Source organism: Crocodylus siamensis, chromosome 4, assembly GCF_052110815.1.
Source record: "Crocodylus siamensis isolate JL-2025a chromosome 4, ASM5211081v1, whole genome shotgun sequence".
Taxonomy (NCBI): Eukaryota; Metazoa; Chordata; order Crocodylia; family Crocodylidae; genus Crocodylus; species Crocodylus siamensis.
The window spans coordinates 132550471-132608133 of NC_143398.1; the positions used below are offsets into that span (position 1 = coordinate 132550471).

The 57663-nt window shown below is 46.9% G+C and overlaps 1 protein-coding gene across 5 annotated transcripts; it reads left to right on the top strand.

Moving 5' to 3' along the window:
• The first annotated feature begins 8555 nt into the window (after positions 1–8555).
• LOC149866514 (tetratricopeptide repeat protein 38-like) lies at positions 8556–54926 on the top strand. Of its 5 annotated transcripts, XR_016441911.1 has the most exons (16): positions 8556–9765; positions 13571–13648; positions 13925–14006; positions 15827–15998; positions 19154–19327; positions 22690–22765; positions 24029–24148; positions 30696–30755; positions 31473–31511; positions 32400–32481; positions 33597–33762; positions 42358–42517; positions 43579–43657; positions 44637–44787; positions 49196–49269; positions 54492–54544. XR_016441911.1 is itself a non-coding variant. In XM_090043817.1 (15 exons), the coding sequence occupies exons 1-15, from the start codon at positions 9367–9369 to the stop codon at positions 54583–54585; spliced, it is 1893 nt and encodes a 630-aa protein (XP_089899943.1). In that variant the 5' UTR covers positions 8556–9366; the 3' UTR covers positions 54586–54926. The 5 variants fall into 5 exon arrangements, 3 of the variants coding, with proteins under 3 accessions (XP_089899943.1, XP_089899945.1, XP_089899944.1); XM_090043817.1 differs by lacking the exons at positions 43579–43657; positions 44637–44787 and adding an exon at positions 48877–48993 and having other exon boundaries at positions 54492–54926; XM_090043819.1 differs by lacking the exon at positions 44637–44787 and having other exon boundaries at positions 8557–9765; positions 54492–54926.
• The last annotated feature ends 2737 nt before the right edge of the window (positions 54927–57663 follow it).

Sequence of the window (57663 nt, forward strand, 5' to 3'; positions counted from 1 at the left end):
AAAATGCACCTCAAACTGTTGAAAGCAAAACGTGTATCACTTGCATGTGTTAAGGCAGGGTGGGATGAATGCAGCAGGGATGGTAGCCCCTCGTGCGGGCGTGAGGCCTGCCAGGTTTCAGGCAGAGGGGTGTGGAGGTTTCTGAGAAACTGCACCTCAAGTTTCTAAAAGCAAATAAAAAAGCAAATAGGTGTGGAGTGAGGAGGGTGGCACTCATTCCATCTGCACATGGAGCTTGGAGAAGCACAGCAGCGAGAGGTTCACCTTCAGGAACACCAGCTGCTCCACCAAAACAGGACCCAAGCAGGTGCAGTGTGGTGTCACAACATCCCCAGCAATGCTGAACACCCTCTCGCTTGGAACACTGCTTGGTGGACAAGACAGGGGTCCCCAGGCAACCTGTGGCCAGATCCTGCCACACCTGGCTGTGGGTTGCCCAGTAGGCCAAGGGGTCACAGTGCAGCAGCTCCATGTCCTTGACAAGGTAAGAAGCCACCGAGGCCTTCACACCACCTGCCTGATGGTGGGGTCTGGTGCCTCTGGACCCCAACATTGAAGCTATGCCCTTGACCCACGTTGACAGCGGCTGTGGTGGAGGAGATTGGCTTGTGGTTGGAGTGCTGGCACAGGGAAGTGGATCCCCCCCTTCCATGTCCCCCTGCCTCTGCCCTTCTGCCTTCCTGAATCTGTTCACCAGCACCTCTGTCCAGTGATCAAGGGTTTTGCTGCAGCAGACGTTTACCTTCACCCTCAGGTCATACATGCCTGCCAGCACATGGACCGTACTGGACTGCAACAGATTCAGGCATTTTTTGATGCCCTCCTTCAGCTGCTTCACCAGTGCCTGCACCTCTGGTGAAAGTGGCATGCCCCAGCTGGGAACATTGATCCTCTGGGACTTCTCTTTTTGATTCTCAAGCTTCTTCACTATGGGGATCACCTGGCTGAGGGGGGCATTGCCAATGCTGAGGCTCTCAGCAGCTTCGAGGAATGGCTTGAGGACCACCAAGATCTGGGAGATGGTATCCTGCTCAGGTTTGTAAAGGGGGCCGCTGATCCCAATATCCCTGACCAAAGTCATCTCATGGATGCTTTCAGTTGGTCGACCAGCCTTTCCAGCACCAGGTATATGGAGTTCCACTGAGTCTGTTAGCGATACAAATTTAGGATTCCGGACTAACCCAGGGATTGACACAACACCTTGTTCGATGAGCGACAGAAAGGCTTTATTTACTATAAGTATTTAAAATTAAGTCAAGTGAGCCTGAACCAAAAGTCCAGAAATTAGCTATAAGGTGATGATTTCTCACCAAACAGGCGACGAAGAGGCGGTGTGTTTCTCTTCAACTTCTCAAGTAAGCCAGGCACAGCAGAAACTGGTGTCAGAGAGATTTCTCACTCTTGAAGCGCATGTGCCGTTTGCTGTTTTACTGCCTTTTTATACCCTTAGTTTAGCATCTTCAAAGCATTCTTTTAGTTGTATAAATCAAGAAAGAGTCCGAAGCAGTAATTGACAGGAAAAACCTGCTCATTACTGGCTATCAGAAAATTTTAATTTCAATGAGTTACCTTCTTTGGTAACAAGAAGTTATCTAGTTTGAAACATATCAAGAGACTGATTAACAGCTAGGAAAAACATACTAAATCAGAAGACATCTATTACATATGGAGAATGTCTCTTCCTGCACATAAACACAAGTTAATTGCAAAAGAAATATTTACCACACTAATTAATCAAGGACAGACATTTCATATGGTTACACACCAGACACCTAGGAGCCTGCTTGAAATGCCATGAGCCGCCTGAACCCTGGGCACTCAACAAAGGAGAAGGGCTGGCCATCCAGAGCAAGCATCTCCCCAGTGCTCTGCTCGCCTTCCGAACATGCCCCCCTTTGTCTCCGCCTTTCCCCCCACTGGTCCAGGGTGGTCTGCCTCTGCTTCTGGGGATGGGGACTTTGGAGCAAAAGGGGAACTTCTTTTGGGGCATGCTCCCACTGGTGCCAGGCTGAGGAGGAACAATGGCAAGGCAGTGCTGCCTCCTGAGATGCAGCAGCATCACCATGGTGGCGAAGTGTTTCAAATCCTCACCCTGGCTGAGCTGCCTTCGGCAGTGCTGGCCAGTAGCATATCTGGGATCATCTGCCACCTCAAAATGATCCTACACTGCACTACCCACCACTTCTGGGTTGAGGGTGGAGATCCTGCCTTATCCCCCTCCTCAGCAGGCAAAGGCACAACAACAGGAATAGATCCACCTGCCCCCACAACCTTCTTCAAAGTGCCGTCCAGAGAATGAAACCTGCCTGTAGGGGAACTTGGAGGTGTGTGGATGTAGCAGGGCTATTGAGTTGCCTGCTACTGAAGATAGGGAATGGCTCAGCTGCCAGTTATTAAGGCAGCAGGTGCTAGTTGTTGGGAGCTGATTAAATCAGTTGACTGCCAGGGGGCGAGGCTTGGCCTTCATAAGCAGGGAAGGCTGAGGCCAGACAGTTCCCCTCTTGCAGGAGCAGGAGCAGGAGCAGGAGCAGGAGCAGGAGCAGGAGCAGGAGCTCGAGCTCTGTGGGCGAGTGAGCGAGCTGAGCAGCCCGAGTCAGTAGTTGCAGCCTGACCTCTCTGACCGGTTGCAATGATGCAGGGGTGGAGAGAACCCTGACAGAGGTAGGTGAGAGAGCCAGCATAGTTTTGCGGAGTTGTGATTATTAGACCGGAGGACTGGGTGAGGCTGTAGGGGTGGAAGAGGCCTCAGCAGGAGCTCCTCAGTAAGGTGGGGGAGTTCCTGGCACCACGGAGGGTGCCGCGTTGTGGGGTTGTCCCGACCCCAGCCCATTGGGGTGACTTCGGGAAGAGTCGAGTAGAGGCAGAAGCCCGGTAGGGCATGGGCCCAGGAAGGTGGGTCTAAGCAGTGGGGGAATCCCGCCCCCAGCCCAGTGTGGGCATTACTGGGACAGACCCCAATTGGGAAGAGCCCCAGTGCGGCGTAGGCCCGAGTCGGGCACAGAAGGCCCGAGTGCGGGCAGGGAGCGCAAGAGGCGCGACCAAGGGCCCCAGTGGGGGCACAGAAGGCCCGAGTGTGGGCGGGGAGCGCAAAGAGCACGAGCAAGGGCTCAGTGGGGGCACAGAAGGCCCGAGTGCGGGTGGGGAGCGCAAGGGGCGCGACCACAGGCCCGTGTGTGGGCATAGAGACCGCGGGGAGCGTGGGATGCAGGTCAGGACGCGAGTGGCCGCAGAATATAAGGGAGGCGGGCCCGAGTGGGGTGCTCCCTGTGCGATACGAAGCCCTGAGGGGGAGTAAGCCTGTTGGGAAGTCCGGGCTGGGTGAGAAGGGGCATAGTCAGAGAGCCGCCCCAGGAGGGGACGCATGTATGGAGTTGGCCCCAGGAGAGGACCAGCACCGGGACTCGGAGAAAATCCCGGCATAGTAAGATCAGCCCCGTGCCAAGAAGGGTAGGAAGGCAGCCTCCACTGACAATACTAAGATCAAAGACGTGGCGGGCGAGATAGAGGGTGCATTCAAAGCCCAGGTTGGCACGGTAGGCAAGGGCACTAGGGGAGGTCACGGCACCCCTAGGAGCGCCCTGCCACAGTGGATCACAAACTCAGATACCCCATCTGTGGCAGGGCACTGTTTATGCCTGCCACCTTAAGGGCCAGAAGACAGCAGTCGGCAGGTGCCTGATGAGGGCACCCATTTTATATTCAGGGCTGCCCATATAAACAGGGCATTTTGCTGCTGGAAGGCAAGGCAACAACAGTGCCTAGCCACAGGGCTTCTGGTATCATCTGGAGGTAAGGGAGGCACTGTAGGGGATAGTCAGGAGGCTCCTGGTCCTGGGCATGACCTAAAACTGCACCCTGCAGGGAGGGGGTAAGAATCAAGACAGACTAACAAGAACAAATAAGAGGATTTTGGGGGAAGAATAAGTTGAAAGCAATGGATAGGGATAACAACGAGGATTGTAGGCAAGAGTAAGTAGGAAAGTGTCAAGGACAAATTTTAAGTTTGTGCTGCCAGTACAAGGAGTTAAGTTTGACATATGCGTGGACAGCCTAGGTCAGTGGAAAATTCCGTAGTGCAATCAGAGCTTGTCCCTAGCTCGACCTTTAGACCTGTCAATCACGGGTGACCTAGTTTTCAGTTTGCACATGCTCAGTCATGTAAAAGAACAGTATCAGACGCATGCTCAGAACAGCAATAGCATGAGGTAATTTGACCAGAAATTTCCATTGAGCAAGTGTTTTGATTGGCTACTAAATTGGTATAAAAGACTGATGAGACCCCGCCCTGGGGGGGAGACCCGCTTGACTGAGAACAGAGGCTGTCTATCGGGGACTGTTCCTCAGTAAGGCTTCTCGGCCTATCCGTCTCCTCCCGCACGGATTGTCGCTTCGTCTTCGACCTCGTCTCGTTCTTATCATACTGATCTTCTGGCTTTCAACTAACATTGGCACCGATTACTAACCACGACTCAGATCATCCCTACTCGCCTCGATTGCATCTCCGCTTCTCCACATCTCGGCTTCCAACCTTGGCTTTGTCTTTCGATCACCTGTTGTCCATCACTGGACTGGCGTCACGACACCGTTCATTGTTTCTACGAGTTACAGTTTTGTTTGTTTGTACTCCACTTATGAGCTGTTGACCAGCCCTGGGACTAGCTAGTGGGCAGCCGCACCTATCCCCCAGGGGGTAGAAAGCAAGGGCTCACTAGTGAACCCCGTGGGCCAACAGCCCCCTCTGTTGTTTATCGTTCAACTGTAACTGAAGAAAGCATCATCACCTACGCCTCAAGCGTAAGTCAATAAATCCATTTTTGTTTGAAACCAAGTCTCGTGCCTCAGAACTCCTCACCAATAATCCCGCCTGTCTCGTATCCAAGCCACCGCTCAAACCACCGTGACCTTGGGGCCTTCATTTGGTTCTGACAGAAAGGATTGGATACAACTTACAAAAAGAGAGACTAGCTAGCAAGCCAGAGCCTTTCAGACACTGCTGCTCCAAGAGAGACAGCCCATAAAAGGCACAGATCACATCACAGCTTGATACGTTGTTTCTATGTCCCTCCCCCACAGCACTGTGATTGGAAGGGAACTCTGAGAGAGATCACAGTCACTGGCCAGCTACAGATGTCAGTATCAGAGCAGTCTTTTCCTGCTCTCAGCTTTTTCCACATATGGAAGATCATCCCATCCCCCTCCCGCTTCTCAGTTTCTGTTTCTGCAAGCCTTCTGAATCTCTTCAAATCAATTCGGAGGCTTCCAAATTGATTCAGACCTTTTACTGGATCTCCCAATTTGATTCAAATTTGGTGATTTGGCTGCTGAATCGGGCCCAAAATCCTCTGAATCAAATTGTCTACTGAAGCTTCACAGATCCCTAATGGCTGGTAAACATAATCTTAATATTCTAATAAATGATCTCTGATGGGTATTTAAATAAAACCATTGTTTCATCAAAACTTTCAGAATCGGATTAAACTAGATTTTTTTTTTTTTTTTTTTTAAAAGGCCAAGAATGTGTCAATTAGTTAAAACATATCTTTGAGAAAGTAACAGGGCAAATAGGAAGGGCTTCTTATCTCTTTTCTGTCCATGGTAAAATGCTGTTCTAGCTCTGGCTGTCAAGGCTGCCTTGTTCTTACTGATTGTGTCCAATTAGACAAATGGAGTTTTCTCTGTTCTGCAGATCAAGCCAGCTACTGCATCTGCAAATGCTCACATTGTGGTATGTCACTGAAAGACAGGCTTCAGGCCTGTGGTTGCCACTTAGCCATAGCCCGTTTGAAAATTGTATGTGGGCAGCCTTTGACAGCCCACCAAAACTTGGTAAGTGGCTCTCTAGCCAAAATCATTTCCCACCCTTGCTCTAGAGGGTAAATCTCTTGGTGTCGTTGACAGCTTTTGTTGCTTAGCTTCTATGATTAGCAGGAATCTTGACCTTCAGACTGAACTAACAGAATCAGAAAAGTAGCTAAAAATTTTGGGATGTTACAGAAACAGACATGGAATAACAGCAAATTATCAAGTAAGGTGAAGATTCAAATTTACAAGACTTGCATACTGTCATCCCTGCTTAATGATTCAGAAACATGGACTACATATGCAAGGTACATCAGGAGACTGAACAGCTTCTACATGAAATGGCTGCACAAGATCTTAAAAATAAAGTGGGAAGACAGAAAGCCAAACAGGTGCTGGAGCATGCACGACTGGCTCATTTAGATACCACTATGCAGAGGAGGAGGTTGCAATGGCTCAGCCATGTTAACAGAATGGGAAGAGGCTGTATTCCCAAGAGTATTTTGTACAGTGAGATTTGAGATGGCTCTGGAAAGCAGGGTTGCCCTCTGTGGTAGTACTGTGATATGCAAAAATTATATGAAGCCATTCAACATCAGTGTAGAAAGCTGGGAGGAGGAGGGAGGGAACATATCTAACACTGGGTGCAGGTCAACATGAAGCAGCTTTGATCCAGAGGAAGAAAGCAAAGCAAGAAAGAAGCATGTTGTAAACTTGGACCCCAACTTGGATTTGCTAAACTTGTAATGAGCTGTGTCATTCTTAAATTGGGCTTGTCAGTTACAAGTGGATTCATCAGGTACCTGATTAGACCTCTTATGTGTACAGTATGATCCAGTGGATTGACAGTTGACTATATGTCTAGAGTTGATAATGGGGGAAGAGGACAGTGCGACAGGAAATCAGAACAACAGTGAGTGAAACCACAGTGCCATATTATCTTATGCATATGAAGCAGTTTCCTGTATTGTCACCCAAAAAAATATTTTTCAATTATTGAAAGCTGTAGCGACGCCATATTCCAGAGAAGGGGAACTTTTGCCCAGCATCCTTTCCTGCTCATAGCGGAGAGTCGGACTAGGTGATCTGCTTGGGTCTCTTCCAACCCTACCAACTATGAAACACAAGCAGAAGTACCCAGGGGGACTGTAGGGTAATGGCTGGATCCATAGTAATAAAATTGATTCTAGTGCCTTCCTAAGTGGAAGACCTCAAAGAAATAGCAAGGAGGCTGAAAGTAGTACTACTGGTAATCTATAGGGCTGTGTGAAATCTCACCACCAGTTTTGTTTTGACACTGTTTCCAGGTTGAAACAAAACAGATATGGTCAAAACAGCCTCAAAACAATATGAGGCAAGTCAAAACATTTCACTGTTTTGAAGTTTCACCCATAGGCTATAATGGGGAAGGTTGAAACAGCTTTAACTTTGTCATTTCTGGTCAGATTTGGATAAATCTTGCAGAAATGGTAGCCCCTTCTGAGAGCATAAAGCACACCAGGTTTTAAGAAGATAGCTGCAGGGGGTTCAGATAAACTGCACCCCAAAGTCTTGAGAGCCAAACTTGTGTCACGTGTATGTGTTAAGCCACAGCAGGGTCAGAACTGCAGGCATGCTAACCCCTGCCGAGGCCATGAAGCCTGCCAAGTTTCAAGGAGATGGGTGCAGGGGTTTGGGGGAAACTTTACCTCAAGCTGCAGACAAGCAAAACTCATGATGTGGGTAACAGTGTGTGTGTTAAGGTGCAGCGGGGTGAAAGCTGCAGACCTGCTAGTCCCTGCTGAGGCCACAAAGCCTGCCAGCTGCCAAGGAGATCGGTGCAGGGCTTCTGGGTTCTGGGGCCCTGCACCTCTGGCTGCTGACAGGCAAACTCGTGTCATGGGTGCTTGTGCAACTGTGTCTGTCTTGGGGCATGGGGGAGGGGAAACTACTGTAAGCCTGGCTGCTAGGCCCTGCTGCGGCCAGGAAGCCTGCCAGCTGTCAAGGAGATCAGTGCAGGGGGTTCTGGGGCCCTGCACCCCTAGCTGCTGACAGACAAATCTTGTGACACAGGTGCTTGTGCAACTGACTGTCTCTGTCTTGGGGCAGTTGATTGCCCACATTATTTCCTCTCCTTTAGACTGTGGTTTTGTAGGTGTTAATCCATGCTTGTTAACTCATTATGTAGTAGCTAGGTCTTGTGTATTGAGCTGGTTCCTGAGTGAATCATGATTTGATTGCTAACTGGCAATGCAGTAGCTTAGCAGTCAGGACTGCAGTAATCGTGTCCCCCCCCCCCCCATGCCCCAAGACAGACACAGTTGCACAAGCACCCGTATCACCAGCTTTGCTTCTCTGCAGCTTGAGGTGCAGTTTCCCCTAAACCCCTGCACCTATCTCCTTGAAAGCTGGCAGGCTTTGTTGTCTCAGCAGGGGCTAGCAAGCCTGCAGTCTTGACCCCACTGTGGCTTAACACATACATGTGACACAAGTTTTGATTTCAGGTGCAGTTTCTCCCAACCCCCTGCACCTATCTTCTTGAAACTTTGCACACATCATGCCCTCAGAAGGGCCTACCATTTTTGCAAGTATTATCCAAATCTGACCAGAAATAATAAAGTTATAGCCTGTTTCAACTTTCCCCATTATATCCTATGGGTGAAACTTTGAAATAGGGTCAAAATGGCAAAAGGTTTTGATGGAACTGCCATTTTGACTCAAAAAGAAACACTGTTCTGTCGAAATGCTAGTCAAAACGAAACGCTTCTGTTTCACACAGCCCTAGTGATCCAGTAGGTAGCACGCTTGCTGAACCAGTGATTCAGCATGATATTCTTAAGGCAAGTCCCTCACAAGCTATAGCTATTACCTTGGGTATATCTAGGATCTTGAAAAGTCGAGTGCAGGTGGTGCACTGCATCATCATCCACATTTTATTCCAGGTAAAAAGATATTAGAAGCTTTACTAATATGCTGGGGACCAAGGGCTATATTATTCAGTTTAAGATCAAAGCAAAAACACTTCATTGGAATGTAAATAAAGTATGAAAAACACAAAAAACTAGGCAAGAAAAAAATCAAAAAGATGTTTGTTTAGTCCTATAAGTCCTAGAATTACTCGTACAACTTCAGAATCATGAAAGAAAAATCAAGCCTTCTCAAGTATCTTGACAGCACATCTGATAAACTGAAAGTTATTTCCACACCTATGCTGACGTTCACCGAGCTAATGTTTCATAACTGGCCCCCAGTTGTCTTTCCTGCTTGGTGCAGGGGGCTGGACTCGATGATCTTCCAAGGTCCCTTCCGACCCTTTACCATCTATGAATCTCTGTTTCCACAACTGAGTTAATGTTTTTAGCTGGAAGTCTGCAGGGCTGCGAAACGGGAGCTACATTACCAAGAGTATGAGCAAGCAGCAGAATTGCAGAAAAAAAGAATAAACCTTTTGATTAGTGGAGCCCTGAGAGTTCACAGAGGAGAGCGGGGCAGGACGCCGCTGGGAGGCAGGCAGGGTTGAGAAGGCTTCAGGTAGCTTGTGCTGAGCCACCATCAAGCGACACCCTCACTGCTGCCTGCACCGAGGTGATGCTGCCACGGCCAAGCAGTTTCCTATACATTTTGGGTGGAGCAGGAATCCAAGCGGGGTGTAGCCGCACGCCCCGTGGATCTTCCTCTGGCTGTTTATTACTACTACAGCTTTCAGGTCCCGGCCAAACGTTCGCCTGGATCACGCAGACCTTCGCGGGGACGCCGCGGCGCTTCCGCCCGGCCCCGGCCCTGCCTCACACGGGCTGGAGCTTTGACCCCGGAGCGGGAACAAGAAGCCAACTCCAGCCCCGGGTCGGGACCCGCTTCCCCTCCCATGCAGCGCGCCGCGGGTGGGCGGGAGGTCGTCCCTGCTCCTCCCAAAGGCGGGCCGGGCTGGGCCGTCCTGGCCTGATCGCGCGGCAGGGCTGGATCATGGCGCCGCTGCGGGACTGCCAGGTGCGGGGCGCGGGCGGGGGAAGCTGCCGCCGCCGCTGCCTCGGGCTCAGTGTGCCAGGCCGGGCAGTGGGGGCAGCGGGGTCCGGAGCCTCCTCCCCCGGGAAGCGCCCGGCCCCGCCGCTCGGGGCTGTGGCTCGCAGCCCTTGTAGGCTCCCGACCCCGGGGCAAGGGCAGCCCTTCGCGTTCGCTCCTCTCCAGCCCGGAAGAGCAAGGAGCGGCCTGTGGTGCAGAGACGTGGGGCTGGTCCCCGGGCTGCGACCGCCCCCGGCGGAAATCTCCGCGTGTCTCGCGGGCCAGTACTGCCCGTGCGGCACCGTGCCTGGAGCGAGCGAGCTGGGCTGACTTAGTCCGCGCGAGAGAAGATTGAGGGAGATTTGACAGCAGCCCTCAGCTGTCTCTGTGGTGAAGCACTGGAGCGGGTGGCCTGTGTTTGGGACGGGGGCATCCGTCCTTGGAGGCTGTTAAGACCCGGCTGACACAATCCTCTCGGTGGTGGCAGATGACAGAAAAGGAGCAATGGTCTCAAGTTGCAGCAAGGGAAGTTTGGGTTAGATATTAGGAAAAAGTCTTTCACTAGCAGGGCAGTAAAGCCCTAGAACAGGTTACCCAGAGAGGTTGTGGAGTCTCCATCCTACAGGTTTTTAAAACCTAGGTAGACAAAGCCATAGCTGGGATGATCCAGTTGGGGCTGGTCCTGATTTGAGCAGGGGGTTGGACTAAATGACTTCCTGAGGTCGTTTCCAGCCCTCATTTTCTATGATCTTGTGGCCCTCCCTCCCCAAGCTGCCCTGGTTGAGAGTCCCTGATTCAAGGGGGATGTATGAGCATGCTATTTGATACCAGGGTTTTACACCAAGGTGCTTTTCAACACAGATGGACTGTGTCCTACCAAGCAAAACCCCATCTGAAATTCCCCCCACTCCTCTGCTCTTTCCATGAATATTTTATTAACAGCACATATCCCATTCCCTCCCCACCGATCAGTCTTTTGTTTTCCCGGAGCCAGTCAACTCTTAACTCTTAACCAGTTCTAATGTCCGCATCTTCAAGGCCTGGGTGCAAGTGCTGATCACATGTCTTTCCCTTCAGGTGTCTGAGTGCATGCTGCTCTTGTGCCTTGAAAAGTGGTAGCTTGTTCAGTCCAGGGAGCTTGCAGTACTCAGCAGTCAGGATGAGCAGAGAGGAGAGCTGAGACATCATAATGTGCATATTCCACTTTCAGATAAAGGCAACGCTTGTATATCCACAGGAAAACAGTTATTTTATAATCAGTTAAAATGGGACTAAGAGAACATTTTCCGTGTTTCCTAGTCGGTGTGATTAGAAATTGTCCATCTAGGTTAGTGATTCTTAACCAGGCTGCTGCAGCATGTTGGGACACCATGAGATCCTTTCAAGAGCGCTGGAGCCTACACGGCCCAGCCTGGGCCAGATCCAGTCCCTGGGGTTTTGTCACCTGTCCTGCAGGGCTTCCCACAGGTCCTGCAGGGCTTCCCACGTGACCCTGCATGCTTCGTCCAGCACCCAAAGCAGTGTGGGACCCCATCCACCTACATGGCACTGGGCAGAGGCAGGGCAGGGTTCTGGAGCCGTTATTCCCATATGTGAGACTGGGTGAAGGTGGCGTAGGGCCCCAGGGCCCAATTTTGGTAGGCAGAGTCCAGTGAAGGTGGCGCAGGGTCCCAGGGTCTTGATTCTCACACATAAAACCAGGTAGAGGCATCATAGGGCCCTGGGTCCCTGAGCCCATAAATAGGACTGAGCAGAGGAGGTGGCATAGGGTCCAGGGGCCCTGATCCTGGCGTATGAGGCCAGGCAGAAGCAGCATGGGGTCTCAGGGTCCCAATCCTGGCATGGAGGGCTGGACAGGGGGAGTGGAGTCTGGATCTGGGCATACAAGCCCAACCTTGGGGTATGTAGTCCAATCCAGCCTGTGGACTGGCTCTGCACCACTCGTTTGGCTTATACCAGCAGGACCTCTGATAAAGTTTTCTACCTGGGCTCACACTGATGCAGCTTCACTGGCATTAGAAGTGATGGGAACATTAGTGCAGACAAGACTTAGGGTTTGTTATAATGTGGCCTGCTGTCAGACACTTTCTCTACAGTAGCATTCCTGTGCTTGATGCCACCTGTTGAACTGCATCAGTATTAGCAATGGTGAAAGAATTTAAGAAAGCAAGGTTAATGCACGCAGAGCTTTATTGTTATGATACATATGATAGGACACTATCTCGCCTACTTGCCTCTATTCTCTCCTTTTTTCCTGCCTTTTGTTACGTATCTGTATAAATGACAAATACTAAACAAAAGATGAAAATTTGTACTCCAAGATAACCCTTTTAGACTTGCAATTTGAACATGCAAGTACTTACAACTGTTTGTTTGTGATATTTAAATTCGGTCACAATGAGGAACCCTTGAGCATGCTTTTAAAATGTTTATCTTTGCTAGTTACTTCAAATTTTCACAATTGAGTTGGAATCAAAACGCTGTTTAAGCTGTAAACTGAGACTGGACAAATACTGTGAACAGCTTTTGACCAGGAATAATTCTCCATTAGTAGGAAAATGGATTAAGTGGCTCCCAAGTCATTTCACTTCTATTTTTCTATAAAATCTATGTAGTGGAAGGAAATTAGTTTTGACTATCATTATTTGTATAGCTCTGCAAGTGTCTATAGGATTTCTCAGTGGATAAAATGTATTAGATGTGAGTCTGTGCCCTGAGGTGCTTAGTGTTAAAAGCATTTATTGGCTTTAATAAAGGAACACAAATGAAAATGGTCAACATAGTTTTAGGCTCCATATGAAAAAATGGTATCAAAGAATGCTGTAAAGCAAGTACCTGAACGTTTAGGAAATGACAGCTTTAAGATTTCCCATACCATTTGTGTTGTAACACATCTTGTGGGACAAACATAAGTATACTATTAAATACTATGTGCATATGCATGAAGAATCGCAATTAAGGTTACACAAACCATCTTATAGTAAATTAGGTATTTTTCAGAATGATGGTGGGGGTTGGGGTTCCATCTTGCTAGTGGGTTTCTCTTAGGGAGACTCATGAAGACAATCATGAACCAGTTTGCCAGCCACCCTATTGTGTAACATATACATAGTTTAAACCAGGAAATAAATGAGGTTTTCATTCTGTTTTCTTGGTTATAAAATCAGTGTGCAAGATCTAAAATCTCAGTTATCACAATGAGGTTTTTGTTGTACAGTTTATCCAAAGAGGATGCTATATAATCTGTTGTGAAATTCTGTGCAGCTTAATTCTTTCAGTGCTTCTGTATTGCATTTCAGCTTTAGCAAATAGCCCTCTGAGTAAGTTCTTGGGCCACATTCTTTGCTGACATTAACTCCATTCACTTGAGGGAACTGGCAGATCATTTGGCCATTCGTGGAACTACTTCTAAACGGAAGATTTTGCTACCATGTAGCTGTTTTTCCTATTCTTTCTTCTTGTGTGCTCTATGGTATTTGCTGCTTAACCCCAATAGTATGTATTCCTCAGTCTGGATAACTAACCTGGAGTTACAAAACCTTTACTATACAATTTATTTTATCTTTTCTTCTGTCATTACCATTCTTCCCTTGCTATCCCCTTTCATACGATACTCCAGTCATGATTTTAGTTGAGTAAAATGAGTGTATGGCTATTCACATTGTCCTGTCAGCCTTTTTTGAAAGACATTGCTGGAAACCTGTTACTTCAGTTCCTATGTCTTAACAAATATACTATCTGAGAGATCAGTGTATATTGAGTTAAAAGATCTCATATGTTCATGGTTTTTCAGGCCTGGCAGGATGCTGGACTTGCTCTATCCACGACTAGTAATGAGGCCTGCAAGATGTTTGATGCCATACTGACTCAGGTATGACAGAAGGGTTTGGGTTAAGTGGGTATTCAAAAAATCACATTGTTGCAGTTGATTTCCAAATTCCAGACTGAAAGGAGAGTTAGGATTAAACCACAGTTCTAAGAACCAGAGTCCCCCAGCGTTTTTCTGATTATGTGTTTGATAAGTATTTCTGAATTTAAAATCTGTTCTCTTTTACCATTTATATGACTGACTTTTTAATTTTGCTCAGGACAATGAAAAGAAACTCCGTTCCACTAAATTTTTAGTCAGTGTCATTCTGTATTGCAGTATGCAACATGGACCAGTGATAAGAGCCTAGGAGGCATTGAGGGATGTCTCTCCAAGTTAAATGCAGCAGATCCAAATTTTAGTAAGTATAACCTTTTGATTATTGTATTGTTTGTATTGTGAATAAAGGTTTACTGCTAATGTGTAACAAGAAAGGTAGATGAGAGGACAGCACTAAGGCCCCGCGAGTTCTGCAAGTTGGAATTCTTTCATCTGATGGAGTAAGCCCTCTGCTTATGAAAGCTCTACATTTCTGATTTAGTTGGTCTATAAGGTGCAAATTTACATTGCCTTCTGCCTAACTGATTTTGCCCAAGAGGAGGGCCAGTTTAGGATAACATTTATGGTCTGGACAGCTTTTTTGTATTCCCCAGTACATTTTCTTCGTTATAATCTCTTTTGTCTCTGTTTTACTTCTCTTTTCAATAGCTAGCAGGAGAAATGGTAATTAGCCCAATAAAATGATTATAGAATGTATCAATAAAAAAAAAATCAGTAATTTGATGGTACACAGAAAGAAAATTTCGATTTGGAATTTGGTTGCGCTGTGGAAGGTAGTATGGTTAAGCCATCAGAAGGAGATGGTACTACACAAACACCTGCTGAAAGATGAGCATGGTGGCAGTAATGTGTGATAGTGTACGTAAGGGAAAAAGTTAATGGTAAAGAAGATGTTAATCCTCAGGCTACATAGTGGAGTATCTTTTAATGAGTAGAAAGTACTGTGAAATGAAAGTTGTGTATTGTAGGATTATTTGGTTGGTTGGTTAAGTAAGATAAAATCATTATAAAATGCATTTGAAGTCATCAACATTTGTTTTATGCCTTCACAATCTTTCGAGATGTTTCTGTATATAGGCAAGACAAAGGTATTAAAAAGTCTCTGGTTTCCATTCCATTCTTGAATTAGCATGCATTTTGAGGAGAATTTTGCTCATAGCAGTGACTATAGATGCAGAGTGGAATGCCAAACATCTTGTGCTGGCTAGTCTGACCTTGCTGCATTGAGCAATATTTGAACGTGATATCTTGTGAATAAAAAGGGGATGATAAAAGGAGTTAAACAGCTGGAGAGAGGGAGCCTCACTGACTACTTATCTGTAGCAAAATAGTAACTATCATGCTGCAGCTCTACCTCTGCCAAATTTCATAGGCCTATCCTGTGAGAGGAAAGCCAACCCATAGAAAGGCAACCTTACACAGAGGATATTGAGCAGTGAGCAGAACCAGTCTGAGAGAAATGTGTCACTTCTCTGTGATGTACATCACAGCTAGTAAAATCAACAGTTCACTGATTCTGAGCATCTGGGCGTCTCTTCTCTTAATCCAAACATTTTGCATGTGATTTCTCTTTTTCTTTATTATAACTGAAATAATGCCCTGTGGTGACTCTCTTGAAGACTAATGTAACTCTTAGTAGTGTTTCAGACAATGTACAATATTCTGCATCTCCTTCTGCCACCCAGGTATCAGGACCCTTCTGAATTCTTATCTTATGGTGCCTCTGGGTCTGTCTATGATCTGCATTCCATTGTCTCTTTTGTGCATAGGCCATTATAAAGTACAGCAGGGGAAATGGGTTCCAAAAGTTCTAGATAGGCTGAAACAGCACTAGTACCTAATACTGTTCCTAATACTAAGTTTAGTATTTGGGAACAAAGGAGGGTTGTTGGGATGTTGAAGGAGAATTTGAAAGTAGCCAGTTTACTGGCAAAGGAAATTCCAGGGTCCTGCTAGTGTGTGATTTGGGCTTTCTGTCAGATCCTTACCAGCTTTTGGCACAACTGTTTGCTGGTATGACCTCACTGAAAAATACATCAGTAGTTTAGCCCACATTTATTGTGCCTGCCGAGCTGCCTGCAATTATGCATGTCTGAAGCTGGTATCTGTCACTTCTTTCAGCAATGGGACACGTGATTGCTAATGGCTTGGATCTGGTTGGCACTGGGACTTCAGTGCGGTTAAATACAGAGCTGGACAGAGCAGTAAAGAAGATGGTGGCTCTCTCAAAATCACAGTCATTGACTGAAAGGGAGAAACTACATGTGTCTGCAGTAGATTTATTTGCACGTGGGTAAGTGGTTGGTTTTAATGGCAGTGAGAAGGAAGGAACAATTTTCCTTTACCATTCAAACTATATACATTATCACCATTTGTATTTGCATTTTGCTGTTTGTCTTTCATTCCATTTGAGTATTCTGTAAAATGTTTCTTCCAGATTAGATAGCAGTGCCACTCTAATACAGCTAGCAAATGATATTACCATATTTTCTCACATACAATATGCTCTTTTCCCCACACACTGGACATACATGTTTTAAATGGGGAAGCATGGGGCAGACAATGGGAAAAGCAGAAATGAGGGGGCAGGTTGTGGGGAAATGGATGGGGGAAACCAGGGGCAGGGGACCAGGCATCCTGTCCCTTATCCCTTGCCCCCTGTTCTATTTACCTCCTGTTCCTGCTGCTTTCCCCACTGATTCAGGCACAGGTAGAGCCCTAGAGCCACTCCTGCCCCATGGTGCAGGAAGCAGATTTGCTGGGAGCCCAGCTCTGCACCACAGATTTATCCTACCCTTCCCTGCTCCCCCCCCCTTTCATGGGGAGAGGGGAAGGGAGCAATGCACAGCAGGAGAAATCTGAGCAATGTAGAGCCAGGCTCCCAACACAGCTGTTTCCTGCAGCATGGAGTAGGCTGGAGACCGCAGCTGCAGCAAAATGGAGACTCATCCTTCCCTGCCCTGGTGGAGGGGAGGAGATGGAGGAGGGAATCTAAGCAGGGAACAGAGCTGCTGCTGTCACTGCTCCAGCTGGGCTCCCTGCACAGCCTATTCTCACAGCCCTCAGTTGTGATAGGTAATTTTACAATGGGGAGTTTATTGACCCTATGATGAATCGGGGGGGGGGGAGGGGAGGGGCACACACACTTTGCCTTAGAACTGAGAAAATATGATACTCTATCATACAGTTGTCCATGACTCTGAAGGAATTCCCCCCCACATCTTGTCTCTGAAAAACAAGGTACATCTTTTATGTGGAGGGGTGTTATATATGTGAAATTATGGTACCTGATGTGCTAGAGATGCATTGATCTTACATACACCATAGAGTATATTGTCTGACAGGATAGCACTAACCATAGGCAATGAGTGGGGTTGGGCATGGGACACGTGCCCCCTCAGATTTCTGCACCGACAGTGGGGCATGGGACTGCAGCCTGGCTGGAGCGAGGGCCCAGCAGTAGCAGTGGCATGGAATTGTGCCCCCCCACACTGTCAACACAATGCACCATTTATGGCACTAAGGTCCCAGTCCTGCAAATCTGAATTACATGGGAAAACTCCTGCATTTATGGGGAGCTACACTGATTCCACTTCAGCTCTCTACAAACTGAAGTCTTCCTACATGGGTCAACTTGCAAGTTTTCCCTCCTTTGTAGTGCATTAATAGCAAACAAGCTTGTACTTGTCTAGAACAGAGGTGTCAAACTGCACCCCCATCCCGAGTCATGTCCACACCACAGGGCTCCTTGCAAGTTGGAACTTAACCCATCTTTGCCAATGGGGTGACAGATGGGGGCAGCGGGGTGAGACGCTGTGTCAGTTTAGGGAGCTGTAGGGATTAACACAGCTGTCACTTGTGTGCATCTCTGCCACTGAAATGTGCCCCCTGGGCTCTGTAGCCTGGATTTCAGTGACAGGTCTGTAGCAGGACACTAAGGTGCCTGCTACTCTCAGAGCAGAGGCATAGGTGTGGGTTGCTAGGGCAACTTCTGGGGAGTCAGCTGACAGGAAGGGGCAGGGCCTGGCACATATAAACCCCAGGAGTGAAGCCAGAAGGGCAGTTCCCTGCCGTCAGCCAAGGGAGAAGGAGCTCTGCTGGAGTAAGCAGAGTAGAGAAGCCTAATGGCACAAGCAGCTCCTGTTTGCAGATACGGGGTGGAGAATTCCCTGGTAGGGATTTTGAATGATGGTTAGCCAGACGGCTTAGATTGATTTTATGTTATAGCCCAGGGGCTTGAGTTTTCTGTTTGTAGTTTTATAACACCGGAGGACTGGGTGAGGCTATTAGGGGCTGGAGGAGGCGTCATAGGGGCTCCACAGTAGCGTGGGGATCCCAGCACCAGAGAGGGTGTGGCATTTTGGGGTGCACTGGCCCCAGCCCCAGAGCGAGGCGGGGGCAGTGAGAAACCCCAGGAAGTCAAGGAGAGGACCAAATTACTGCAAGGTCCAGGTTAAACCACATCAGTATCATCCACAAGGCTTGGGCTGCAGTGTAGGGGAGGAAAGGAGCCGCAGATAGCACCAGGGCAAAAAAATAAAATGGGCAGCCTCCTGCTAATTAACATCTATTAATTAACCGAGATCAAGGCATGGTTGGCCCGTAACAGGAGGGCGGAGTCACCAATAGAAAGACTCTTGTAGAGGTACTCCTGTCACAAGGTCCCACCTCTGCTCACCTCACCCCCAAATTCATGTCCCCTCCAGGAGCTCCATGGGCCAGGTGATATGGCATTGTTGGCTGGGTCTGGCCCTGGCCTGTGTACTTTACCCCCCCAGTCTAGAAGAAGATGCAGAGCTGACCTTATGGGTGGGCAACCACCTACGATGCTATAGTCAAGGGTGTGCCACACTTGTATGAACAGCTCATGCCCACAGCAGCACTTTCCCCCTGCTCTACTCCCCTGTGCCATGACTGATCCCTGTCCCAGTCAGACGAGTGGTGGCCAGCCCAGCCTGCCCCCACCTCCAGCTGCTGCTCAGGAGAAGCCAGGGGGTAGGGTTGTGGGTGCTCCAGTCCACTCACTTTGCTCTCACACAGCAGCAGCAGTGCCTGCCACCCACCCTCCTGGTGTACCATGCCACTCTGCCTCCCCACTGGACTATGCCCCATGCATTTGCTTGCCTGCCTCTGCCTTCAGCAGCATCACTGATTTGGGGTGGGAAGTGTAGGGCTGGGGGAGTGCAGGCTGGGAGGGGTGCCCAAATGCAAGTTTGTCCAGGATACCATTTTCCCTAAGGCCAGCTCTGAGAAGGTACATGTTGAAGACAATATATCTAATGTTCTCATACAGCTAAAAATTAGGAAATTCCTGCAAGGTAGAAAACTATAATTTGTCACTGGGTTTCCTACTTGCCAGAGAGAAACACAAGTTTGGAAGGAATAATAGAGGGAGGCACTTGAGTTTTGATGGCTATATTGATGATTAATATAGTTTCTTATCATCAGGCAACTTCCCAAAGCTTGTGCAGTATGGGAGCAGATTCTACAGGACCACCCAACTGACATGCTAGCGCTCAAATTTTCCCATGACACTTATTTTTACCTGGGCCATAGTATACAAATGCGAGACTCTGTTGCCCGGGTTTATCCCCACTGGTCACCTAATATTCCTCTGAGCAGGTATGTAATAAGTTGTCTTCAATTACTGGTTTGGATTCCTAATATCTCGTGTGTCTGTGCTTTGGTTATTTTTGGTCAGCAGTGTGTTTTGGGATTGTATATGTATGCTGATTATGATTGTAGTCTTTCCAAGTGTATATGAATAAGCTATATTGAACTACCAGTGCATAAAAGAATGCCCTGAGGACACACCCTGAAGAATATCCAGAGTGCATCTAAGTGGGAAACATCATTCATTTTCCCAGAGGATCAACAGGTGAGAGAATGGGCAATATCTGCTTGTCCCAGTGAAATGGGTCAGCAGTGCAGGGATGTGTAACACATCCCAGTATACCTGGTCTGCTTAATTTGGTAATGCCAGTTTTTAACCCAAGTTCCCCCACTTCCTTCTGCCTTCCAGAAGGTGACCGGGCTCAGTTGGGCTGCCAAAACTATAATGAGCAGGGAGTTTCAAGGCCCTTGCAGATTACAGCTGGAAGATGAGTTGAGTGGGATATTTTAGGAAAACAGGGTGGTTCAACAATGCTGGGATAACTAACTGGTACACATACCAAAGTAGTGAAATAGGGTGCACCTGCATGGGTATCTCTGTAGTAACCAGTGATCAATTTTTAATATGGAATCATTAGGATCTGGTTGTTTTTTTTGTAGTTGTTCAGTGTACAAGGGAAGTATAAAAAATGTAATTGCCTGATCATATGTAGGATGTGTAAACCCCTGTAGGCTTTCCCTCTGATAGGCAGTCTGATCAGCGCTTGACAGTGATTAAAGGCTCTCTCATTACACTCATTTGTTGTTTCTTTAAACTGAAAGGTGTTGTATTTAGCAAACCATGAAGCCAAATCATGCAGAGCTGGGGCCAACCCAGCCGTATTTAAATAATCCTAGTGACTAATCCTAATCCTAGTATTCCCAGTAAGTATTCCTAGTAATCTCAATAGCAGCACCCGGTGCTCCCTAATACCACATAAATGAGGTACTTCTGGTAGTGCAAACTGGCTAAATCCACCAGGATCAAGGATTCATGCTGTGAAGCAATACCTGTGCAGACTTTTGCATGTGGCATAGCAGCATTTGTAAGTTTTATACCCAAATGGCTTTGGAAGCAAAGTCTTGCCTTTGGCCTTCTGAGTGCCCACTCCATCGCCACCACTCTGCAACTGCTGAGAAAGTAGTGAAATCTTCTGTGTGGTGGCCCTTTGTCTGAGTACAGCTTCATAAACTAGAATGGGGAAAAGACAGGAAGAAGGGGTAGAATGGAAGGTACTGGATGATAGAATAAAGATAATCAGTGCAAATGAGATGAAGATTTCAAGATACTATCCCCATAACTTTATTGAAATTAAACTTGATCTCCATGTGGGAGGTGCATGGAATGTTTAGATTTCAAGTCTGCTGATTTAAAAAAGGGTCAAAATGTTGTCTAATTTTAAAAGGAATGTTTTTCTTTCATAAACACTTTATTTGGCTTTATAATTTTTTCACATTGTTCTAAAGCACGGTTGTCCAAATGGTAGCCTTCAGGCTGCACGTAGCTAGCTCATGGCCCACAGGCTCCCACCGTCCTTACCTTCTTGGCTTCCCATGCTTCCCTCCATGGGTCTGGGAGCCACTTCCTCTTCCCAGCCATTGCCACCTTCCTCCATCACCTGCTCCTACTACTGCTTTCATTCTTGCCACCACCACTAGGCTGAAACACCCCAGGAGCAGTGTAGCTTGCCCACTCAGAAGTTGGACAGCCCTACTCTAGTTTGAGGCCAGTCTGCAGTTCTTCACAGTTTGAGCTGGAAGTTTGCCTGTGGTGTTCTTATGCTCTTGCTAGTTTTATGAAAACTAAGTCTTGATACCAGGCTGAGGAGTCTTGCTCATGCAATCGGTGTCATATCAGTCCCCAAATTTGGGGTCAAGAAGGAATTTTTCCCCCAGGTCAGATTGGCCAGGACTGTGGGATATTTTGTCTTTCTTATATCACAGGGTGTGATCCTTACCATCTAAGCATGTTCTAACCTAACAAATTCTTTGCCACTGCAGTGGTCAGGTCATTGCAAGCTCCTCTCTCTGCTCTATGTACATTTGGCACATTATAGTTATTTTGTTTGGGGTTTTTCGTGGCTGTGGTGTGTGAGGAGATGGAGTGGATGATCATGAGGATCCTTTGAAAATCAATTGCCTGCAAACATAGGGGACTGGATTCAAAGGTTCACAAAAAAGGCCCTTTCCAGTCATCAAATGATGGAAGTGCTTCCTTGGCAGGGAAGGAACCCCCTTGCATGTTTCTGTTGTGCACAAAAGGCTCTCCTGCTCTCCAAGTGATCCATGATTCTCACCTTCACTACATATGCAGAAAACTGAGCATCTTGCAGGGCAGGCCAGCTATACATAGTGGCAGGCTAAAATAACATCTATCCTTAAGGCCACCATAAAATCCTAGACTCCTAGGGCAGGAATGGAACTCATGGGTCACAGATGCAAGTTAAGCTCCTCTTAAACCATCCCCGATAGACACCTATCCAGCCTCCTCTTCAAAATGTCCAGCAAAGGAGATTCCACCACTTTCCTAGGCAGCCTGTTCATTGTCCTTGTGTTCTTTTAGTCAGGATTTTTTCCCACAGGATTTGATCTACATCTGACTTCTTGTTGTAGTTTAAAAATATTAAGAAAAGTTAGAGTCGTCCTGCAGATCAATTCCTGGAAAGGCTCTACTCTGTAGAGAGCCTGGGATATGTTCCCATCAGTCCTAATACCATATTGAAGTGAAAGTAAGCACAGCATGGACATGACCAACCCAGGTTTGATAGACCTTAGATCAAATAATGTAGTAGGGGAAGAATGGCTTGCTTCTCCTTGAGTTTAGAGTTTGTGGATATCTTGCTGTTTAAATATACCCTTAATGTTTCCTTTTTGTCTTGGAATAAGTACCATTCTTAAAGTGTTCTTCCTTCTCTGTGGATTCTTTTCATTGAAAAATTAAATAGGGAAAATAGTATAATGCCACATATACTGGATCATGTAGAAATATGTGCATAGAATCCTGTACAGATCGCATATATATTTTTTTCATTGAACACATATGTGGTGTGTTTTAAAATTGTACTTTGCATCACAAACAGTTCTCTATGAAGTTGTAATTAGCAGAGTGCATAGAACACATTTTTTCCTAATAAGTATACAGTGAAAAATGACTAATTCTTTTTCTTTGGTGGATTTCTAATTTTTACACAAAAATCAGCTCTGAGTTCTTTCTCTTTCTATTTTTGAGTATTACAATTTGCAATGAATTAAATATTTTGTGTGACATACACATCTAGTGTTTTGCAAGACAAGTGCCATCCTTCTAATGTTTTTTATTTTCTTTTGTTTAGCTATGTGAAGGGGATGTTCTCTTTTGGACTGATGGAAACTAACTTGTTTGATCAGGCTGAAAAGCTTGCCAGTGAGGTAAACAGGCTGCTGCTGGTGCTAAAAGCTTTGAACTTTGTAATCCTATTTTATATGGAAATGTTCATTTGAGAAATACCGTATTTATTCAAATATAAGCTGACCCCCTGAATTAAATTCTTTATATGGAAAAAAGTATACATTTCTTATAATTTTTCCAGGTATAGAATCTAATTATTGGAGGTTTGTCTTGAATTTTTCCTTCTCCCACTGATTTAGTAGGAAAAATAAATATTGGAGGTCAGATAGCCCCTGTACCCTCTGCCTTCCGACTTCTTCCCCCTGCAGCCCCTTCCCCCGCTCCTTACTTTCAGACCCTGCTCTCTCTGAACACATGCAATTGGGAAACATGTTTGAAATAACTGACCTTGAAATAAACGTAGCTGTAGTAATTTGTGTATAATACCCAAAGACTTAGTTCAGCCAGAATTGATGCATTTTACTTTTTTTGAAACTGCTGCCAGTTTTAGCCCAGATACTCATAAACATGCTTTTAAGTGGTACTTAGGCAAGGATTTAGGCTGACAGATCTTGAATTCTTTCTTTTTCCTTTTTTGAAAAAAGAATTGGTATTGTTTGCCTTTCTTCAGCCTCTGGGATATCTCGTGTCTTCCGCAAAGATGACCCCTAATGTATTTTCATAGATTCTTTTTTTCCCCCTCCAAGTGATCTTAGATATCAAATTGCTAAAAGTAACAACAAAGATTAAATGTCTTACATTAAGCTTTTGGCAGGAACATTGAAAAAAATCCAAAGGTTAGTGGGAGTTGTAGGAATGGCAAAGATGCAGCTATCTGATAGTCAGGAGCTAGCCAAGTATGTACTTGTAAGAAAACTAATAAACTACAATCAATCATTTCATTTTTGTCCTCTTAAAACAGGTGGTCAGCTAATGCATTCATGTGACCTATACAGAGAGAAATCCTGATTTTTCTGAAGCCAAGGGAATCATCCATGAATAAAGCCTGAGGAGAATTTGTAAAGTAGAAGTAAATATAGTGACTTAGGTTCAGGCCTTCATTTAAATACTGCTTTTTCATTGTGCAATAGAAGCCAGCAAGTGAAGTCTTTCAGTTAACATATTTTTCCTTTTCTGTTGAAATGAGTCTACTGGTTTGTGCTTGAAAATGAGCTGGACCTTGTGTCACGTTCATTTGCATTGTCTATGAGACTTAGCCTTCTGTTTCTATGCTATCAGGAATAAGTATTTATTTATAATGCTCCAATAAGCATTGTCCTTTTCTTTTATCTTCCTGCCATCAGGCCTTAGCCATCAATCAGATGGATGCATGGTCTGTCCATACCATAGCACACATAAATGAAATGAAAGCAAACTTGAATAATGGGCTGACATTTATGAAGCAAACTGAAACCAACTGGAAGGTAAGTGTCCTTCACAATGTCTCCAAAATGGCTCTGTCTCTGTGTGTGTGTGTGTGTGTGTGTGTGTGTGTGTGTGTGTGTGTGTGTGTGTGTGTGTGTGTGGTGGGGCTTCCCTTCAACCAAATGTTGTTGATTCCTTTTTACACACCTTTTCACCAGACACCGTATTTACTCAAATATAAGATGACTCTGAATTTAAGATCACCCACCCAATCATTAGATTTTGTATATATATGGATTCTGTACAGGCAGTGAAGGGCAGGTCGGTGTTGGGAGGCCAAGCATATTGTCCACTGTGCATTCCTGCCTTTGTCCCCTCCCACCCCCCAGCAGCCTTGGGCGCCCCCTTGCCCCTGCTCCCTCTTCTGCCCCTCCCCACCAGCCTCTGCTCTTCCCATTTTCCCCTCCTTACTCAGCCTCTGATCCCCTCTCCTTCCTCCTCCCCTATCTTCTGCTTCCCTTCCCCTCCCCCTTGCCCTTGTTCCACACTAGCAGGTTCCATCCCTGGTCTAGTCTGGGGGACTGAGCACAGCCTAACCTAATCCCCATAGCAGCCATGCAGGCTGTGTGCTGCTGCTACCAGCCAGGCTAGGGCCATGTACAGTACCCCAGGCTACAGTGTAGATGGAGCCTGCAGTCACAGAGCAAGTATAAGGACGGAGGAGGGAGAGGGGCATGTGAGAGAGCAGAAATTGCATGAAGGAGGGAGATGGCAGAGTGCAGAGGTAGGATTGAGGGGGAGGCAGGCCGCATCTGCCGCTATGGCTGTGACCCCAAGTAGGGGCTGGAGCCTGAGCCATAGCAACCACCTTCCCCTGCCTCCTCCCTGACCCATCCCCCCATATTTGATTCTAAGATGAAAGGCTTTCCCCTCCTGTGTTAAATGGAGGGAAAAACTCATCTTAGAATTGAGTAAATATAGTATGTTACAAATTGCATGGGTAAGCTTTCACAAATAGGAGGAAGCCTTTGCTGAGAACTATTTGGATGTCCTACTTGGGAAGCAACAGGCAGAAAATTCAGCAACAATTCTATATTTCACATATGCACTCTGGGTATTCTTTTAAAAATATAGCTTGAGCGTTTAACTGTGGTTTGTAATGTACACTTTTGTTTTAAAGTCAACACCCCTCCTTTCTTTTATATCTCTTTGAATGACCCAAATAAAGACTCTTGAGGCAGGTTTTGCCATTGCTGTCAGGAGGATCAGAATTTGCAGTGTTCTTGACAAAAGGAAATACTATTTATTCATCATTTTTTCTTCTCTGAAGGCCATGTACAGATGATCCTTGTTTCTGGATTAGCTCTTATTCCTGGATGCAACTGGTTAGTGACAGGGAAGACCAAGGATTTTGTTATTGGTGTTGTCAGAGGAACAAAGGCTTCTTATTATGTTTAAGTGAAAGCAGCTGCTTTTCCATCATAAGGATGTGCTCATGGAGACTGAGATTTCACTCAGGCATTCAGAATTTGCCCTGAAATGAAGCATTGCAGAAAAAAGGCCAAATTCCACTCCATTACACTAGTGTAAATCTGCCTTCAGTATTCATCTGTTGTTTCAGTTTAGTTATTTCAAATATGTGGTGGTTTGCATGAGAAGCAGAATGTTCTCAGTCTTTCTATGTATTTAGACAGCTCCTAGGGCCACAGTGTCTCACAGTACTAATGAATTTATTTTTTCACTGCCACTGTGAGATAAGGAACTGGTGTTACCATTTTTTCCTGTAATTTGCTCAGTTTTTCACAGGAAGAATGAAGCAGTCAGGAACTGAACTTCACTCTCTTGTGTCCCGTCCATTACTTCAATCACAAATGCATTTTCTCTTGGTTCAGCTTGGAAATAAGCCTCTTTATACTTTTGGAGCATTTTAATGGGTTTGGTAATTTAAGTTTTTGTTTTAAAATATCAGCTAAAAATCACAATACAAACAAAAATAGAAGGCTTTGTCTTCATTATTTAACTACTAAATTATGACAAAGTTGGCTTATTTGGAGTCTTGTTACTTTTGTGGGCTTAAAGACAAGTCATTGGGTCAGGAATGTAGCCAAACTGCTATCTTCTCCTCTGCCTGCATTATTTTTCCTAGTTATATTGTGTCAAGTACTTTAAGTGATTTTTGCATAGAAATTATTTTGCAGTTCATAGACATAAGTCTCAATGACCAATGGTTGTAGGTGAAACATTTTAAATACCACTTATAATTTAGTTCTTAAGCAACATATATTTGCCCATACTGCTTTTATGTGCTATGACCGTTTGCCCCTTATTCTACTGCAGGCAATAAAGTGAAATTTACAGGCTTTCTGCTTAGACTGAGATCAGCATTTTAAGGGTCAATAGGGAACTTGGCAAAAATGACTTCATAAAAAGGTTAATGAATATAGAGTGGGTTGCAGAAAGACACAGTCAAAGCAAGATTGTAAAGAAGCTCTGGAGACGCCTATGTTGATTTCTGGAGAAGGAAGGGTGCAAAAATTCAGGTGTAAAGGAAGGAGAAATGGTACTTAAGTCTATTTCTAGCCTATTCTTGATCTTCTGTTGCATCTATCACCAAAAATATGTGAACTTTTGAGCAGTGCATTTATGCAATGTAGCATAAATGTAGCATTCGTCAAATGTTTTTTCTTTCATTCTCTCTCTCCTCAGCCAGAAAACTGCATATGTAATTTTAAGTTGTCTATATTTTCTGTACCATGTGGGTTTTATTAGTAAAGCAAGGTATCAATGAAGTATCCATTGAAATATGAAGGAGGCAGGCTTAAAACTAATAAGAGAGAGTACTTTTTTATGCAGCACATAGTTAACTTGTGAAACTCACTGCCACAGGAAGTGGTAGAAGCAGATAGCATAGTCAGGATATAATGTTTCCTCTGGCATCTCTAAACCAATAATGGTGGATGCCAGGGCGGGTAATGAACAGGGGACAGATCACTCTAGATGCATCTGGTTCAGTGCTCTCCCTCTAAAGTATCCACTCACACAACTGTCAGAGACATGGCTATTTGTTATGCAAAGGATAGTAAGCCTATCTCAATCTAGGAAGCCATAAGAAGCATAACAAGAGATACTGGGGGATGACAAATGAGAAAAAAGGGTTGGGGATGTGGACCACAGGGCAGAGTATACCAACCAGTGCCCATTGTCCTCCAAGGAGCAAGTGGATGTCACCCAATGAAAGTCTGCCCAGAGATGTGAGTGGAGAAATGACAGGAAAACATCCCCACAATTACCCAGATTCCCCCTAACCCAAGAATGTGCTTCTTGGTCTGGTAGATGGCAAGTTTGGCCAGAGCAAGGAGGAAGTTGACCAGGAGGTCCCAGGACCTGGTGGGGCCATGGATAAGGGAATGCATAAAAGAAAAGGTGCAGGGATAAGCGCAGCCAGAGCCTTAGCAGGAGGTTCCTGAGGAGGTGGTGAAGGGGTACAGCCTGGCACATTCAAGGTGGCCTGTGCCAGGGTCTCCTTCTGCTGATAGAAAGGGCAGGTATCAAAGGTGTCCGTGGAAATGGCTCTGCGCAGGAACTACCAACTTAAGTCCCTGGTGGCTCATGGGATCAGGGTGGAGTACAGGCCTGTCTGCCAGGGACCCTTGCCTTTGAGTGCATCCAGCAGGTTGGTATCTGGGCAGGACACAAGGGTGGGATGGTGGAGTGTGTGGAGCAAGAACATATACAGCTGATGGCAGTAGGCTATGTGGAAGTGGACCAGCTTAGTATCCCCCAGTCTGCTAAAGTGGTGTGAGGAGTGCCTCAGGGCCTGCCAAGGCAGGCGCCCCACAACAATCTTCAGAGGACAGGAATGCCAGTGGGTAGGGATCAGAGATGGGCCTATTTGTTGTGTCATGAGAAAACATGGCCCTAGACCTACAAGGGAAATCTATAAGCCCTCCCTTAATTAAGGAGACATTGCAACTAATTGCTTGGGACAAATAAAAAGAAAACAGGAATGAGAGTGATGGTCTTAGGTTAATCATGAGTGCTCCAAAGGAGGACACCAAGCAGAGCATACTGGCCCATTGTCCCCTAAATGAGTCCAAGGAGCCTGTGGATGCCAACCAGTGAAACTGTGCCTGGAGACATGAGCAGAGAAACAACAGGAAAATAGCTGGACACACCCAGTCAGAGCCTCTTCCTGGTCCGGTAGATGAACAGCTTGGCCAGAGCCAGGAGGAGACTGACCAGGAAGTTCCCAGATGTGGGGCCATGGATCAAGAGTACCTAACAGAAAATATGCAGGAAGAAATGCATCCAGAACCTTAGCAGGTCATCGAGTCCAATCCTCTGCTCAAGGCAGGAACATCCCTACTCAGACCATTACATGCAAGTGCTTGTCCAGCCTGTTCCTAAAACTACAAAACAGGAATGGAGGGGTTTAAATTATTTCCATTGTCACCGATGTATTCAAAACAGCTTTCTATTAGAAAATTCCTTGTGGTCTCTTCATAGCACCTGATGAAGTAACCTGTTGCTTATGAAAGCTTGTGTGGCAGAAGGCCAACTCTGTTTCTCCCCAAAAACTCTGCTCTGTGACAATTTGGTTAGCATGGGCCCAGCAGAGGATACACACCTTACCCTATCTCTTTAGGAAACCTGAGCTGGATTCATTCCTGAGGAAGGGGGGAAACCTGCTCCCTCTGCCTACATGACTGGCATCATGTACCTGGGTGAGGGGCTTGGGCACCCTGGTGGACTAGAGGCTGCCAGTCTGCCCAGTAACCAGTGATGCGTTTCAAATTGATTGGCTGACCACCAACAGGTGCTGGCCTCCATTGGACCAGGTAGATGAGGTCATAAGGGCTATATAAGTTAAGGACTAGCCAGAAGGAGGGGGCAGCAGCCATGAGGAAAACTCAGAGAGAGAGAGAAGAGCTGGACCATCTGAAATTTGCTCTCTTTCTCAAAACTCATGATCAATGAACTGCCTGCCTCCAGAGGGAATCTCCACCTGCATCTGGATGATACTTGTGAGTAAGCTACCTGAGATCTAACTAGATATATCGCTTGCAGTAACTCAGATGCATGATCAAAGGCTACCCCAGCCACCCTGCTCGCTCTATGGGATTTCTTTGATACTACTCAACTCTGTACCCTATTCCAACCCTACTCCTTGTAACCAATGAAGTTCTTGTTTGTGACCAGCGTGGGAGACTTATTGGGAGTGCATCTAGATTATGCCTTGGGGTCTCTTTGGTTCGGATGACTAAGGGAGACCACTACTTGTGCTTCCGACTGAGGGAAGCATGCCAAATTCTTGAAGTGAGTACTCAAGTACCCTCGAGGGCTATTAGGTCTGTGTTTCCCAGGGGGCACGGAGCCAGAATCAAGCCCATCCCTGGGTAGTGGCAGCTCTACCCCTAGGCTAGCAGGTGTGTTCCAGGAAGGGGGTCAGCCAGAGGTGCCTGCAGGAAGGCACCAGTGAGGTGCCTGCAGGAAGGCACTCGGAGTCTGAAAGGTGGTCAGACGCAGTGAGGTGGGTGGCTCCATGCAGGAGCACCCCCTACTGGCCTGCCACAGCTTGCACATCTCTTATTTAGTCAATAAGATGCAACTCTACCTTGCCTGACCTCAGATTAACATGGCTAACTACTTCTCTCTACCAGTGTATAGTCCAGTCAAGCTTCTCTTTGTTATATTGTTGTGCTGTCATTGATTCCAGGAGATACCTGCCAGCATAATGGAAAGGAGTATTTGAACTTTTTATGCCGTCAGCCTTTGGCTGGCAAGAAAGGCATGTAAAGTGGTACTGTTGTTGCACTAATTTAAATAAAGTGTGAGTGTGAACGGATTGCAATGATTGCTGAGATTATTCCAGTATCAAATCCTAATTTAATGAACACATAAGCAAAATTACTTCTACAATACTGTACGCAAAGCAGTATTCTTACGTAATCCTTCCGAACAATATATGATGACTTGGCTGGCTAGGCATGATTAATTGTACTTTTTCATGCCTGTTGCCCTCCACCATCTGCCTTCAGCTTCTTCTTTTTTATTACATATTTGGCTTCACCCCATTATATAATATTGCCTGTCCAGTTTAACTGTTTCCCTGGTTTTGCTTCCCTTTTCTATTTTGGATACCCACATCCTGTTTTTCTTGCTGTATAGGTCTGTCTTAAGCTGCTCTGTGTTTGCTTCACTTTTAAATAATTGCACTGGATACATAAAATGGCATTGCATATGCTAAGTATTTTGCTAAAATGGTTTTCAGTTCTATATTGTCAATATAGAGGGTTTTTAAAGGTGCTACCAAATGATGCACAATATGAGATTGAGTCAAAATGTAGTGTCACTCTGAAAATGACTCTTAAAAATTTAATTTGCAAATTTCATATGCTCATCTCTGTCAGAACAAATCCATTCAGCAAGAAGGTGCCATAGTCAGTTTTTGGAGGAGAATGGTAGTTCTAGATTCTTGGCTTTTATAGCCACTGAGATTTTATCTGTTCAGATTTATTATAGGAGAAGACTGACCTCTAAAGTGAATGGAATCTGTTTAAATCAGAGTTTACACTGGATGTAACATTTTTTTCCCTCTCTTCTCAGGACTCTGATATGCTTGCTTGCCATAATTACTGGCACTGGGCTCTGTATTTTATTGAAAAGGTATGGGGACATTGCTATATCTATGCTGCATGTTACAGCAACCTGAAAAATAAGTTTGATATGCCTTCTTTCATTTTAAATATATTGATGCATTTCTGAATGTACTGTACTAGTGTTTGTACTGTTGCTACTTTATTCAAATATTTCTAAATGATGTCATTATTCGAAGTATAATATTTTTAAATTATCTGAGTTAAAAAGTAGAAGGTTTAGTGTGAAGCCGTTAAGTGGCCCTGCTATAATTGCATGTTCAGGACAAATGTTTTGATATAGTAATGAAACTCATCTCTGCAGTCCTGGAAAAGGCAAAAATCCTATTTAAATTAATACAAATACTACCTGCAGAAGAAGTGTGGAGGGCTACAGTTTGCATAAATTACCAGGAGAGACCCAAGATGGCCCCTATGACAAAAAAATCTGATATCATATGATGTTAAATTTTTCCCTGTTCCTGGAAGTATTTGAGATCTATTGAAACACTTAATCAAACTATTTATACTCAGCCTATTGGGCTGCAAAGCATTTTGTTTGGTTTTACTCATGCTTTAACAGCTATAAATTGTTTGGGGCAAAATTTAGCAGAGAAATAACTGTTGGTGTGCACGTAGCAAAGCAATGTAAGTTAGTTAGAGTTCAGTGGCAAAGAGTGTACCTTGGGAGTTACTTTGGGACACTGCATTCTAAAAACCATCATTCCATTGTCCTTTGCTTTTACAGGGTGACTATGAGGCTGCTTTGACAATTTATGATAATCATGTGAGTAGGGATCACTTCTTTATAAATGGCCTGATATGCACATACATATTTCTTTTTGTATTTAACATAAAGGAAATCATAGTGTGATACAGGTTTCTGTTTTATTAATAAATGTTTAATTGGCAGCTTAGGGTTGGTTGCTTAATTAGTAAAAGACATGTGAGTTAGAGATGTCATCCCAAAATGTGAAAAGATACTCATGCCATCATTTTGTTTATGCCAAATTTTAGAAATGATTTAAAATTTTGCTTTGGTGTATTCTCAGTAGCATTTTTAATCTTTAGCCAGACTGCATTAATTGCTGTGTAGCTCCCTGCTGTATAAAGTCCCTGGATGGACCAGGAAATAAAATATCTAATATGACATAAAATACATTTTCTGTAAATCCAAGATGTCTAGAGTAAAGTGTGAGCTCATAGCTTAGATGACACACTAGCTTAGTCATGTTTTTCCCCACAGTTCTAAGTAATGTGTTTAAAGCGCTTTGCTGACTGGATTTCAGGAAGATCTCTTTCAATGATCCACAGATAATGAATAAGGAGTCTGCATAGCACATCTCTTAATGTATGAGTTTTATTTCAAACTCTATGATGATATCTTGTCCTCCCTAGTAACTGTTGCAAAGCATGGTGTTGTTTGTGGAAGAGTACAGTTTTCAGATATGTTATATTTGACTTCATGAAAGGAAAAGCAACATGGGTAATATGAATTATCAGATTTGTAGATTGATATATTCATGACAGATGAAATCTAAGTTCTTGAACATAGTTGCATCTGGAAGAGTAAAAGGATGGAATGAATTTTGCATTGTTAAGATAAGTTTGATTTTCAAATTAACTCTTTACTTATACATGGATAAAGCAACATGACAATGCCTTCTGATTGCAGATTGGTCCCAGGTGTGCAGCAAGTGGAACTATGCTAGATGTGGTTGATAACTGCTCTATGCTGTACCGGCTTCAGCTAGAAGGTAATTTCTGCATCAATGTCCACATTCTTCTTTAAAGATTGAAGGACAAAGCTGCACTTTTCCTGCATGCTGGAGGAGCAGTATTAGAGGGACGATGCAGAGCAAAGCTGAGTGATTTGTTGTTACAGGGAGAAACTCTTCCAATCAGTGCTTTCCTTGGGAGGTAAATTTTAAGTTTATATTAATGTGCATTACTTTTATTTCTCCCCTGAGCTTTTTTTTTCTGGCCAGTACAGTATTCCATTCAGCTAAACTAACGTTAAGTCACATTTTTCTTTACTGACTTATTTCTTTTGCTTGGTCCCAGGAGATATGTTTTCAACAAGACATTGAAAGATTAACTGCATAAGCTATTAAACGGCTGTCAGGCTTCTCTTGCAATAAATATCTAGTCAACATTAATATTTCATTCTAAATATTGGTACTGATTGAAATAAGAACTGTATGCATGTACTGTATCAGTCATTCAGACAGTTTCAGAGACCACATAAAAAGCCAAAAAAATTTCACTTTAACCTTTTTAAAGAAGAAATTAAGCTAGAGGAAAAAAAATGCTTATCCACTTACTAAGTTTGTTTAATTACCATAGAACTCTGCTTCATCTGGTCATGATGAACTCTGCAATTGCATTCTGAATTGGTAATCACATGCTCCATGTGGATAGAAAATTATGATTAGGCCAGAATGCCAACTAATTATGCTTTGGATATTGGTGATAACTTGTTGATAAATTATTAAATAAAAGTATGAGAATCATACAGAGTTCTGCTGGATATAGAAGTGTTTTTTTTAAGTTTAAGATCAAGGCTTATGGTGTTGATTGACTATAAAGCAGAAGTTCCCAAACTTTTTCTTATTGTGTACCCCCTTTCAGATTTACCAGCTGCCTGCATATCCCTACCAGCATACATTTTGTATTTTAAGCCCTTAAATGACAATTATTACTATAATGAAAATTGAATCTCCCATTATGCAATTTCTCCTGTCCCCCCTCCCTCCCCACTCCCCCAAGATGTATTGCATGCAGGTTTGGAAACTCCTGCTATAAAGCATATGCCATGTAATGATGATATTTTGCATGTGGAATTGTTTTAAATCATGTATTTTATTCCCAGGGGTAAAGCTGGGAGACAGGTGGAATGAAGTTTTCCAGTTAACAAAGCAGCACACCAAAGATCACATTCTGATTTTCAATGATGTCCATATTTTGATGTCTTCACTGGGAGCCAAAGACCACAAAACCACCAGTGAGCTCTTAACAACTCTTCAGGAACTTGCCAAGTAAGCAACTGAATTAAGTGTTGTTTTGAATATAAATCTTTTCCCATCATGAAGTAAGGTGTTATAGCCAAACAGTTTTTAGCAGGCTGGTGGCTCTGAAGTTATCTAGCTAGCAAAGCCATATTATCAATTTTAATTGTGCATGTGTTAACGTCTAGGGTAGGCCTTTAACACTGTCAGGTAAAAGTGGAGGCATCTGGGATTGTGGCTATTACTAGTTCAGGTGGTTATGATACCTAACTAAACCTTTATAGAAGGCACCCCTCAGAAATGCCAGCTCTTAGTTCTCACTATGGAAAAATCACTGAGCAATTCTTCTGTTGCAAAGAACTTAGAATGATCACAACAGGTCAGAATGTTTTTAACACTCTGGATTCCAGTTGGAAATTCCTGGGTTTATCTTGTAAATCACATGTAGATCCTTTGTCACCCTTAAAAATCCCTCGGCACCCTAGTTGAGAATCACTGAATTAAACCATAAATTGCTTAGTTAATTTTCTTACCATGGGTCTGCATTTTGTATGTGACTGTTCATAACTGAGCCTAAGTGTGTCCTGTACAGTAGTAAGAAAATTTTACAAACTATAGCATATTTCAGGGATAGGCAACCCCTGGCACACATGCCATTAGTAGCACACGGAGACCTTTTTCCCAGCACGCCAGGAGGCACGCAAAGTAATTGTTTTTTGCTGGGGTTTTTTTAAGTTTTTGCTCCAGGCTGTACAGCCACAATTCCCAGCGCTGTGGCAGGCACTGGGGCAGAGCCAGGAGAACGCAGGCAGGGACGCTGTCTGTGCTCTGTTGCCCCCACCCCTTGCTCCCAGGCTGCATCCTCCAGCTGAGGTGCCGAGTGCTGGGGCCGGGCAGTCAGGACAGGGTCTGTGCAGTGTGGAGAGGACGCACTGCGGGCAAGCCAGCCAGGTCAGGCCCTTAGGAAGGCAGGGGTTGGGCAGGAAGTGGAGGCAGTCCTAGGCCTCTGCAGGCTTCAACTGTAGTAGGCAGGCAGGCAGGGTTGCCCAGCGGCACCCATGGTGGGGTACTGCCTGGCCTGCACAACTTCTCAGGGATGGGCTGCAGCTACCCTGTGCAAGTGAGGATGCTGCTTGGCTCGGGCAGGACTCCAGGCTCAGGGGGCTTCCCTCTCCAGCACTGGCCTCCCTGCATGCTGGGCACAGTGCAGGCAGGGCAGAGCTGTCCCCAGTGCAGGGGCCTGGCCACGGGAGCTCCCTGGAGCCTGGGAACAGCCACCATGGCTGCCTCATCCTGCCCGGGTCCCGACCTTGCCCACCTGCAGCTCCCCTCAAGGAGCCAGGGCTGGGGCAGGCACTGCACAGAGCTGCTGTGCTACAGGCTCCCAGCCGGCTTGGCCGTGAGCACCAGCTGTGGTGGCTGTTCCCAGAGCCCGGGAAACAGCCTGTGGCTGCAGCTCCCACTCACACTGTACCCAGCTAGCACAGAGACCAAGCAGGGAGCTCCCTGGGCCCAGCGTCCTGCCCCAGCCAGGCAGTGTCCCTTCATGGGCAGGGTGGCTGCGCCCCACCTCTGCAGAGCTGTGCAGGCTGGCTAGGCCCCACCTCTGGTGCTGCTGGGCCCCGCACTGTGGCCTGAGTAGCGGAGCCCTGGGGCAGCCCCCACCTGACACCAGCTCTCTATTTACTGTAAAAAAAATAAAAATAAAAGCAATATTAATGATTATTAATTGTATTAAATATGTAGTGCATCCTGCCGTGTACCCCCTCCACCCCAGTTTTGTTTTTGTGGCATGCTGGCACTCCAGCACTTTACAAGGTAGACATGGTATTTTTGGCACTCTGGCCACAAAACATTGCTTACCCCTGGCACTTTTGAAAAACTAAATATATCAGATTAGACCTAGTATTTGCTATGTCAAAAATGGTAAAGGAATAGGACTATTTATGCATCAGGGATAAAAACTAGTTAAAACACATCTGGAATAGGTAATATATTTTTTAAACAGTAGACAAAATTTTATTCAGTTGACATAAAATGCAGTATTTTCATCACTGTTGAAGGTTTTTATATATTTTTTCCTCCTTGAAGTGCAAAGGCTTAAAAAAAACAAATATTCTGTGGAATTTTTAGTTTATCTTTTTATCTACATCCCTTTAATGAAGTTCTTAAATAAATCTGCCCTTCAAATTTAAGATGAGTTTGGACATAATTAAATTTAGTTTCTCATGTTTGTGGCTGTCTTATGTGAGATAAAGGGTTATAAAATGTGTTCAAGTGAAGAAAGCTCTGCATCCAGTACCAGACACCCCTAATTCCTTTAACGCACATCTGGGTATAGCTCTCTATCTCAAAGACAGCTACACGTCCCTCCAAATTGACATTGGGACCCAGGAAGGATGACTGGAGTCTCTCTGGGTTAAAATACATGGGGAACGTGGCATAGGTGACATCATGGTAGGAGTCTACTACAGACTTCCTAACCAGAAACAAGACCAGGAATTTGCCAAGTAACTGGCTGAGGCTGCACACTCTTGGTGCATGGTTGTCATGGGAGACTTTAACTACCTGGACATCTCATGGGAAGAGCACTTGGCCAAATCCGATAGGTCGCAGAGCTTTCTCACGTGCATGGACGAGCTGTACCTGACTCGAGAAGTCTGTGGGCTGACAAGACATAAAGCATTTCTGGACCTGGTACTGGCAAAAGGGGATGACCTAGTCAGTGACCTAAGAATCAATGGAAAGCTGGGTGATAGTGACCACGAGCTGATCACCTTTACTATCCATCGCAAAACTGGCAAGTCAGTCAGGAATACAGAAGTCCTCAACTTCAGGAAAGCTGACTTTGACAAGCTCAGGAGGCTCGTTGTCAAGGCCCTAAGGGACCACAACTTGACAGGAGGAGGAGTCCAAGAGGAGTGGATGCTCCTCAAGGGAGCAATCCTGACAGCTCAAGGGATGGCCATCCCACCCTGGAGGAAGGGTAGCAAAAGGGTACAGCAACCCCCTTGGCTTAGCAGAGAACTGGAGGATCTCCTATGCCTCAAATGAGAAACTTATAAAGGATGGAAGGCTGGAATTACCACCAAGGGGAGTACTTAGCGCTGGTCCATACCTGCAGGGAGCGGATCAGGAAAGCCAAGGCTGCAACCAACCTCCACTTGGCTTCACATATCAAGGGCAACAAAAAGTCCTTTTTCAGATATGTAGGGAGTTGAAAAAAAAGAAAGGGTAACATTGGACCCCTGCTGAACCAAGTGGGACAGCTGATAACGAATACCCAGGAAAAGGCCAATCTAATTAATGGGTACTTTGTGTCAGACTTTCATCAGTCCAATGGGACTGCCCTGCCTAGTGAGACATGGGATGGCCAGGGTGAGGGTGTATTATACCCAGCATCGGTTTTGATCTAGTAAAGGATCACCTTGAGAGGCCTGGACATCTTCAAGTCATCTGACAGATTACACCCTAGAGTACTCAAGGAGCTGGGAGGTGTCATAGCCCAACCATTGGCAAAAATATTTGAAAACTCATGGCACTCAGGTGAAGTACCTGAAGACTGGAAGAAGGCCAATGTGGTACCCATCTTCAAGAAGGGGCAGAAAGTAGATGTGGCATGACACGACGTAGGGGTGCTGTGAACTCCCCTAGCACCCCCTACCTACCGTGCCAAATTGGGTTTTATGCACCCTCGCTATCTTGCCCGCCACGTCTTTGATGGGAATTTGTTAAAGGGAGGCTGCCTTTCTAACCCTCCTTGGCACGGTGCCTTGATGTATCTTGGCTCCGTCTAGTTGCCCGGTGCACTCCAACCTCTGGGGCTGCACGTGAGTCCCACAGTCACCTGTAACCTCACAAGTCCCCGGACTCATCTCCGTTGCCCGCCTGTGCCCTCGCGGGCGCCTCCTGGCTTCTCCCACGGCTCTCGTAGCCCGCACCGGGGTCTGTCTCCCCGTGGCTCTCGTAGCTCGCACCGGGGTCTGTCTCCCCGTGGCTCTCGTAGCCGGCACTGGGGCCTTGCCTCGCGATCCCCGCAATCGAGGCTCAGGTGGCTGTAGCCGTGCCTAGCCTCCAGACCCCTTCTCAGGTCCTACACCCCACTGGGGCTTCTCGCCTGCGCCCACACTGGGTTCCTCCCAATACTGCCCACACTGGGGCTAGGGTCGGAACACCCCAAAATGCAGCTCCCGCTCCGGCGCCAGGAACCTCCACACTACTGGAGAGCTCCTATGAGGCCTCCTCCACCCCTACAGCCTCACCCAATCCTCTGGTCTTACACAACAACAAAACAGAAAACTCCCACTCCTGTGTTCCAACATAAATTCCACGCCAAACTGGCTAACCTTCCTTCATATCCCTACTAGGGTTTCCTCCACCCAGTATCCTCATGCAGAAACCGCTCAGACCATCAGGCTTCTCAGCTCTGCTTGCTCCAGCAGAGCTCCACCTTCCTCACTGCCAGAGGAGAACTGACCTCTGGCCTCAGCCTGGCTTGTTTATACAGGCCAGGCCTTGCCCCCTTCCGGTCAGCTGACCAGACTGGTTGTCTCGGCAACCCACACCTGTGCTGCCCTGGTGACTGGCAGCTGAGCCCATATTACTGTTTGCCAGCAGCAGGCACCTTAGTGCCCTGCTACAGTAGATCCTGGGAATTACAGGCCAATCAGCTTGACCTCAATCCCTGGTAAGATTCTGGAGAAAATTATCAAAGAGACCCTTCTTGATAAGCAGGCTGATGGCAACATCATGAGGGACAGCCAGCACGGGTTTGTCACGGGTAGGTCTTGCCTGACCAATCTCATCTCCGTCTATGACCAGGTGACATATCACTTGGACAAGGGAGAAGAGATTGACGTCATATATCTGGACTTTAAAAAAGCCTTCAATCTGGTGTTCCATGATTTCCTCATGGAAAAATTGGCCAACTGTGGCCCCGGCTTCACCACAGTCCGTTGGTTTGGGAAATTGGCTCCAAGGTTAGACCCAGAGAGTAGTGCTCGAAAGTAGCAAATCATTATGGTGCTGCATGACTAGTGGTGTCCCCCAAGGCTCTGTCCTTGGACCAGTTCTCTTTAACATCTTTATTAACAATGTCGACATTGGTGTCAGAAGCGCACTGGCTAAGTTCGCCGATGACACTAAACTTTGGGGCATAGTGTCCACACCTGAGGACAGGTTAGTGATCCAGGCTGACTTGGATAAACTTCGTAAGTGGGTGGACACAAACCTGATGATGTTCAATACTGATAAATGTAAGGTACTCCACCTCAGGAAAAAAAATCTTGCAGCGTGCTTATAGGCTTGGTAGTGCTACGCTTGCTAACATCAGTGTTGAAAGAGACTTGAGGGTCATGATTGACCACAAGATGAACCCTGCATTGCCTTACCTCTGACTCTAGAGAAAAAAGGAGAGTTATAGCATTGCCTCTCATGGCAGAACAACTTTAGGCCCAAGCTAAACACTTTAAAGGTCTTTAAAACAACATAGTATTTTATTTTGCTGTTACAGCCTTCCAAGTTTTGATGCTTACCGTGAGTAATTCAGATACATTGTTGGGAAGTGTACACACACATTCATTAATCCCTTTTTTCAAAGATAGTTACATTTGTGGGATGTATTTCAAGACTTAGGTTTATTTGCACATACTTATAGCTACATATTGTGTATTTGTATCATGTCCATCTTACACAAACTTTCAGTGGTGTTTTTGAAGTGGTGACTTGGCTATTTGTTGCAAGGTGGTAGTATGTATGTTTAGTAGGCCTGTGCAAATAGGGAAGTATTCGATTCAGATTTGGCCGATTCAGAGGACAGTGATTTGATTTGGTGATTTGAATCACTGTCCCCATTCAATTCAGCCAAAGCAGAATCAGAGATTCAGAGCCTATTCGGAGATTCGAATTGGCCAGGGAGAGGCAGGCACAGCCAGGCGGCTGCAGGTTCTCCTGCAGTTCCTCCAGCTGTGCCTGTCTCTCTCTGGGCATGGGGAGCCATAGGAGAAGTCCCCATGGCTGCCCTGCCTGGCCCATGCCTGACCTGGCCCCAGCCTCCGGCCTGCTCCCTGGCCCAGAGGCCTCCGGGAAGGGCCTGCCCTGTTCGGCGGAGCTGCCCGGGCCTCCCCAGGGCAGCAGGGCCTCGCAGAGCCCCCACCATGCAGCATGGGGCAGTGGGGAGGTAGCAGGGATCGCCCCTCCCCACCCACTTGGCACCTGTCCAGCAGCTGCCCCATGGCACAGGTGCAGTGCGGCTTGGCAGGGCACCGTGCGCTGTCTGGAAGCTGGGGCCACTGGGGCTGAGCAGCACCAGGCTCTGGCTGACTGCTGGATCACCCCAGCTCCCAGACAGCACACAGCACCCTGCCAAGCCGCCCTGCATCTGCACGATGCGACAGCTGCTGCATGGGTGCCAAATGAGTGGGGCAATGTCTGCTGCCTTCCACTGCCCTGCGTTGCGTGGAGGAGCTCTGCCACAAGCCCCAAGAGGCCCTGATTGCTGCTGCTGCAGCCGGTGAGTGTGGGGCTTTTTTTTGTTCTTCTGGGGTTTTTTTAAAATGCCGAGAGGCTGGGCCAGGCAGGGGTTGGGGATGGGCAGGGAGCCATGGGAGCTTCTCTGGGGAGAAGTAGGCACAGCTGGAGGAGCCACGGTAGAACCTGCAGCGACCCGGCTATGCCTGCCTCTCCCTGGCCGATCTGAATCACTGCTGAATCTCCAATTCTGATTCAGCTGAATCAAATGGGGACACTTATTTGAATTACAAAATCGAATTACTGTCCTCCAAATCGGCTGAATCTTGTCCAAATCTATTTGGAGGCTTTGGATTCAATTCGGACCTTTTAATGGGTCTCTGAATTCAATTTGGATTCAGATATTCAGCTGCTGAATCTCCTCGGAATCGAATCAGTGACCAAAGCTTTGCGCAGCACTGTTTAGCACTCTATTTCCATGATGTTATGTTGTCTAGATTTCTCATTACATTATACTAACAAATTAAGACCTCAGAAACTGTTTGAGTTTACAACAACTGTACCTAGAGCCATATTTTGTTGGAGAGCTCTTATTTTTTCTTGTGCTACAGTGAGAAATTCCAACAAATTGGATTTCTAATCTGTTGTGTAGGGACATTCATCTGATATTTGCCTGTCTTCATGTAATCATTGGAAACAGGACTCCATTAAGGCAGCGAATTCAGCCCCATGCTCAAGACAGGAACATTCCTGTTTAAAAGTCATCCTAGCCAAGTGTTTGTCTAAAGCATTCTTAAGAACTTCCAGTGATGGAGATTTCCCCATCTCTTGAGATAATCTGTTCAACTACTTAACTACCCTCATAATGAGCCAGCAACCTAAACCTCCCATGCTGCAATTGAAATCTCCTACTACTTTTCCTGCTCCCTGTAGACACACTAGTCCAGTGGTTCTCAACCTTTTTCCTTGGTGGGCCAGACAGGCAGTGCCCAATGCATCTGTGGCCTGGGTCCAGCCAGTGGTCCTGATCAGGTGCACAGGGTGGATATAACAGGTGCCATCCAGCTGCATAGAGGGTTGGGGTGCAGCTTGGCCCCAACCTGGCCCTGCAGGAGAAGAGGGGTTGACCCAGCCAGGTATAGGGGGCACGGCTCAGCCTTGGAAGGTGTGGGGAGGGGGGGCTCTGGGGAGCCCGTCAGGCCAGATGTGATGGTTCCACGGGCTGCATTTGGCCCTCAGGTCAGAGGTTGAGCACTGTTGGACTAGTCTGTTGCCATCTTCTTTATAACAACTCTTTCTGTATTTAAAGACTGTTATCTTATTTCCCTTCATCTTCTTTTCCCCAGTCCAAATAATCTCAGTTGTGCCACTCTTTCTTTGCCTTCCCCATGTCTTGACTGGATAACTCTGCAAACAAATGACTAATAATCTCTATTGCATTATATTGATGTGGGATTGGAAGAAACCCATATAGTAATAGCTGTTCTACATTCAGAATAAGTATGAGGTAATGTTAAATTCCACTTTGGAGTAGAAGAGCTGAGTAGGCAGCTACTGTCCAAAACACAGGTCATGGATAAGGCTGAGCTATGTGGATGAAGAGGGTTTGCTGGGTATTATTTGGAGCTGTTGTGTGCATGTGAGATGCAGCCAAAACCAAACAGCAAAAAAGACCAAGCAGCAAACAGCCAAAGCAACATGTGTTGTGTAACTTTGAGAGAAACCAAAGAAAGGATTTGGAATATTAATCCAGGATTTATGTTGTTGTTTGATTCTTTCCATGGTGGGTGAAATAGGATGTTGCATATATGCTTTGTAAATAAATGGTACGGCATCAAAGAAAAATCTGATTCATCATCATTGTCGTCATTTAGGAGAAAAAACCCACAACTTCTCAGTGAAATAGAAATATTATTTACTCATCTAATTAAATATTTGAGATGTTAAAACATTTACAGTTACAGAAAACACAGATTTTCATAAGCCAATTGTCCATGTGATTATATAGATCTGGCTTTCTGTATGCTTGACATTTCAGTTACATTGGATTATCATGCAGCGAACAGTACCTACCTGCAGGATGTGATGGAGTTCCAGTGAAAGAACTGCCGAAGTCTGATCTTCTTGTTAGAACTTAAATCCCTTCTTCCTTCACAGGGAACCTGGGGAAGATCATGAGCTTGGCCTGGCTTCACAGCTGGGATTGCCACTTTGCCAAGCCTTTGTAGAGTTTGACAATGGAAATTATGACAAGGCAGTAGAACTGCTTTATCCAATTCGCTACCAGATCCTGCAGATAGGCGGCAGCAATGCTCAGGTAAGCACCACAGAAGGTATTTTACATTTGGTTCTATCTCAGTTGTCCTTCAGTAGCCTCATAGTTTCATGGTTAGTAGGGTCAGAAGGGACCTGAGCAGATCATCAAGTCCGACCCCCTGCCATGGCAGGAAAGAGTACTGGGGTCGAACAACCCCAGCAAGGTGTTCATCTAGCCTCGTCTTAAAGACCCCCAGGGTAGGAGCCAGCACCACTTTGCTTGGAAGTTGGTTCCAGATCCTAGCCGCCCTGACAGTGAAGTAGCACCTCCTGATCTACCCTCTGAATCTACCCTCTGCCAGCTTGTAACGATTATTTCACTCCTGGCAGTGCTCGGGGGAACAGGGGCTCCCCCAATGCCTGCAGGTCCCCTCTGACTAGTTTGTAACAGGCCACTAGATCCCCCCTCAGCCTTCTCTTTGTGGAAGCTGAACAGGTTCAAGTCCCGTAGCCTCTCCTCGTAGGTGTCACGGGGGCACTTGGGTGCCCTGTGCCTAAAAGGAAATAAAGAGAGCTGCCAATCACCAGGGCAGCCCAGGTGCCAGTTACTGGGGCAACCAGGCAGGTCATGTGGCCAAGAGGGGGCAGGGCCGGGCCTTTATAAACAGCCCAGCCCGGAGCCCAGGGAGCAGTTCCCTTCTGGCAGCCGCAGGAGCGGGAGCGGGACTGCTGAGCAGGCCGAGTCGAGGGTTGCAGCCTGAACACGCTGTCCGGCTGCAACGATGTGGGAGAGTGCAAACCCTGAGCGAGGTATGGTTGGGAGCCAGGGTGGCTTGAAGTTTATGCTATGAGCCTGGAAGCTCCTTGTTGTTTATATGGCAGCCGTTTGGCTTGTGGTTGAGTGATTGTTAGACCGGAGGGCCGGGTGAGGCTGTAGGGGTGTGAGGAGGCCTCATGGGATCTCCCCAGCTGCGTGGGGGCTCCCAGTGCCCTGTGTGGGCAACAGAGTGGTGCCTGAGCTGGCACAGTAGTTCGCACTGGTGGTGCGGTGTTGTGGGGTGTGAGCGGGTGGGGCCTAGAAGCGACCGTGAACTCCCTAGCGCCCCTCTACCGTCACTTCAGGTGGTCCAAGCACCCTCGAATCTCGCCTGCCACGACTTTGCTGTTAAATGGGAGGCTGCCTTTATCCACCTGGTGACTGGTAAGTGTGTCCTGCCCCTACTCCGTAAGGGGTGCCTCTATATGTCCCCGCCTTAGGGCTATGCGTGCCCTCTCTATCACCCTGGGCTCCTTACCCGTCTGTGGGCCTGACTCTCCGCCTCTGCCCCGCTCTGGGGCCTGTGCCGCGCCTCTTGTGCCCGCTGCCCCGCTCCGGGGCCTGTGCCTTCTCTAGGCCAACATGGCGCTCTTTGCGTCTGGGGCTCCAACCCCCTGCCTGGCGAGCGTTCGCTTTCCCCCTCTGGGGCCTGGCCCTCTCTAGGGCTCCTGCCGCGCTTCCTGCGGCCGTTGCCCAGCTTCTGGGCTTATATCGCGTTCCTCGCGCTCTTGGGGCTCAGGTGGCCGCAGCCGTGCCTGGCCCCCTTGACCCTTCTCCGGGTCTTCTGCCTTCTGGGCAACCACCACGCCTCTCTCTGGCACAACCCATGCCTCTCCGGCGCAACTGTAGTGCCCTGCTGGCACTGTGTCCTTACTGGGCACTGGGGACCCCCAAGCTGCTGGGGAGCTCCCCTGAGGCCTCCTTGCTCCCCTACAGCCTCACCCGGTCCTCCGGTGTAAACTGTAACCAAACTTAAGCCACCTGGCCACAACATAAACAACAGAGCCTCCTGCTCATCACACATAAATATCAAGCCCCCACCAGGGCTCTCAATCCTACCTCCCTTCAAGGTGTTCTTGTTCCCAGCATCATCGCAGCCGGTCAGTGTGGTGAGGCTGCAACCACCCACCCAGGCTGTTCAGCTCTGCCGCAGAGCTCCTACTCCTGTGGCTGCCAGAAGGGAACTGCTCCTCAGGCTCCGGCCTGGGCTGTTTATAAAGGCCCGGCCCTGCCCCCTTCTGGCCACCTGACCTGCCTGGTTGCCCAAGCAACCCGCACCTGAGCTGCCCTGGTGATTGGCAGCTCTGACAATCAGCACCTGAGCTGCCCTGGTGACTGACAGCTCACCTTTTCTCTCTCTTAGGCACGGAGCACCCCAGTGCCTCCGTGACATGGGGGTGAACCCCAGCCCTGAGGGAGGGGGCAGGTGTACCCGGAGAAGTGCCAGGAGTGCGAGGGTGCAACGAGGGAGCTCCGGGAGCGGGCAAGTACACTAGGAAGAACCTTAGGAGAGGGTGAGTGCACCGAGGGAAGCCCCAGGAGCAGGAGTGTGTGCTGAAATGTGCTCCAGGAGCGGGTGCGGGTACCAAGAGAGGCCCCAGGAGTAGGCAGGGCATTTCTGATTGTTAGAAACCCCGTAGGGGGAGACTAAAAGGATCCTGGAGGGGTTCCTCAGTATTGGGGACCCCGAAGGGCCTGAAAGGCCATGTAAGGCTTCAGTCGCCTGAGCCTAAGCAGACACCAAGGATTGACAGGACCTGGAAGGGTCAGACAGGCCAGGTAAGGCTCAGGTCGCCTGAGCCTAATCGGACTCATAAGATTGGCCCATAGACTTCTTGAGTCAGGTAGAGGTCATCCACGCACGAGAGAAAGCTTTGCGACCGCTCGGATTTTGCTGAGTGATCTTCCCACGAGATGTCTGGGTAATTGAAGTCACCCATGACAACCAAGGTCCTGGAGCAAGTGGCCTCAGTCAGTTCCCGGGCGAACTCCTGGTCAAGCTCAGGACTTTGAGTGGGAGGTCTGTAGTAGACTCCCACCGTTGTGTCCCCTGTGCCGTTTTTCCCACGAATTTTTACCCAGAGGGTCTCTAGCTGTCCATGCCGGTCGCCAACATCAGCTTGCAGGGACATGTAGCTTTCCTTCACATAGAGAGCTACACCCCCGTCCCTTTTTGTCTACACGATCCCTCCTGTACAGGGTATAGCCTCTTGGCCAAACTGGCCAGTTGTGGCCTTGGCTCCACCACGATCCGCTGGCTGGGAAACTGGCTCCGTGGTCGGACCCAGAGGGTTGTAATCGATGGCAGTCACTCATCGTGGTGCCCTGTGACCAGTGGGGTCCCTCAAGGCTCTGTCCTGGGACCCATCCTGTTCCACATCTTCATTAATGATGTGGACATTGGAGTCAGGAGTGGACTGGCCAAGTTCGCCGATGACACCAAACTTTGGGGCAAAGCATCCACGCCAGAAGATAGGCAGGTGATCCAGGCTGACTTGGACAAGCTCAGCAAATGGGCGGACGAGAACCTGATGGTGTTTAACACCGAAAAATGCAAGGTTCTCCACCTTGGGAGGAAAAACCTGCAGCACCCTTATAGGCTCGGCAGTGCTACGTTGGTTAGCACTACAGAAGAAAGAGACTTTGGGGTCATCATTGACCACAAGATGAACATGAGCCTGCAATGCGGTGCTGCGGCTAGTAAAGCGACCAAAACGCTGGCTTGCATCCATAGATGCTTCTCGAGCAAATCCCAGGACGTCATTCTCCCCTTGTACTCGGCCTTGGTGAGGCCGCAGCTGGAGTACTGCGTCCAGTTTTGGGCTCCACAATTCAAAAAGGATGTGGAGAAGCTTGAGAGAGTCCAGAGGAGAGCCACGCGCATGATCAGAGGTCAGGAAAACAGATCTTACGATGACAGGCTGAGAGCCATGGGACTCTTTAGCCTGGAAAAGCGCAGGCTCGGGGGTGATCTGATGGCCACCTATAAGTTTATCAGGGGTGACCACCAGGATCTGGGGGAACGTTTGTTCACCAGAGCGCCCCAAGGGATGACGAGGTCGAATGGTCACAAACTCCTGCAAGACCGTTTTAGGCTGGACGTAAGGAAGAATTTCTTTACTGTCCAAGCCCCCAAGGTCTGGAACAGTCTGCCAGCGGAGGTGGTTCAAGCACCTACACTGAACACGTTCAAGAGTAAATTGGATGCTTATCTTGCTGGGATCCTATGACCCCAGCTGACTTCGTGCCCTTTGGGCAGGGGGTTGGATTCGATGATCTCCTGAGGTCCCTTGCAGCCCTAATGTCTATGAAATCTATGAACCCAGTAGGGTCAGAGAGGCCAGGTAAGGCTCCGGCCGCCTGAGCCTAGTCTGGTATTCACCATTAATTGACTTCAGAGGGGCTAGTAAAGTCTTGGGAAGCCAGCCCAGTTGGACAAGCCCAGAGGAGCCAGACAAGGGACGCTGTTGCGGGGCAAGGCCAGCGGTGCCAGACAAGGGGTGCTGGGTGTGAGACAGGCCCAGGGTCGCCAGGCAGGGCGCAGAGAGAGAGGGCTTGGGAAGCCAGCCCAGTTGGACAGGCCCAGGGGCGCCAGACAAGGGGCGCAGTTTGCGGGGCAAGCCCAGAGGCGCCAGACAAGGGGCACAGAGAGAAAGAAGGACCAGATATCATCCAGGAAGAGCTGCGAGGCTTGGGGCGTGCTGAAGGGGAGGTAGGAGGCACACATCGCCCATAAGGCAGTGGTGCACTGGGGCACCCCACTCGGAACAGGGCATAGAAGAGAGCGGTGTCCAAGGCGAGACAAGGCAGCCTCCCATACTGAACATTGAACATCAAAGACATGGCAGGCGAGTAGAGGGTGCTGAATCACCTAATTGGACATGGCAAGGGGGCTCTAGGGAGTTCCTAGGCCCCACCCTGTGACAGTAGGGCCTGCCCTGCTGACTCCTGATCATGCAAGTGGCCCTTCTCTGGACCCTCTCCACGTTGTCCACATCCCTCTTCAAGTACGGCGCCTAGAACTGGACACAATACTCCAGCTGCAACCTGAACTAGTGGCGCATAGAGGGGGAGGATCACCTCCTTGGACCTGCTCGAGATGCATCTGTGGATGCATGACAAGGTATGGTTGGCCTTTCTGACTTCATCCCTACACTGCCTGCCCATGTTCATCTTGACATCAGTGATGGCTCAAAGATCCTTTTCTGCCTCTGCACTGACGAGAAGGGAGTTCCCCAGCCTGTAGGTATGGTGCTGGTTCTTCCTCCCCAGGTGCAGCACCTTGCACTTGTCAGTGTTGAATCCCATCCTATTCTCATCCGCCCACCCCTGTAACCTGTCTAGGTCCGATTGTAGCCTATTCCTTCCTTCTAGTGTGCCCACATCCCCCCACATCTTAGTGTCATCAGCAAATTTGAACAAGGTGCTTTTTACCCCCTCATCCAAGTCGCTGATGAAGATGTTGAACAGTGCATGCCCAAGGACCGAGCCCTGCGGAACCCCACTGCCCACATCCCTCCAGGTCGAAAATGACCCGTCCACCACCACTCTCTGGGTGCGGCCCTCCAGCCAGTTGGCGACCCATTTGACTGTCCAGAAAGACTATGTCCACTGCTACCCCTGTGTCTAAGGATTTGGTGACCTGGTTGCAGAAGGCCACCAGGTTGGTCTGACAGGACCTGCCTCTAATGAACCCGTGTTGGTTGCCTCCTAAGCATAACCTCCCCTGCTGGCTCCTCGTGGACATGTGCCAAAATTATTCTCTCAAAAAGCTTACCCAGGATCAGGGTAAGACTAACTGGCCTATAGTTTCCCGGGTCCTCCTTCCTCCCTTTTTTGAAGATGGGAACCACGCTGGCCTTCTTCCAGTCCTCTGGCACCACACCAGAGCACCACGAGTGCTCATAAAGCCGTACCGGGGTCTCACAATGACCTCAGCTAATTCCCTCAGCACTACGGGGTGGAGATTGTCCGGACGAGCTGATTAGAATACATCCAGTCCTTCCAGAAGTTCCCTGACTAGATCTTCCCTGACACTTGGCCTAGGTGCGCCTCCCTTGGGGCCTGAGGGGGGCCCAGTAGTGGGGCTGATCTGGTCCCTGCTTAGGAAAATGGAGGCAAAGAAATCGCTAAATAAGTTAGCTTTGTCATCTGCTGTGATGACCAAATTTCCTAGCGTGCAGGAGCCCCACATTACCTGGAACCTTCTTTTTGCCCACTGTGTATTTAAAAAAGGACTTCTTGTTGTCCTTGATCTGGGTAGCTAGTCCCAGTTCCATCTCCGCCTTGGCCTTCCTGACTGCCCTCCTGCAGTCCCGAGCAACCGCAGTATAATCCTCCCTGGTGATGGCCCCTCCCTTCCACTGGGTGTGCGCCTGCGTTTTGGCTAGGAGACATTCCCGGATGCTTTTGGTGAGCCATGGGGGCTTATGTGCCCTCCTGCTCCCTTCGATCCGTGTTGAGATTACCTCCCTTTGGGCTTGGAGGATCATCTTAAGGAGCGACCACTCCTCTTGGATACCTGACTCCCCTCCCCTGTGGGACCTCTGTGCTTCCTCGACTATTCTCCTTAGCTCATTGTAGTCCACCCTCCTGAAACCTAGGGCTGCTGCCTTGCTGCAGGACTTTGCCACTTTGCGCTGGATGGTGAATTCCAGCAGGCGATGATCGCTATCGCCCAGGTGGTCGAGCACCCGCAGCCCCCTCACCAGGTGCCTCAGGTGGGTACTATGTTGTGTTAACAGTAAGATTCCTTTTATAGCTCTCCATTTCTATGCTGTAATTTTTAATTTCATAGAAAAGTAGAAACGGTTTAAGTGCTGCATGTTGGGTGGTTAGTGTGTTTTGGGTTTGGTCATCAAGAAAAGAAACTGCTACCTGCAACTTTTGTTACTAGATATTATAGTGCATTTTTCTTTCCAGAGAGATATCTTCAACCAGTTGTTGATCCATGCTGTGATGAACTGTAAATCTAAAACTTACCAGAGACTGGCAAGGTGAGTACTGCTTATAGTAATTGTGTTCTGGCTTCTGTGATGCTGTATTTGCTCAACTACAAGACAAGATATTTTCACCCTAATCAGTATGGGGGGGAAGCCACTTATCTTACATTTGCATACAAAGAATCTGCATTAAATACATGGTCTATCTTTGAACTTCTGCTAAAAGCATCATATAGTGCTCAGTAATGGAAACCAACTATGAAGGTGATTAAATGTAGCCAGTGCTGAGCATAATTGTAAAGTACATGGCCTATGTTGAGTAAATATGCTGATGGGAACTTTTTTTTTACAGAAAGTATTAAAAATATACTTATCACTCTACACTTACCAAACTTCACATAATGAGTATCCTTGTTTTACCAAGACTTCATATCACAAAACCAAATCCATATCCAAAAAACATACAACTACATATATACATACATCAACTTCCCACAGAAAACCCTTTACAAAACTATTTTTCTTCATACAGAACCCCATGAAAAAGTATTACTTAAGTAACCACCTGAAACTCTCCACCCCTCCCATCAGTCTTCTCTGTTGGTTCAGTGAAACAAGTGTGTCCTGTCTTTTTTTCTCCACTTCTCTTCCTTGACCCAACTGATTTTCAGTTTATACAGCCCCAGCTTCAGGCACTCTTTCAGTGAAAGCCAACTTCTTAAAAACCCAAAAGTTTCCTACTTTCCATAAACTAGCTTTAACGCATACTAACAAAGTCCTTAATAATATTTCCTCTGATCCCTTTGGTATGAGTCCATATCGTACCATCTCCTGTGCTAACAACAGGTTTATTTTCATAGATTTCATAGACATTGGGACTGGAAGGGACCTCGGAAGATTGAGTCCAGCCCCCCCCACCCAAAGGGCAGGAAGTCAGCTGGGGTCATAGGATCCCAGCAAGATAAGCATCCAACTGGCTCTTGAAGGTGTTCAAAGTAGGTGCTTGAACCACCTCCAATGGCAGGCTGTTCCAGACCTCGGGGGTTGGACAGTAAAGAAATTCTTCCTTATGTCCAGCCTGAAACGGTCTTGCAGGAGTTTATGACCGTTTGACATCGTCATCCCTTGGGGCGCTCTGGTGAATAAACATTCCCCCAGATCCTGGTGGTCACCCCTGATAAACGTGTAGGTGGCCATCAAATCACCCCTGAGCCTACGCTTTTCCAGGCTAAAGAACCCCGTGGCTCTCAGCCTGTTGTCGTAAGATCTGTTTTCCTGACCTCTGATCATGCGTATGGCTCTTCTCTGGGCTGTCTCAAGCTTCTCCACATCCTTTTTTGAATTGTGGAGCCCAAAACTGGACGCAGTACTCCAGCTGTGGCCTCACCAAGGTCGAGTACAAGGGGAGACTGATGTCCCAGGATTGCTTGAGAAGCATCTATGGATGCAAGCCAGCGTTTTGGTCGCTTTACTAGCCACAGTGTCACATTACAGGCTCATGTTCATCTTGTGGTCAATGATGACCCCAAAGTCTCTTTCTTCCATAGTGCTAGCCAGCGTAGCACTGCTGAGCCTATAAGGATTTTGCAGGTTTTTCCTCACAAGGTGGAGAACCTTGCATTTTTTCGGTGTTAAACACCATCAAGTTCTCGTCCACCCATTTGCTGAGCCTGTCCAGGTCAGCCTGGATCACCCGCCTATCTTCTGGCATGGATGCTTTGCCCCAAAGTTTGGTGTCATCGGCAAACTTGGCCAGTCTGCTTCTGACACCAATGTCCATATCATTAATGAAGATGTTGAACAATATGAGTCCAAGGACAGAGCCTTGGGGACCCCACTGGTCACAGGGCATCATGATGATTGACTTCCATTTTGGTGACACTCAGAAAGAGGCAGACCCTTTCCCACACTCCCTTTGCATATGTACACTCCCAAAACACACGTCCCACCATTTCTTCTTCCCTGCACTTCTCTCTTCAATTTCTTATGATCCTTCAGGACCTCCAGCCCTACTTTCCTTATTTTATACCTCTGCATAAAATCTTCCAACCTGATGTAAGGAATCAGTGGTTGCCATGCCCATGGACTCTTCAAAGAGGTCTGATATATTCCCCATTTCCTCCAAATTGCAGCTACGTGAAATTGGGTGATACATGCTGCTTTCCCCTCTCCTTCCATTACCATCTTGCATGCTGCACTTAGATATTTCACATAGAAGAACAATCCCAAGTCCAGCAGCACCCCCCCCATCTCTCTCTTGCTTTGAACAGTTGAGCTTTATCCAACCTTTCCTTTTTTGGCATTCCAGAAGAACACGCATATTTCCCTCTACTTTTCTTGTCTGCCACCACGTCAGTGGGAATACAATTCCCATATATAGAATAATTGGCAGTAGCACAGCCTTAACCGCCACCATTTTTTCAGCAAAGGACAGTGTCCTTTCTGGACCATAACCGAAGTATTTGCTGTATCCTTGCCATCACCTTTTTCCATGCTGTGTTACTTTTCCTTCGGCATCCAACAGGATCCCTAGCACTCTCATTTCTCTCTCTCTCTTTCTCTCTCTCTCTCTCTCCTTCATTTCTCCAATTTCCTCCAGCTCTGTTATGGTGCTTTTTGATCTATTTAGTTTAACTCCCATCACTTCTCCATACTCTGTATGTTTTAGAACCTGTTCTATCGAAAGTCTCTGTCTAACCACTATGTATATATCATCTATGTATAATATGCATTTTACCTCTTCCCCCTCCTGGTATCTTTACTCCACTTATGGCTTTGTCTTTTCTTATTCTTTGTACTAATGGTTCCATGCTGCACACAAATAGTAGTGGCAACAGGGTGCACCCTTGTCTCACCCCTGTATAGATTTTAAAGGCCCCACATAGATGCCCAATCATTTGGATTTGACTGTCCACTTCTCTGTACAATAACCTTATCCAGCATATAAATTTCTCTGGGAACCCCATTTTTCCTAACACTTCAAATATATTGTCATGATCCACTCTGTCATGTGTTTTTTCTAAATCTAGGTTTGCTGTAACTGTGTGTTTTTCCTCTCTTGGATGTGGGACAGTGCATCTCTGCTCACTTTGGAGATCCTTCTGTCTGGCACTGCATATACTTGGTCTTCATGTATTATCTTCTGTACTATTTTCCTCATTTTCAAAGCCAGCATCTTGGCCATTAACTTACAGTCCATATTAAGGAGTATAATCTGTCTCCAGTTTTTCGGGTGTTCCTCCTCCCCTTTCTTGAAGAGTAAGATCATAGTTCCTTTTGTAAAAACTTTCTCTGCCTCCTCTGTTTAGTTCCTCAGATAATTCCACTATATCCTTCCCTACTCATGCCCAAAACTGCTTGTAAAATTCCATAGGTAGTCTATCTGCTCCTGGTGTTTGTGCTAAACATATTTTCTTTCTCATCTTTCTTTTAAACCGGCTTTCTATCTCTTGCCTTGTTTTTTTTCTCATTCTTCTCATATCTGTCTACTTCAGCAGCTTTGTTTAGCAGTTTCTGCATCTTTCTTTGCAGCTTTCTCAGCTCTTTCACTCTTTTCCCCACAGTTCTTCAGCCTTCCTTCCTGAGGAATTCTCCTGTCCTCCTCTTCACCATCAACCACCATTCTCTGGTACTCTTAAAATATTTCTTCAGTGTTCACACCTCCAGGGTCGTCCCTGAGAGGTGGGGGGGAATGCAAATTGAGGCAACTGCCCTGGGCCCCACGCTTTGGGGGGCCCTGCGGAGCCGGATGGAGCAGCACGGTGACTCTGTGCTGCTGCCAGCCTCACATTCGGCCACTCAGCACCCCCAACCCTTCCCCCTACCACTGAATCTGCCACATCCAGCTGCTCGCTACCTTCCCCCCCTCTGCTGAATCTACCACTAGCTTCCTTGCATCCAGGGGCAGGCCCCCACACAGGCTGATTTGCCCCAGGCCCCTCACCCTGCTCAGGTCGTCTCTGCACACCTAATTCTGTCTCATGTACACTTGACATATCTCTGTACCTTGTAACAGTAACACATTTAGCTTCCACACTCCCCTTCATCTTTTGGGGCTCTTACAAAGACTCAGTTCCACCTTCAGTATCCAGTGATCACTAAATGCCACACTTATGGTTTCTTTCTTTCTTATCTCTCTTTCTTTTAATACAAACACGAAGTCAGTTCTTGACTCTTTCTTTCCACCAAAGTCAGGTCCAGTGAAAGTTTTCTCCCTGCCCACACATCTCTCGGTGACTCTTCTTTTATTATATTTGCTAACAATCTGGACGAGCTGTCTAAAGTTAATTTCCTCCTCCTTCTGTTCTGTCACCCATTTCTATTATACAGCTGAAGTCCTTGGTTATAATCCACAGTCTCCCTCCAACCATGAATACTGCTAGCTTTCGAAGCAGAGCCTTCCTCCCTTCTCTCTAGTGGTTCATATGCACTGAAAATTTCTAATTCTAGTCTCTGAGGGATGGTATCATTTATTGTAACCTGCTAGTGATGATGTCTTCCACTTGCTTTGCTCTTAACTTTTGATTCTTGAATAGTATTGCTACCCCTGCTGCTTTGTTTTCATTTGTCCTTCAGCTCCATGATCTTGGAGTCTCTGTGGAGATCAGCTGGGACCTGCATAGGCAGGGTGTATGACCAGGCAGTTAGGATGGGGCCACTTAAGGAGTTTTGGTCAGCTGTTGTGCAGGGAGGGAGCGGAGGGGGTGTGCTGACCTGGCCTGCAACAGGTCACCAAAACTCTCTGTGGCCCATGGGCCAAATAATTGCCCATCCTTGATGCAACATCACTCCAAACAAGGTCTCTGTGTACTAGTCCTGGAACTAGGTGCAGGATAGCCAGATTAGAGTAGCTCTTCTGCTTCAGCCTCTTGAATACAAATGGGAAACAAGGGGGCTTCATGAGAGAAGAGCAGGCTTGTTTAAAATTGACCTCCTAGGCAAAGATCAGTCTGCACCATGCAAGTGCAATGCTATTTCCAGTGCCATGTGATTGCAAAAATGAATTAATTGGAGGGGTAGAAGTGAGGGAAAGGTGAGTCCACTCAGCTAGTGTGTGCTCTGTGTTTGTGGGTCAGGCATACAATACTGACCTTAAAAAAACCAAACAAAAAAAAACCCACTGCTGTAGTGTCTTTGAAACTGATTGTCAGGTAACACTGGTGACAGTGAAGTCACCATCTACCACATGGCTACTAAACAAGAGAATTAAAAATAGCCTGCTCTGTAATTTTGAACTCTATACTTAAGGCCTCTTTTTCCTTCCTCCCCACCTCCAGGTGCCTCTTGATGGAACGTGATGCACTGAGACCAAATTCACCGTTGACTGAGCGGCTTATTCGGAAGGCATCAGCTGTTCATGCAGTGGCTTGAATCTCTCTCTGATTCAGATGAAATCATGGTTAGCACTATTAATCAATAGCTTCCCATGGAATTAAAGGAATCAAAATGGGGGGAATCACTGCCTCATAAGCCATATCAGATCTCCTGCTTGCCTGAACTTTGGAATGCTCTTGTTGGTGATTCAGCATTGATGCTTAACTTCCTGGAGCATCTCCAGTCCTAACAAGAAATTGGCTTTTTTTATGCCTGGGAAAAGGCAGCAGTTGCAGGAAAAGTAGAGGACTATCAATCCTTTGTTTAAAACCTGCTGAGCCATTACTTTCTAGAAATGTGGATGGTTTCTATACCTCTTGCATTGTGAGATAACAGGCCTCTAGACCGGCAGTCAAATTTATTTCTCGGCTTTGCTATTCTAGTCCATAAATAGGAAAGGGTGGACATTCATTCAAACTGCTTTTCAAGAAAATAAAACATTAAATGGGATATATTATAGAAGTCTGGGTGATGCCAGAGGTATAGAAAGCATACAAGACAGCACTGGCCCACCGTTACATCTCAGCACAAAGTTATGGGCCAAACCTTGCGCTTTTCCCCATTGCTACAAGACAAGAGGTCCTGGCGTCACAGAACTACTGCTGACATGGGAACAGAAGTTGGGAGCCATATACCTCCCTCAAGTTCTGCCCCATGCTCAGAGTGGTGAGGAAACAGATATGAGATTTGAAGCCAGAACACTCACAGCACTGCACGCAGTCTTTTGTTCTTGGCCTGCATGCTGATTCCATTGCTGTCTAAGATTATGTCTGTATGTTATTCTTTGCCATGCTTCCTCTAAAGATTTTACTGCTTGTTTCTGTTATTGCATCTTTAATGGAAATTTAAAAATCAAGGTAATTTTTATACTTATAATGCTGCACACTTTTTATAACAAATCTAACAAGGAGTAATGATGGTGGGGAACAATAGTTGAAGTCTACTGGCAATCTATTAAGTGTTCATGTGATCTTTTATTACAGTTGCATTTTAGTACATTACCAGCAATTGTAAGAAGGAATTTTACCTACATTTTGTATTGCCCTTTTATTTATATAATTCCTTGGCAGGGAAATGACTACCTATATGTATAGAACTGTGAAGTTTTTGCATAAATGTTTGGATCCAATTCAACGTAAGGCTTCTTACCCTAGAGCAGAGGTCAGCCACCCCGGTACGTGCCAGAGCATGGCACGTAAAGACATTTTGCTTGGCATGCTAGCCCTTGGGTAAGATAATAGGGGAGCTGCAGGGGGCCTCATCCTTCTTCTGGTAGTGCAGCCCTGGTCCCTCCCCACTGTCCACTGAGGCACACATGTACCTGCTTCCAGCAATGAGCTGTTCTGGGCTCTGCCGACCCCACTGCAGCTACTTGCAGCCTTCTGGCTGCCTGCGACAGCTAGCCTGGGCTCTGGGAAGGCCCCTGTCACCTGCCATAGAGTCCGAGCTGCTCACAGCAGGTGGTGGGGAGGCTGCCAGCAGCTGCAACAGGGTCCACAGAACCCCAGCTCGGCTCACTGCTGGCAGCGAGTGCATGTGAGCCTTGGGCAGGGAAAGGGCCAGGGCTGTGCTGCCACAAGAAGGGTCCTTTGAAAATTCCACCTCTCATGAGCCCTTATTTTCTTTATAAATAAGTATGTTTTACTCATGTGACTGGGTATTACAGCCTAACTTATGAGGGACTCCTGAACAGCATCCCCTATCTAAGTAAAGAAGCAAAATAAAACCTAAAACAACAAGGCCACAGGCAAACCTCTTGAAATAACAGAAAAAAGTAGAATGAGCAGCCTGTGGAGACCACACCAGGAATACTGTGTTCTATTCCTAGCCTCTCAGGTGGGTATAAATAAACCAGTATTTGGTGAAGAAGCTATCCAGATGCAAGGGCAGAATTTGGTCTTTAATTATCTGGTGTTTTTTAAATATGCACATGGACATAGAACTTGAACTTGAGGAATGGCAATACTAATTTGCTAATAATTTGTGAAACTCCAACAAAAAAAAGAGACCATCATTTACTGTAACAAAGGCCCGTAAGCCCTCTGAGTGCAAGCAGGGTGAAAGCTCTGGTGAAGCAAACTGCAGAGTTGGAACCTGCACCCTATTAATAGGCTCACAAGGGCAGATCAGAAGGAGCAAAGCAGTAAGCATGCCAGTTAAGCAGGGGAAAACCTTGGGGCCCATCAGGGAAGGAGCAGTAAGCCTGCTGAGTAGAAGAGGAATCCTTATGCCTCATTAGGGAATGACTGGAAAGGATGGAGCCAGGCAGGGAATTTTAACAGAATTAGGCTGAGGTGGAGGTCTGACCCAGGCCAAGGTGCTCTGCATGGACTGCAAGGGAGAGTCCTACAGATAGGTAAATTTTGGTTATTTTACTGATGGCTTCTGTTATGGGAAGTGTTTGCTCATTTGTAAAGTGGGGCATGGGGAGGCTGGTGAGAACCCTCTTAAAGGGGCAACACTGTGGAGGCTGCCCAGGACAAAGCACTCTGCGGGCTTTGCTACTGCAGGCCCAAGTTCTCCATGTGGCCTTCTGAAGGGATTCTGCGTGGGCTGCTGAAGGATGCCTAGAGCATCCCTCTGATCACCTGAGGGCTGCCTCCCAGCTTCATCACTGATAACTTCAAAGTGACTTGGTAAGCAAGATGGGAGAGGTTGTTGGGGTGCTGGACAAGAGAGCAGGCTGCCAGGGACAGAAGCCCATCCCAGGGCACCCCAGGCCTGCCATGTTATAAATGACACCTAAATGAATGTGATTTGTATTTCAGCATTGCTGAGCAATTGCAGGTCTCCCATTGATGCCAATAGGAAAATCATTTATAAATTAAGCCACACATTTTTTTTTTTTTAAGAAGTGCTTAACATACCTTGAAGTTTTGAATGCTTGCCTTTGTCCTAATGAGAGCTGTAATCTTGGTCCTGACTTTGGAGGTTGAGGACTGGTGAATTCCCTTATGTGTTATGCTTAGTCCTCCTCTCTTGTAAAGCCCACCTACTGTAGCCCCTTGTTTCCAGCTGCCTGGTAGGTGGGAGATCAGATGTTTCCTCACACTGCATTAAGGACTATGTTCCCCA

Excerpts from the sequence above, each read along its gene's own strand:
- LOC149866514 (XM_090043817.1), top strand. The coding sequence starts at position 9,367 with ATGCTGCCACGGCCAAGCAGTTTCCTATACATTTTGGGTGGAGCAGGA. Across the intron at positions 9,766-13,570 it reads CGCCGCTGCGGGACTGCCAG|GCCTGGCAGGATGCTGGACT; the intron begins GTGCGGGGCGCG and ends ATGGTTTTTCAG. Across the intron at positions 22,766-24,028 it reads CTGAAAAGCTTGCCAGTGAG|GCCTTAGCCATCAATCAGAT; the intron begins GTAAACAGGCTG and ends TCCTGCCATCAG.